This window comes from Puntigrus tetrazona, chromosome 4, assembly GCF_018831695.1.
Source record: "Puntigrus tetrazona isolate hp1 chromosome 4, ASM1883169v1, whole genome shotgun sequence".
Taxonomy (NCBI): domain Eukaryota; kingdom Metazoa; phylum Chordata; class Actinopteri; order Cypriniformes; family Cyprinidae; genus Puntigrus; species Puntigrus tetrazona.
In genome coordinates, this window is record NC_056702.1 from 27596963 (window position 1) to 27663258 (window position 66296).

General features: G+C 37.3%; 2 protein-coding genes and 2 long non-coding RNA genes across 7 annotated transcripts in view; 3 read left to right on the forward strand and 1 right to left on the reverse strand.

Annotated features, from left to right (window-relative positions):
• Positions 1 to 2296, forward strand: part of pvrl2l (PVR cell adhesion molecule related 2 like) — a 138778-nt gene extending 136482 nt beyond the window's left edge. Inside the window, exon 10 of the mRNA XM_043237688.1 lies at positions 1 to 2296. This exon is cut by the window's left edge and continues 1974 nt beyond it. The gene's annotated coding sequence lies outside the window, so the exon portion shown is untranslated.
• An 8528-nt stretch (positions 2297 to 10824) lies between these two features.
• LOC122343300 lies at positions 10825 to 22699 on the forward strand. 4 transcript variants are annotated; one of them, XR_006250747.1, is made up of 4 exons: positions 10825 to 10921; positions 12961 to 13106; positions 19261 to 19368; positions 21066 to 22699. It is a non-coding gene; the product is annotated as an uncharacterized LOC122343300 (long non-coding RNA). The 4 variants fall into 4 exon arrangements; XR_006250749.1 differs by lacking the exon at positions 21066 to 22699 and adding an exon at positions 17902 to 18468 and having other exon boundaries at positions 19261 to 19896; XR_006250748.1 differs by lacking the exon at positions 21066 to 22699 and adding an exon at positions 17902 to 18046 and having other exon boundaries at positions 19261 to 19896.
• Positions 14765 to 18083, reverse strand: LOC122343301. Its single transcript, XR_006250750.1, has 3 exons — positions 17950 to 18083; positions 17745 to 17787; positions 14765 to 16795 (listed from the first exon to the last, which is right to left on the reverse strand). It is a non-coding gene; the product is annotated as an uncharacterized LOC122343301 (long non-coding RNA).
• A 3010-nt stretch (positions 22700 to 25709) lies between the features above and the next one.
• atp1a3a (ATPase Na+/K+ transporting subunit alpha 3a) lies at positions 25710 to 52583 on the forward strand. The gene is made up of 21 exons (XM_043237686.1): positions 25710 to 26056; positions 33478 to 33594; positions 33847 to 33906; positions 35734 to 35937; positions 37039 to 37152; positions 37500 to 37634; positions 38251 to 38368; positions 39847 to 40115; positions 42944 to 43142; positions 43820 to 44064; positions 44807 to 44999; positions 45768 to 46080; positions 47313 to 47463; positions 47569 to 47737; positions 48553 to 48707; positions 48791 to 48914; positions 49031 to 49176; positions 50168 to 50298; positions 50394 to 50495; positions 50580 to 50671; positions 51537 to 52583. The coding sequence occupies exons 1-21, from the start codon at positions 26051 to 26053 to the stop codon at positions 51563 to 51565; spliced, it is 3072 nt and encodes a 1023-aa protein (XP_043093621.1). The 5' UTR covers positions 25710 to 26050; the 3' UTR covers positions 51566 to 52583.
• Positions 52584 to 66296: the final 13713 nt, after the last annotated feature.

Consider the following 66296-nt stretch of genomic DNA (forward strand, 5'->3'; position numbering starts at 1 on the left):
GGATCATGTGACACTTAAGACTGGAGGAACGGTTCATAACGATGAAAATTCAGCTCGGCATCACATTTTTAAATATATTACAACTGGACAGTTATTTGTAATACTTTTTCATAGTATTGCTATTTTAACTGTATTTTTTGATTAAGAAATTAAATAAATAAATTGAGCCTTGCTGAACACAGGACGTTTCTGTTAAAACTTCTGGCCGCTAATGTATATATTAGTTTCAAAGTGAACCGGCATGAATTGAAAGCCAGAAAAATCAGATTTTGATTTTAAGTGTTTTTTAATAATATTCAAATGCACTGTGTATCACTGATTTCTTCTTGGCCACAGCGTTTCAGTCGTGTTTGTCCGACCCAACATTATCATTACTGCTGTCTTATTCCTAGTTTTTCTCGAAAAGAAGTGTCAGCTTTGACTGTAAGACAATGCACACCTCCTTCTTAAAGGAACAGTTCACCCAAAACCCACTGATGTTGTTCCAAATGATTTAGTTTCTTATGTGGAACGCAATGATGTTTTGGGAGGGCGAAAAAGTTTACTACTGACAGACTGAACTGTAATTAATATTCACTGAAAGTCCTGCCTGTTTTGGTAAAGGTTTACTTTCACTGTACGGAAAAGAGCAGCTATAAACGTGCTTTTGTGTTTTCCACGGACAAAGCAAGGCATGTCACTTTTCGAAAGACACAAGAGTGAGTTTATTTTTGGGCGAGCTATTCCTTTAAAAGAAAAACGAGAAACAGAAGCAGTATATGAAAGATCTTCTTTTTCTTTTTTTCACTGGCCTTTTCGCTGGTTCTTGGATGGCATGGCAACTAATTCCATTACTGTTCATGTCTTTCACTCTTGAATGTAATCTTTGCACATCCACTTAAAGCTGTCGATAGATCATCGTGTCATAGTGTCTGAATACATTGTTGTAATTGTGCCAAAGAACTCATATCAAAACCGTAGTGATGCAACGAACTAAAGACTCGCTAACAGGTTACCGAAGTGATAAATGGAACGGGCGGACGGCTTTTTTAATGGTCACCTGGAGCGGAAGCCTGCACATTCACAAAGCGCATAAAATGCAGGATCTTTAGACGGGCGAATGGATGAATAGGTGTGCAGGCCCCGTGACAAACACAGAGCGATCGATGGATGGATGGACGGTACAGTTCACCTAGATGAATTAACAAGCCCTCCTCGTTCTTGATTAGCCATCGATCACATTCGCCTCCTGAACTTCGGGCCTGTTGGACGTCGTAGAAAATTACAGATTCTCGCCAAACGTTTATTCTCGACACGACGCGACGATCTTTCACCCGTCGTCTCGGTTTAGCTGAGTTGTGGTCTCGTCACTGTTTCTGATAAAGGGAATGTACGTCTGCATGCTGCATGAGATTTCGGCTACGCTTGCGTTATTCTCACGCGCAAACAGGCCGCCTTCACGCAACCGTCATTCGCTAAAATGGTGCAGTATTAGACAATCACTGTATGTTATACACTCTTCAGTAAGGGTTTTTTGTCTTTTAAACTGTGATATTTTTACTTTTTTGAATGTTTTATGTTATTCTCGAATGTTTCTGTCTTGTGTACATTACATGCTAGTGTAGTTTTAAACGATATTTGCCATTTTGAATTTTTTAAGACAATCAAAGGAACGTTAAATGGATTGTTTGGCCGGGAATGACATTTCTGTCATCTCTTACTCACCCTCGTGATGTTCCAACTTCTGCAAAACACAAAAAGGAGATATTTTGAATGTTTCGGCTGCGGTGGAATAAAGCAGAAGAAATCATTCACGCGTGTCTAGTATAACGTAAGGGCAAATAACTGAAGACAGGATTTCCATTTTCCAACGAACAATCTCTTTAACAAAATAGAGGCCCTCTAAAATTAGTCTTTGGTTACAGAACAACTCTCGTCATTCATCAAATGTATTCTTCAGCAAAACAAACACGCTTTATTTGCCATATGTCTATACTACATTATCACAAATCATATCAGAGACCGTTTCAAAGTCATCTGCCACGTGTTTGCTTGCGCGCTGCCCTGTCATCGTCAAGCCAGATGTGCCTTTGTTACTTTGTTTTGAGCCATTTTACTGACAGATTTGTTTTGCCTAAGACAAAAGGAAATCATTGACTGTATAGACCGCCCAAAGGGGAAAATTGTGACTCTTTTTATTTCAAATGTTCATTTTTTTGCATCTAACTTCTTTACCGACTGGGATTATTTTATATGCATAAGCAACTTGTTCTATGTTTTATGGTTCATTGTGATGTCTAATAAACTATAAGCCAGATCTCATGCTGTTAGGCGTCTTCTCTATCATCTAGAGCTATTGTCATTCTGAAATCCCCGCGTAATATACTGCCGTTTGTGGGATATTACCAAATGCCAAAAAAGTGTTTGGCATCCGCTTATTGATTTACCATCTGGGAGACCTTCACAGGATCTGGTTTAACTCCTGAACTGTGAAAATGTCAGACTCTGAAGTCAAACATCAGCCTGCTGTCTAAACTTTTAAGAGCAAGACTTTAGGTAAATACAAGTTTAGATGATTTTAGAGCATCTCGTTCTGTTATGTCTGGAAGACGACAAATGCATAATGTAATACACCTTTTTTTGGTAACAAACAAACTAGAGTAAAAGCTTGGGATTTTCCAAGAATAAATGTGACTTTGAGAGACTGTTATCTGTTTAATTCACAAAGACCTGCCCCCTTAGTTAGCCATGGCCCTCACGCAGAAATATAGACAAGACATTACAGGTTAATTCTAAAATAAAACAAACGTTCAGCTTCCAAATTTTAGAAACGATAAACTTCCTTTACTGCTATTTACAGCACAGAATAGACATGATTGAACATCAGAAGATATGTTGCTTCAACCAGGAAAATACACACCAGTTTTCAAGTTGCTATATGTAGGATTTTGTCATAAAAATACTATGTTTGCATATATTAAACAAACGTGTTAAGTCAACATACTTGTTTATATGAAAAACAATGCTACAGTCAAATATTCTCCTTTGAAAATGTCTTTTCCGGTCCGGAATGTCGGCTTCTGTTTTGGTTTGTGAAACCCCGCCCACTGCCAGCTTACCCAATCGCGTTACAGAACCACTGGTTGCCAGTTGGCGGAAAACACCGCGCATTTCATTCCAGTCATGGAAGCTGGCAAATTAAAGTGGTCTGAGCGAGAATCTGGCAACCTGTGTGTGTGTCAAGTCTGAGTACGAGGGGCCGGGTAAAAAAAAAAACAACAACAAAAAACACATCTCCAATATTTCGAATTTGAACCGCAATGTATAGTTCACCACTCAGTGTCAATCCCACATATAGCGCCTTTAAGTACACCAACGTAAATCTATTAACGAGTCTGTGTGGTGTGGTTTGCTGTCGGACAAAATGGCCGATACTGCATTCTGATTGGTCAGATCGCCTGTCAATCAAATTCCCTGCAAATTATTATTTGCTCTCAAAAGCTTTGATTTCTTTGAACGCACGCTTTACGTATCTCTGCAAATGTTGTCATAAAAGTTAACATAAATGACAGATGGTGGTTCCGCTGCTGTGTAAGATATTTTCTTGGCTGTGAGATCGGAGGCAATTGTAACACATGTAATGGATAAAAATTGCATGACTTTTTAATATTTAAAATAGGTAATGAACAATATTTCACTGAGGTATTTTGCCTAAGGCTGCTCTTAACTCAGCTGGTCAATTTATATTTTATATTGAAAAGAGTTTAATTTAGCAATTATGACCCACTTAGACTTTGGGTTTAAAGGCATTATACCTGAAAGCTAAAAAGAATTCTGAATTATTAAAACAAGAATATTGCTTTTGGAGTTTTTGTTATGGTTTAAATAAGAAAAAATGGAGCTGAACTTCACAGCTAGTGATCACCATCCATTTCCATTGTATGGAAAACAACTTTGACATTTTGATAATAACTCCTTTTGTGTTTCACGGGGAAAAGGCATACACGTTTTGAGTGACATTTCCAGAGAGCAAATTTTCAGTTAAAAGCAAATGATCTGTACAAGGCGTGACTTCACTGGACCAAACCATGCGGTTTCTGCATTCCTTTATACCAACACCTTTTTCTAAAACCTAATTATAAAATACAAATATTACAGGAATATGTTTATTTAAAATCCACTTATTCAAAAAATTCACAAATATAAAAACAATGTAGAAAAATAACTATAAAATAATATAGGTGCTACATATAAAATATAATAAAGGGTTGATGGTATGGTATTTTTTTATTATTTATTCTGATGCAATATTCTCAGTTTTCTATGAGCTGTAACATATACATTTTATTTATTTTTTTGTTTGTTTTGTTTTTATATTTAATCCAATAATTTATTTTTTACACTTGATTATGCATGGGCTAGTGAAACTTTGATTACACTGATTCGTTCAAATAACTGAATCATTCATCAATGAATCGGCTGGTTGCCATGAAAATATAGTTAATATTACAGTACTTAATGAACTGTTTACTGAACTATTAACCAGCTGTAACAGTGAGGTTGTCTTAACTAATCTTTTTAACCAGTACAATAATCATGCAACTTATGTTATGCCACTCAAATATACATATAGTATATTCATTTATCCTTTTTTTAAATTAAAATAATTGTGGCAAAAGAATTAGAGGACTGATTGCACAACTATATATATATATATATATATATATATATATATATATATATATATATATATGTGTGTGTGTGTGTGTGTGTGTGTGTGTGTGTGTGTGTGTGTGTGTGTGTGTGAAAATAATATTAATTATTTAGTAGCAGTAGTCTATTTGGAATTTGCAATCACTTCTTCAATTGTTTTTAAAATTAATCATGAAGTGGTCCAGTGTTTTGGCCCATTTGTAAGATACAGTAAGTAATATCTTACAGTTACAGTAGCGTGCTCGTTCTCAATGAAAACCGCCCAACTTTTGATCATCCCAAGAAGGACCCAGGCCAGGTAGCTTGATGATATTTAAAACCATTCACCGCAGAGAATGCAATTACCTCATCGAGAACCGGTCCCCTGTTGTCTTTGATTAATATGCTAATTCCATTGCAAAGACATCAACGATTGCGTTCAGCCGCTCGGGTCATTTGTATGCCTCGCGACGCCCCGACGAAGCGGGCGATTGTAGGCTGCTCGAGTCAGACACTGTTTGCCATTTGTTGCCCACCAAAAGGCTGCCTGATTCATTAGCGGCACGCACTCCGTGTTAATACCCATTAACTCTTCGTAGCATTCCCTGTAATTGAAACCCAACCGGCCTCAACACTTGCGCGCGACGACTTGACATCGCTTTCACGAGAGCATAATGAATACATTGCTAATTTATCCTCTCGAGCGCTCTCGCGCGCCGACGCCGGCGTCGTAATGAGGCAGTTCCAGCTCGGTTCGCGACTTGCGACTGGTTTTTTTCTTTCTTTCTTTCTTTCTTAAAACGACGCAGCCTCCTTAAGCACCTGTCACCCCGCATTCGTTAGCCCTTTCCTTAATGAGTCGGATCTCAAGGCCCTGTCGCTGATGAGATACAAGCTGAGTGTGGCGATTGTTCCGTGTCAGAGCCGGTTAAGTCAGCTGTGGGCGTGCGGGGATGCGACTGGGGCCATGATTAAATGTTGATAGCGATGATGTGCAATCAGCGATTAAACAAAAAAAAAACGGGCCTTCGCTGACGGCTAATGCTCGGTTTAACCTCTGACTGCAGAGACTGCGAGCTGAAAAGGCAGAGAGTCCGATTCAGATCGACGGGAACGATGCAAATACTGTGCGCTGCGCGTGAGGTGAACGGAGAGCGAACGCCCGAGAGCCATTAGTCCCCGCTGGCCGCTTCTTCTCTCGTGTTTACTCAACCTCTGACCTCTGTTGTGTCTAAAGAGCTGACGCAGTGGCTGGGGAAGAAAGCGCGGGTAAGGTGCGATGCAATGGAGACGAGTGGAAACGTGCAGAAGCTGGACGCTGGAAGGAAAGGAGGCAGCGCCACCAGGTGGATGCTGTAACCGCAAAGACGGCCTTAAAGTAATAGCACGCCCACAAAAAAAACAACAAAAAAAAAACAATTCTGTGATCGTTTGCTCGCCCTCAGGTAGATCCAAACCTGTACGAATACCGTGTTTTTTTGGAAAAAGGTTTGCGACCAGGCTGTTTTGGGTCACCACTGACTTCCGTAGTCGGAAAAAAATACCCTGGAGGTTAATATTGACTCTTTTTTTTCAAGAAAATCTTCCTAGTCCTAGATCAAAATAGGAATTTGTATGGAAGCCCGTTTCCGCCACTGAATAAAAAAATTAAAAAAGGTCATTGCGATTTTTTTTATCTCACAATTCTGCCTTTTTTTCTCAGAATTGCGAGATATAAAGTCAGAATTACGAGTTATAAAGTCGCAATTGCGAGATATGAAGTCAGAATTCTGCCCTTTTTATCTCTTATTTGCGACACTTTCTTTCTGGCAAAGCACCACAGGAAACCACGAATCTTTACTTTTTTATCATAAACATAGCTTTGTATAACATTTTCCACTTTACATCTAGCAATTCTGACTTTATAACTTTATAACTATATAAATTCGAGCTGTTTCAACTGAAAAAAACTTGCACTGATTGATCTTAAAAAATTTTAGTGCCTTTGTTTTGTCTTAAGATACATATTTTTTTAAAGGCATGTTTATAAAATTGCTTTAAATGTCCTAATTGATCTGTGGCCTAATCCTGGTTTAGTCTAAACCCTGTCTATGAAACCGGACACATTGAATTTACGATAAAATTCAGAAGTTTTTTTGGAAAACATGCAGTGCTCCGACAATCTGTTTTATGTAGGAAAATATTTTTACGATCTCAAAATAGAAGACATTTTGTTTTAAAGCGGACTTAAGATGTAAATGTTAAATGAAAAACTTTACAATGAAACATATTTTTCCTTGGCAACTGAAAATAAACATTTTGTGCATAAACATGAATTAAATAAGTATTTAAAAACAGAAACCAACGAAAATAGGGAAAAGCATAGCAAAATTTCTCAATACTTAAATATGAAAATAAAAGCTAATTAAAATATTAATAAATACTATAATAGTGCGTAAATAACCCTCTGGATTATTTTTGCGGCATGTCAAAAATCTGACATTTAAATAACCATACGGTATTTCTGAGATAATATGACTTGTTAAATTAGATATGCAACATGTAGGATAATATTTGCAGAATAATTGCATATTTGTAATAAATAGTATGGAAAATGGTGACCATGTGCCACGAAATTTCTGAGAGGTCTGGGTTGTGGCTTTGCTTTCGATGTGACAGTTATGTATTTCTCAAACATTATACACACATGTTTGCATTGCTTCGACCGAAATCAAAATAGTATACTAGTAGGTTAGGCTGTGTCATTTTTCTCTCCCTTGTATATTACACACACATTCACGAAACACTGGTAAAACGATGGCTCAATTACCGATGTGACACAATTATAAGGTCGCGCATTAAAATATAGCTGGTATTTATCAAAAGCCTCGCCGTGTAACGCAGGCCATGACTAATATCCTTCTGGTGTCACTTGATTTATTTCTTGTGCATCTTCATTACAGCTGTTTAAATAGTACGGCGGCACAGTGAAATATGCCCTCGTTCTTCATTCATAACGGCTGAAGAAGACATAATGACTGAATAAAGCAAGCACCTAATGCTCACTGGGGTTTATGGTGCATTCTGGGACGTGAGATAGAGTTTAAAAGTAAAGCTGGAACAATTTTGAGAAACACAGAGCGCTTGCTACTGTAGTAGTGAGCACTTTCTATTCGCTTAAGCTGAGAGTTCACAACATATGTAAATCTAAAAATGAAATGTCATTTGCCAGATGTTTTATCCGACTAATGTAGGCCACATGCGGTAACACTATATTGCATCAGAAGCACTAAACCAGTCCTTCATTAAAAACAGCCCAGCTGTGAGAAATATCTGCAATCAGTTAATGATAATAGGCCTCCTACCACAAGCAGAAAACAGTAGCTGTGTGCAAAGTTGTTTGCGGTGCTTTCTTATGGCTGCAGATGTTCATAAGCAAGATGTTAATATTTATTCTTTACTCACCATTTGTATGGTCTTTTATTACCTGAGTGTGAATGCGACAGGGCCCTTCCTACTTTAAAAAAGAAATAAATTAATTAATATTCACAGAGGGATGCATGACTTCTGAATGATCATGCGACTTGGGTAATAAATTACTTTTTACAAAATATACAAATACTCATAAATAATAATTGAAACAATATTACAAAATGTCGCTGTTCTTTCCTGCGTTTCTCAAATAAATGCATTCTTGGTGAGAATAAGAGACAAAAAGACCAAAAAGCTAAATTTACCAACCCCAAACTTTTATTGTATAGTTAAGAACTAATATGGCACATACCATTATAAGTGGGAAAATTAACATTTATGAAAAAATTTTTAAAAAAGAAGTATGTGATCTCTTTAAGAAAGGTTTAGGTAGTCTGATAGTTCACTAGCATGGCTGCCAGTGCAAGGAATACGAGTTTCAATCCCAATGTGGGTGTCCTAGAAACCGGTGAGTTAAGATCACATTCCTGTCTTATCACCATTGTGCCCTTGAGCGACGCACATAACCTCTGGGTCGCAGCGGAGGGACTATCCACGCAATCAGCGCATTCTCACTCGTTCTGGCCAGACATCAAATGATAACTGTTTGGAAAAGCAATGAAAGTGGGTTGCACAAATGAAGGGGGAAAAAAAACATGGAAACGAGAATTTGGATTCGCCAGTGCCTTTGTGGGGGAGAGAAATATTACACAGCAGCAGCTTGGGAATTTCACCCGTGGAAGTATTATATTACAACATGTTGCACCAGTTAGTGTTACATAACTATTACCAGATGTTACAATGGGTTTAAACCACATCAGGAAGTTCACAGACAGCAGAAAATAGAGAAACTTTTAAAGAAGAAAATAAGGCTCAATCGAAAAATGGAATTCAGATATTAGATATATAGATTGACATAGAGCATTGCATAAATTTCATCTCATGTTAGCTACTAATTTTTATATGATATGGGGAGAGGGGGGTTGCACATAAAAACACACAGTCCGCAAAAAGCCCTACACAGGAGTTATTGTGTTTTGAAAGGTATAGCTAAGCTGTTCATTAACTACTGCAAGGTGATCATTAGCTCAGTGGCCCGCCAAAACCTGCTGGACCACTTAGGGTCATATAACCTCTGACCTGGCCACTGGTCTGTTACCATTTAAAGGTAATCTACCTTCCTGCACCGCCTAGTGACACTAACGTTCAGAGCACAGCTATCTTAAATTGGATTGTCTAACAGGGCATGGTATTTTGATGACGATTATTGGTTGGATTAAGCGGGGATTTTATAGGTTGTTACATGGCATGCAGGACTTTTAAGTTAATCAAACAGGTGAGAGGAACACAGCAAAATTATTAGTCCCCAGATACCTTAATCTGGCCAACCTAAATTTAAATGAGGGATTTAGACTTGCTGTTAACTGCAATAATGGTACTCACTGTATCAAAGTCCTATAGTAATGAAGATTTTTGTCTACATAAATATTTTGTCGGCTGAGCAATTGATATATTGTTAAAAAACAGTACAATCCATTGAATAGGTTGTACTACTATCCCCCACAGATCATTTTTATCTGTCAAAAATTCCAGTTCTATTTACTATAGAATTTTTTTTCATCCTTATCTACCATTTTAACTAACATTTGTTGTATTTAAGATAATCCCTTACAAAAAATAACCATGGTTTTACTATAGTAACCATATATTACCTATGCTTTTGTAGTAGCAAAACCTAGCAACCACAGAATTAGCCATTTATCATATTTGCAGTAAAACCATGCAACTAACAACACGGTTTAACTATTTTAACTATTAACTGTTTTTGAAGTTAGCTAATTAATGTTTTAACTAACACGAACAAACAATGGTCTACTCGTTTGTTACACTATTTTTTAATCTTTAATTGTTTATTCATATTAGTTCGCAATAATGTTAACAAACACAACTTGCGGTTTTAATAATGCATTAGTAAACACCTAAATTAACATGAACTAAGATTAATAAATGCTGTAGAAGAATTGTGTGTTAAGTAATTTAGTTAACTAATGTTAACTATTGACCTTATTGTAAAGTGTTACAAAATTAGCCACACACCTAGCTTAACTGTGTTCTATAAAACTTAAATACGGTTGAGGCCTATGTGTGCTGACACTGTTATACCTCGGGGAAAAATGATTTAGCATGATTTTGTAAACATAATGTTTTGTTGTCCCCCTATTCGTTTTCGTGATTTTTGTAATCGTTATTAATACGCCATTTCCTGTTTCCATATAAAGGCGGTGATTGGTAGATCCGTCACAACTTTCGCGGGCTTTTGAACGTTCGAAGTGTTTTAATTCATATTTAATGTTTGCTTTTGTTTCTTTTTGTTTTGTTTCTTTTCACTGGAATATTTTAAGGAAATTAAAAACTAAATAACGCACCGATTTGATTTTTATGTTGATTTTGATTTTTATGTTGTCATTCGTCCACGAGATGTCGCCACATCTCTTGCCGATAAACTCGGTGAATTTAGCGAGTTTTAATGTACACCAGAATTTATAATCAGCGCTTGTTTCGTGTGGTATGTCACATATACACCTATAAAACGGTTTGCAAATAAGACGCTCCTGCCATTACAGAGAGATTGGCAGGAGGCCCACGGATGACCAGGAAGAGTGTAGTTATCCTCCAAAAGCAGCAGAGGGCGCGGTTCCTCACATTAACTTCTACGGAAGTGAGCTCAATCCCCGCAACGCTTCGTTCTCGAGTAATTTATTCGTATTTCGCAGGCCTTGTCCGGGAACCCGCCGTCAAGGTCATTCATCTGCCTTAATATTGTTACGCGCACGCGCTTGTAAATTCGAGGATTTCGTTGCATCTCTTTTATTGGCTTTGCTTCCGTCAAATTGAATTGTCTCTGTTCATTCAAAATCAATCCGTGTCGTTTAGCTCTACGTTCAGAGTGACTGGGATGCGATGCATGCGAGCCTGCTTCAGTCTGCGGTGAATTCATTATTAGATTAGAGATATGCACTGATCTTGTTGTTTACTCTGTCGCTTGTGTTTGTTACGCATTACAATATTAGACTAGTATGTTGGCTATCATAAGATATTACACTGAAATAGGTCATTGTACTATGAAAAACTCATTTGTAAATGCCTAAAAACTTGTGGCGTGCATTCAAGGACCATACAGGCCTATATATCCATATTTGAAGCAATTTGAAAGCTATGTTAAAACTGGTTTCCTTTTTCATAATTTTACCGCACATTTTATAAATGACATTTTATAATTAGTATGAGGTCGTAAACGCTGCATAATAAATGCAGAAGAATGAACGAAATGCTGTTAAGTAGCTTTAGCATTATAACATGCCAGATAGTCGCGCATGTCAACTTCTCAATAGCAGTTCGTCAGATAATGCAGTGAAACGAGGACGTGTCCAGCTGGTGTGAGATTAATAGTTTTTTCTCAAATTAATAAAATAATCACTGCCCAAAGACCGATGACTAACATTATTTTAATCACATACATTACATGTAAACCATTAAGACCCTTAAGATCAAATAGTGCTCCCAGTAAATGGAGTGATTACAGTCATCCTTAGATTGTTAATGAATCAGAACCCTGTTGCTCAACACGTCTACGATTATGAAAGCCACCGGCTCTGATCACAGTTAATTATGTGCTTCAGTGCTGCATGAGTAGAGGTTAGTCTCCATGGCGAATCCCTCAGTATGGCCCGGAATGATTGATATAGGAAATGCATTTGAAGGTCAGCGGACACTAATGAGGATAACAGTGGCTGTACAAACATACGCTGAATGATTCGATTGGCTTTTTCTAGTAAAGTCACATTCTACTGATATTGAGCTCCGACATCTACATGACCATCTGCTGCTTATTACACAAAGAAGCAATTTTTGCACCTTCTTATTCTCATTTGTATACTATATTTTATTCCCTCTCTGAATATGATTTTTTTTATGTCTCTGTCTTAGGGTACAAAAATAATTTGTAATCAGAAACTTTTTATTTTATTATTTTATAATATTTCATAAAAACAATTCAGAAAATTCTAATATTATTATACAAAACTAACAAAAATGATTAATTGAATTTACTAAATATTTTTTTTAAGGTAAGTGGTTATAAAGAATTTATTTTAGCTTATTTAATAGGTTTCAACTTTATTGCTTCTGGTGAAAGAACGAGTCCGCCTTAATATTATTTTTTAAATTAAAAAATCTGAATCAGGAGAGAAATTTGCAAACCATGTTTACATCGCAAACAGAACAAAGGAGTTTTAAAAATGATGGTTTTGGTTTGTTTTGATGTGAGAGAACAACAGGGACAGACTTTTTCACTCGACAAAGTTATTATAAATGATGGTATTTTGTCCAAGAGGTAATGATATAAAGTTACATTTTCGTCTAAACGTCTGCTCGTTCTGACTAGTTCACCTGGTCAAAATCTCATGTTCAGTTTTCTTCAATTTACTATAACGCGTTTCTTCAACATTTAGCAGATGCTAAAATATAGAGGGATTTGGTTTTAGCAGCATATTGATCAGATATTTTGTTCAATCTTTTAACATCAGAATGCCTCAGGTTTGCTGGAGGATGTTTTTCTTTCGGGCCCCGCGCCTGCTTTTGCTCATCTTTAAACATCAAGTCTTAAAGTTCATGCATACATGTTAATGCGATTCATGCGCATTCACCAGCACCCGCACGTAACCAACCTGTTTTTGCATCGTTACCCTCAATCCATTTAGTCTCTCTCCCTCTTTCACGCACACACACACAATCCTCACTTTTTCTCATTAACCATCTTTGCCCCATCTATTTCCCCAGCGACGGCTTCGGCTTGCAGCAGCAGCACCTTCGATAAGCCATCTCCATGGAAACAGCCCAGCAACAGGCTGGCCCCTCATGGCCAATGAGAGCGTGAGGTGTCCCGGATTCTCCTCCAATGGTGGCGGTGGGCTGCTGAGCTCAAGGTGAATGCTCAGGAAGGCGTGAGCACTGACTTTCTGGTATATTAAGCAGCGAGCATCGCCGCATGTTTCTTCCGCTTGATCCCTGTCTCGTTTTGTACTGTGCTTCTGAATAATCTGGACGTATAATGTAATATCTGACAGTGATGAATTTAAAGCGTGTTGCATGAAGGCCTGATGTACAGTACAGGAGCTTGGTAAAGTTTCTGAAACATTAGTGATGCAGACCACTTTTGGATAATGGCATAATTTTATATTGATTTTAACTTTCATTTGCATTATATATATATATATATATATATATATATATATATATATATATATATATATATATATATATATATATGTATATATATATACATATGTATATAAATATATATATATACATATGTATATAAATATATATATATATATATATATATATATATATATATATATATATATACATATATATACATATATACTTACATATATATATATTCGATTCTTGAAGTAGAAGTAGAGCATATTATCTGGAAAATTATGAGTTTGTATTTTAAAGCGTGTCTTCTACCCACTATTATAGAAATGTTACATAAACCTGAAAACAAATTAGTTTGTATTTCTGTTGATTATAATTAGCAATGCAACACAAAGGATACAGTTTATAGATAGTTACTTGTTGTCATTTTCATTTGATAGCAAAATAGTTTTTTAAAAAAAAGCATTTTGAAACCCAAATTAATTTCATTTAACAGCGATATATAGAGCTATATATTATTAAAGAAGTCAAAAGAGAAGCTGATGAATGAAATGCTGAATCCTAGATTTTCAGTGTGACGTGACTTTTGAGCCCCGCTGTAGATTTCCTTTTGATTGCTGTTAAAAATACGACAAATATAAAATCAATTTCTCAAACAAGTCAAACAAGCAGGAAGTCAGCCCAAGCAGTACACAGAAGATGTGCAGGTTTTAGATGCCTCGGCTGAGAAGCCTAAACAGATGACACAACGCAGCCCACGTCCAGATGCATAGTTTAGTGAACTTCTGAAGTCATCGCTCCTGCAGAAGCTTTGTGATTGTTTACACGTCTATAAACAGTGCAGTCATTCAATCAACAGCAATTCAATCATGTTCCTTAATATCCCTTTTGCTTTACTCTGATGTGGAGCAAAGTTAATTGTTTTAACACCGATGGATTTGTGTGTGTGTGTGATTAATGCTGTCATTATTCTGGACAAATAGTTTTATTGCCATCTCTGTTCGTGTATGTCTGCTGTTCTAACGGCATCAGCACGCATTGATCATGTCAAACAGGAGATATATACTTCTTGTTGTGAAAATACACCATGTAAAGCTGTATGTGTGTGTGTGTGTGTGTTGTGTCGTGAGACTGCATTCTATACCAGTGCCAGTCATCTCCAGTCACGTGACCTGCCTGCCAGTGGTCTCCTAGCAACCTCCTCCCCTCCCCCTCCCTTCGGTCCCCTCTCCATCCGTCTCTTGCTGGATTGTGTGACTCCGGAGGCCGTGTGTGTGTGTGTGTGTGTGTGTGTGTGTGTATGCGTGGGAGTGGAGTGGATCGAGTGAGCCATCCAGGAACGTGGTTATTTATAGATCTGATGGATAAGTGGTGGGGGAACTTCGTGTTTGCTAAAATTAAACCATCTCTCACGACATCACCCCAGCCACCCCCACTCCATACGCATTTATCTACTCTTTTCTTTGCACATGCACACACCCTCCCTTTGCAAGCTTCATTCATAATGCTGAAGATGGGAGCGAGAAGATAAATGAAGCAGGGGCCAAGAAGAACACAAGGTGCATTAGAGGGCAAAGATGTGTGTGTGTGTGTTTTTTTATGTTTGGATGAAAATGTGAGCGGTATTTTAACTAGTGTCGGGGTGTCGCTATGCGGCAAGACATGATTTTTTTGACAAGTTACAGAATCGTTCGATAAAAAGATGGCTGTTCTGCACTCCAGTTCATCGAGTTCATAGCTTCGTCCTTTAAAGCGATGAAACGTCGCTCTCTGCTATGACGAAGGCACGGTATAGTGATTTTAGTGTATTTGTGTCATCCAAATAATATATTTTCATACAATACTACTATAAATTTTACAAATATAATAGAAAAAATGTTGCTTTTGCTTCATGTTGCATATGCACAAAACAAAGGTTTCAGGGTTCAACTCTACAACGATTAAACGGTAACCAGTAATATTTCTTTTTTTTAAGAATATCATTAATCTACTACAATAAATGTATGCAGTGAATGAGGGAGTCAGTTGTGAACCAAATGCTGTTTTTGAACATTTACTGACTGCTAGAGTCTGATGTAGATTGCTTACTCACAGATGGGTTAAGGCCTTTTCGCACAAAGAACATGGATAAAGGCCTACTATAACACTATATATTTATATAGTGTACCCACTAATATAAAATAACATGCTTTTTGTTGCAATAACATGCCGTAGTTTTGTCATCTGACACTTTAAATGCTTGCACTCTTAAAAGCAGAATTTCCAAAAAGCTTTTTCAGATGCCATTGGTGTTATAGTCGTTTTCTATGCATTGCAGCCGCTGAACTAGCCATTGTGTTTAATTGAAAGAGGTGTATACGTGTATCTGTAGCAAAGCTTCTCTGTGCTTCTGAAACATGCGGAGCTGGTATAACACAAGCATTGACGAGAGGCTGATGCACAGATGTGTGCATGTAAATAAGGTTTTTCCAAGGAAAGCCCTTTTTAATTAAGATAAGGGTTGAGGTGTTTCTTGGGGGTTATAGCACATTAAAGAACGATCATGTGACCTTCGCATACGTTCGGTGACCTGTAAATGCAAAAACCCCCAAAAACAAATAAACTGCATTGCACCTCTGCAATATATTTTTTTATAATTGCCTGAAAATCCATCTTATATGAGCATGTTTTTGCAATATATGGGAGTTTTTGTTTAATTATCCGGTTTCCATTATCCTTTGGGAATATAATTGAGAAAAGATGGAAGCTAAAAGAGACGCAATATATCGCAAAACTGCAATAGAAACAGTTTTTTCACATTTACAGATCACCTGGCATACATAAAATTCATATGGTCATTCTTTAATGTACTATAAACTCCAAGAAACACCTTATATGAGACCACTCTTAAGTATAAGGGGCCGTTCTTGCCATTATTGCTTGGTAAAGTAATGTTACAATAAAGTCACATTGATGTTATGATGTGCTTTTAAAAACAGTTAGATTACAGTTTAAATGACTAGTTCTTTATCCTTGATGAGAGGCTGTTTCATGAATCTTTCCAGTTCATAAGAGTCGATTCAGACATCACATCTCATGCTGTTTACACTATGCTTGTGTAGGAAACACAGAAGCATAATTTAACAACATTAAACCTGACGAAACCGGATATGGACGCTCGCAACAGTATCATTCACAATCATTCACAATTGGCGTGGGACAATTTTGTGCATCCGTGTTTTTTTCTGCTTGATGAAACTGATTGCGGTAGTTTTCTTCGTTACCGTGATCACTGGCATGGAACCATTTTAGATGGGATTTTTTAAAACGGAGCAATAGGACCCAGTGGGGTGTGAAAGACTGTAAGGACGTAATTAGAGGCCTTTGTTATTTGTGGGAAGATGTTGATTGGTTTATAATGATGGGACGTTCGCTTGCGGTGGCTTGTGACACATAGCCGGATTGATTGATCCTGCAATGACAAAAGATAGGCTTCTTAGCTAGCCTCTTTCCCTTTCATTTGCAACTGCATTGAAAATTATTTCCTAAAAGCTATATGTAAAGTATGCGTTGAATGGGTAAATGCAGTTTAATAAGTAAGTGTTATGCTGAATTTCAGAGTGGTTTTCAACTTTATTATGTAGCTGCTGAGCAGATTTTAGTGTTGCTGTGAGATTGCTAGGATGCTAGCTGCTTGTACAAATGATTTTATGTAATCGTGAATTTTGAAATTTGTCAGAGCGCATTTCATATGTCGGCACAAGTGGTTGTTACTTTGGGTCATGCAGTTGTGGGTAGTTTGCTTTTCGATCTTGTGAACATTTAGAAAACTCTCTAAAACATGCTAGTACTCGCTAGTTTAATTTGTCCACTACCGATATCTATCATTGGACATGCATGCAGAAATCTGTATATTTTTTCCGTGCCATGTCCATTTCCAAGCTGTTATATTTGAGAAATTCTGCAGTGAAAATGACATTTTGAATGTTTTTTGGAATAAACCCTCTATATGGTAGCATCACCAGATCTTTTTCTCTTTCTGTGAGGAAGGAGATTTGCTGATTAAATGATTTAAAGTTGAATCGTTACAGCCTGCTTCTTAAAAAACGCATTAGGTTTAGGTTGTATTTGGTTTAAAGACATTTTGAAGGTATCTCTATCGCCCCCTGTAGTTTGTTGCCATCACTGCAACAAAAGAACATACAATACGTATGTTCTTCAGGATTGTGTGCTTGCAGTGCCATGGTGTTTGCTAACGAGTCTGCATGTATGTGTATGAGTATGAGAAGATGCAACTTTTTATGACATCGGGGAAATAAATTCTGCATCCGTTCCTGCTTTCACAATATGCATTTGCTGTTAAATGAGGTGGCGTGTAATGCAGACCATCCCCTGTGTACTCTTGTGTGTGTTTGTCCTACCTGAACTTGCCAGTAATAATGTGTCATTGCTCCGGAAGACCACCTGTCAAACCCATCCATGTGTTAAACAAGGAGTGGAGGCAAAAGAGAGGAAGAGAGATAAAAGAAGGGATGCGTCCGTTGATGGTTTTTTTTTTTTTTTTTTTTTCATTTCCAGCCTCAAGCTCTCAGCTACAAATGCAGAGATTATGAAACATTTACGCACATGGATGTAGTGAGCGTGAGGGGGAGGAGGTGCGATGGAGGGACGTGGAGGGGAGGATGGGGGATGCCGAGCACAGCCGCTGTCCGTTGGAGGATTGGTGCGTTTCCTGATCAGCATGCTGCCATCAATCTTACCCTCGCTCCTCGTCTATTCCTTTTCCTCTCTGCTGAAGCCCATTCATCACTGCCTTTCTTAAAGCCTTGTTTTCAGTTATCCTGTCCCCTCTTCATCAAGGTCGTCGGCAAGGACGTTCACAGCATCTCCTCTCTGATTGGCTGAGTCCCCGGCTGGGGCTTAAAGAGACAAGAGCGAGATTAAAAAATGCCAGCCATGTTGGATCCTTAGTCCTTCACAAAGCAAACATTTCGATTTTTTAAGAAAATAACCAAACCTGAAGTCGAAACGGTCAGGGAGCGATTTAAAGAACGTGCTGCGTTTCGTCTTCAACGACAAATGCTGCGTAGCACGCAGCATAGAAACGGCCGTTTTCGAGAGATTTCAGTCAAAGGACAAGACAAGGTTATGAAGATTTTGCATTCACAAGCAGACTACAGTATTGATCACGAGGAGAACTGTGCGTTACCGTGACTTGATCGTATCGTTTGCAGATGTACAGAAGAAGAAAGAGACGGTGAAAGCTTTAAAAGATAAAAAAAGAGATGTTGAAAGCTAGAAAAGACAAGTTACGTGATTTGCTTAGGATTAAGATCTAGGTTTAATAGTAATGGCTTGAAATACGATAATGAGGGAAAACACTCTGCTTTTTCATGCGTCTTGCACAGTATCTGTGTGTGGAAAAACTTCAGTTTACACATTTTGTGCTAGATATATCAGTGTAGCAAACCCAGAGGAATAATGAAGGAGGGAGACAGTGACAGTCTAAGAAAGAGGAGACAGTCTCTTCTGCACGCACACACACACACACACACACACACACACATACATACTGTACAGCAATTTGGCATACAAATCAAATATGCAGATTCAATCAAACCTTGCCACACACATGAATTTATCCTGACTGGACAGAAACGCATTAGTTTTGTATTTCCTGTCTTAATTTATGATTGCATAAAATTTTTTTGACATTTCATTCCTGCCGTCAGAATATGGCAGAGTATGAAGTTCAACCTTCTGAAAAGAGTATTTTTTTTTTCAGTGACATTTTCCTCTCCATTTATTATGCAAAATGGCACCATCCTCCTGCGCGCAGTTGATCTGGAAACATGCACCACAGTCCTCTTCTGTGCATCGTTTGTCAGCTTGAGAAAAGAGAATATGCAAATAATCTGTGTTAATTCTTTTTTTCAGACGCAGTAGAGGAAGCGTTCCAGACAAAATGAGTGGAGGGGAGGAAGAAGAGCGAGAAGAGGTGCTTAGCAAGAAAGAGAAGAGGAGTAACCAAAAAACAGCTTGAAGGTAGATTAGGGGCTCCAGAAAAACGAGAGAGAGAATGAGAGACATTAGCAACCTAGTCATGTTCGTGTCAGAGGAAGTGGGAACATCTTACACTTGTGGAGTAGTTCCAACGTTAATATTAGCAGGGAAGGCACAACAGTTTTTTGTCTATCTGGATGCATAAACTTACATGAAGTCATGTGAAAAGATCATCCTAAGACGTTTGGTCAGATGCGTGTGGTTGAATTCTGCTCTGGTCCTACAAGCTCAGCTCTCAGCCCTCACTGGTGGGTTATGTAACATCAGGTGTGGGGGTGGGTGGGTTTTACTGCAGTGCTTCTCACAAGAATAGTCAAATCTGAAATGAACTCTTCTGTGGACCGGCCCATGATCCTAATGAGAAAAACTCCAATGAACATACAGTTTATTCAATGTTCTAATGAAAACCTGACAGTGCATAAAAGGTTTGAGTGATGTATTTAAATGTACTGTAGATGATAGAAAACCATCAATCATGCCATCAATAAAAAAGTAAAAAATTCATATTCATAATGCATTTACATTAATGATTTTTTCAATAAAACCTAAATATTTATTAAATACTAATCAAAAGATAAAAGAGATAATGCATATATTTTATTTCATAACCAAAAACACAATTAATAGATTTTTTGTGTCAATACAGTAAATTTTGTTTAGTTTCGATCTAATATATTTATCTGTAAAAGAATTATTCTTAGAGTTATCAGTATCTCCGTTATATATGATCTTACATATGTAAATCTGTTTGTTTCAAGTCACAAGCATTCATTCATTTAAAGAACCAAAAATCCATCCTTCTTATCTCTTTCCCTGCCACCTTTTTTTTTTTTTTTTTTTTTAAGTTGCCAGCCATCGCCAGCATTTTTTATGATTTGCATCTAAATTTGACAGCCTTCAGAATATTTTCTATCTATATACAAACATGTTATGCATCTAATTAAAGAACTGAGCCTCTGCTTTCAAACAAAAAACATCAATTTTCTATCTTTGCGTGTTCATGTTTTATCATCACTTGAAATACAACCTTTTAGACCAAAAAAAACACGAATAATGCATTTTTATCAAAGTACTACATTTTCAAGCAAAATACATTCAGATAGCCTCCAGTAAATAATAATATGAATAATTGTTATCACAAATTGCAGAACAAGCAGAAACACACACACACACACACATAACACTGGGTTATCGATCTATCCATGACATAACTAAAGATGTTTCCGTGTCTGTGAAGGCATCTCTGTCACCGAGTAGGCTACTTTGTCCAAATCAGATTCAAAATGGTCAAAACATGTTCTGTATGCATGGTCTGCATATATGATCTGTATTATGATCTGCATTGTCTCTCCTTCCATTTATGACAATCGTTATTTTTTCAAGCCCGGTAGACCAGAGAAGTCCCGTAACTCAGGACATGCGCTAGGGCTTTCCTTACCATAAAACACCTAGATCAGGGATTGCCTTAAAACACTGTAACCAGTGAAAGAGTTAATGGTCCGTTTGATGTTTACTTTGCTTAAATAAGGTCAATGCATGCATACATTTTTTTGCATCAAATTCTTGTTTTAATGGAATATGGCTTATAATCAATGATTTATCCACGCTCATCCATTTTACTTTTTAATCACAATGCCCTCACAATCTTTAATCAAAATAACTTTCCTCTCCCCTTGCAGCGACATTTCTTCTCTGATTACGTGTTCACCGGTGCAAGGGCAAGACAATAACCTCTTCCCTCCAGCAAACCATCACTCACAAGACATCACGGTAGTAGCAAGCAATAATGATTGAATGATCCAGAAAATCCTGATTGACAAAATCAAATGCCACCCACGTTTTTTCTCATTTGAGAAGCCATTTCACTTGGATATAAGCCAACTTCTATTTCATGCTGACTTTAATGACAAAATGTGGCCCAATTTACTTGAATTACACTCATGAGGACATTAGCAAATGCATAGCACTTCATGTAGGGTGGTGGTGATTCAGGGCTCTTCAAAACTCGTACTACACTACTAATTTGCTTTTTCAAGTCACAGTCACGACACCCAGACTGATTGATTAGAACCACAGAGCTGTTGCTGTCTTGAGCTGTTGAAAATGGTGCTTCATCGTTAGTCGACGTCATTTCAACCCTTGCCATACTTGCATGGAAATGTATCCTTACAATTAAAGAGTAAAAGTGAAAACAGCTAAGTGAATCTGAAGCTTTGAAGCACAAATCTTGTAAAGACTGACCAAATTTAGTTATATAAAAAACCTGCTTTCTGTAAGTCTGTAAATAGCACAGTGCCCCTCGTGTTGTTTTAGATTTGGCTCCACCCTAGAACTAAGGGTGCTTGAAATATTCTGTTGTGTACCCGACTTCAATAAATATTTTAAACGTCTCAAAAAGTTTTCCCTAACGTGTGGATGAGCAGGGCATAGGCCTTTAATGTACTAGTATGGGATCCATTAAGCACTTAGCTTCAGCTCCAATTTCTTGTAGCCACCATGAAATTGGCCTTCAGAAAGCTTTATGAGTTATTTAGGAGCTGCCCTTTTTGTGTACCTACACCAGAAGTTGGTTTTGCGTCAGAATCCAACACGAAATTCCTTATAATGAAGACTGAAAGGCATTAAAATGACTGCACATGCTGTCAGTAGTCTGACAAGGATGAAATATGTTCTCACCACACATAACATCAGGTTTACACACACTGCCTGGGCAACTGGAATTTGCAACAATTCTTTAACCCTAACTGACGCATTTGCATTTGGTATATAATTCTCAAACAACCAAACATGCCCACATCTATATTCACAATGCACAATATAATTAAAGCTGAAGGCGGTACCAGCAAAAAATGGATTCTGTGGTGGTCTTTCCAACATAGGTTCATTCGAAATATGTGCTTCTACATTTCTGAAAAACTGACAAAAATGTGTCTGTATGTACTGTTCACTGCAGTTTCCATTGAAAGGAACACTGGAGGCAGTAAAATTCCCATTACAGGATGGCTCTGGTATGAACCCGGTGAAACTATGGTTTCAAAGCTCAAATCCGCTTAATAAAGTTAAAATAGCACAGTTGCATCAGCAAATACATTTTTATATTGCTTTTCCATTTGTTAACACTATTTGGAAGGTTTAGAGTTGGGTGAGGTGTAGGGGATATTTCCAACATGACAGAACATTAACCTTTATCAACACCCCCCGAACATCTGAATCCTGAATAGCCGCAATACGTACCTCATGCAGTGTAATAAAAACTCTGCAATATATACCTGTACTGATGTAATAAAAAAGCATGCCACGGTTACAAATTAAACGTGCTTTAGCGCCATTCTCTGGACTTTTCACTTTAAAAATGCTTTGAAATGCCTGGTGAATATATATTAGTTAAGTATATGGTTATGTGCATTTTATTATTTGCATTTAACATTGCTTTTTCCCTAATTGCCTAGATCCTATATAGGCTCTTCGCCCATTCTTGGGTTCCCACCCACCAGTTGTGATTCACTGTTCCAGAGTTTCACCAGTCGGATGAACCCCATAGGATGCCTTGAGTATGCTTTTTACTTTTACGTTTTGCCGTGTTTAACGTTTTGGCCAATACGTTATTGCAGAGTTGCAATGTGTAATTAAATTAAAACTGCAGGAAGCTGCATATAAAACAGCAGGTGGAATCTATACAAAGGGAAGCATTACATATAAAGATTTACAAACTAGAAGTTTGCCAGTCTTGAATGCACACGTAGACAAGAGGCAAAAATAGATATAGCAATGACTCATTTTAGTTGAGTGAGTATAAGGAACACTGGTTTAAGATAGCTCAGTGTGTCAACCTCTAACTGAACTCTTATCTCTTATAAAGTAAATACCATCACATTTCATCCCAGGGATTGATAAAGCATTTATCTATTGTATAAATAAATAATTTGGCACTAGCTGCAAGGTTTCACAGAGAGGCAAAAGAAAAATTAAGGAGAAGGAGAATATTGTGAGCCAATAATCAGCGGAATGAGTGCGCTTCAGCCAAAGGAATATCAACAGAGGCTGTTTTTAACTGCACTTTCATGCTAAACCAAATGATTAGCCTCATTACCTGAAACATCTACAGCAATCAAAATCCAGAAGTATTTGCTTAAATTAGAAGTTTTGGTTTGGAGAGGTTAATTAAACATGTCCTTCAGCCTATGCCTCTCTACATATCATTTTCTCAATATCTTGCAAGCTTGATTAGGGGGCAAGGTTACTTAGCAGCCGTTGCTATGGGGACCTGATGGAGAATGAAATGAAAAAGAGGTTAAGTATAGTGTGGTTTGGATGCTGTCAGCTAATTTGTTCTCTGAAAAAAGAATAACTTTGTTTACCAGACTCAATGGGATGTACACAGATGATGTGAACGGCAAGCTAAAAACAACTGTAAAAGATTTATTGATTGCAACACTGTGGCCTCTCACGTGGCCTTGAGAACACAGTTGGAAAGTAATATAATGGATTGCACAGTATCTTTTGTTTAACTTGATGTAAATCCAGACTGACCACCACTAGCACTACTTCGTTTTTTTTGAAGGAAATATGCTTATAAAAATGAATCAAAAGGTAAGATCAGGTACGTTTAACCAAATTTATAAAATGGTTTACTTTATCACATTGTGAGATTTGTTACGGAAGTTTATTCCAAAATATGAAAGGTAATGTTACTTTTTCTCACAGTTCTGGCTTTTGTGTGTGAAGCTATATCTATTATAAAGTCAGAATTTTGTAACGTAAAGTTGCAGCTGTGTGTTATGACGTTGCAATTACCTTTTTTTATTTAGTGGTGGAAACAGTATTCCATAGGTTACTGACTGGTATAAATACACATGAAAATTATTTGACATCATTGATGGTGATAAATGATGCTGCTGTAGTAAAGTTTTCCAGATCCATCCTGGAAATGTGATTTTCAGATAAACGGTGTGACCCTGATTGTTTTAGGCCTCATTAATCTATTCTTAGCACCTGCACGGTGAAAGGCTTGAAATCTCCTGTCACATTGAGCTCATTTCATCCGTTTTATTCCGTCTATACATCTCTTTTATGTTTATTTCCTCTCTCTTGATCCAGACTCTGATTAGATGGCTGACTCATTCTGTCTCTACAGCTCATTTATAAATCTCATTCTCTGCGTTTGACTCACTTTTTCTCGCTGCATTTAAAAATACCTGTTCGCTGTATCCGTTTGCCCTTATCTGCCATCCCCCCTCACCATCACAAATATCCAGTCTTTATGACTAATAGAAAGCATCATCTCCTTTTCACTGCAAGAAACATTCATTTCCAAACACTATCTAAAAAACCTCTAGTCCATCAAATGTACTGTTCTGAGTCCATTATTATATATTTTTTTAAATGCTATTCGTTTTCTGTTTCGTTCTGTCTTTCTCTGTAATACACCCACACAGTTTTGAGATTCAGTCCATTTCAGGGATCAGATGATGCCGTTAAATTGGCTGATCTTCTGGAACATGTGCCTAGAATCGAAATAAGTTTGAGAAGCCTTACAGAGCTTACATAGGCTGCTGTGGTGCATTGGCCATAGACATCAGTGCCACGATAAAATTATCTTTTGATCATTTGTTGAACGGATGTGAAAAGCATTGTTCAAATTTTCCAAAAGATATCCACAGCAATGGCGTAGAATCATGTTGGTTCCCCAAGAAAGCTTTCAGTGAACAGTTCTTAAAAGAACCATTTTTTTAGTGTGAAGAACATTTATCCAACGTAAAGACCCTTTTGTGGAAAGGAAAGGTTCCGTGGATGTTAAAGGTTCTTCATGGAACCACAGATGCTAATACAGTAACTTGATTTTCCATGTAGCATCTCAGTATAAATAATGACATTTCTTGACAACAGGAACTTTTAGGATGTGTTCTGTTAAGTTTACAGACTCCACAAACTTACCACGTTCTTCTACCGTGGCATTTCACTCAAATGATTTCATATAATACCATGGTACATGCCAAAAGCAGTACTGTATAGCACAAGGGTTCTAGTTGTTCTGTGAAATATTATGTCCATTAGCCTGTCCAGTGGTTCTGCCATGATTCAGCATAATAATCCACCTTCGTATCAGATAGGTAATCAAACAAGTGTATGCTGATACGTTTAGTTAGAGATCCACATTTGTAAAATTCTCTTAATATAAGCAGATTCTTCTGGAAGATTATCTCATTGGCGTGTCTGTACATTGCAGGCGTTTAAGGGACTATTGCCGCTCGCGGAGGGATAAAAAGTGCGTGCCGCGGACTCGAAGCGCTAGCGGCGGAGGGACACAGAGAGACAGAGGAGCGCGTCGGCTCTTCATCTCGCCGGCATCATTCTGAGCCAGAGACGCTTCATAATCCTCTGCGCTGCATATGCTCTTCTATCATTATATCAAAGGCTGCCACATGTGCTTTTAGAAACCCATGCAGCTTGGGCCATTCTTTAAGTTTTTCCTTCATGCAGACCCCCTGTAATACATTACTATGCATGGTATCTTCAAGAATATATAGATTTAATTTATAGACAGAGGGTCGTTCAAACGCCGCCCGTCGTTATCCGTTCAAGAGCCTATTTTTTCTTCTCTCCCGCTTGACTGAAACCAAACGCAGTTTGACTGACTGAAGACACAGCGACTGACGGCTCCAAAATGGGGGTAAGAATCTCTTTTAAATGCTTGCACGTTTTGAATGCCATGCACTTTTAGAATTATTCGGGGTTACGAGATTGGATGGAAATCGTTGCATTAAACAGGTGCATCTATCTGTCAATTGACGTATTGCTTACTATTAAAAACATTGTAAATGCTAAGCAACCATTCATCGGTTATACTGTGAGCGTTTTAACCCTAGACTGCGGGTTTAACGTCAATGACATTGTGAAATAACGCGGCTTGATCGTTTGGCAATTGCGTCAAATGGGATGCTTCATTTTTTGCACCCAGTCCGATGCGTCATGATGCAGTTAAATGGAACAAATGAAGAATACTGGTGAACTGGCACGCGCATATTGGCACATTAGGTATATTTATCATATAGTCGTTTGAAATTGAATGCTAGAAATTTAATTTATAGGCGCTACTCTCATTCGATACACAAAAAAAAGGCGCATTGAGGTTAACGCAAAAATGATAGCAAAATTATCATTACTAACTGGTACTGTTCAAGCACATACCGATGTGATATCATAATAACGCGTATTCAGAAGCACTTTATGATTATAACGTTTGCGTTTGCGCCTCTGCTCGTTCTGTCAAACGTGCCATGACAACGCGTCAGGAAAATAACGTTGACTACCGCAGTAATGATCGTTTGGCGTTCGGGATTACGTCTGCCTTTAACGTGACACCAGAAAACTTACATTTCCACAAAGTCATCATTTCTGTCTGCAAATCCGCAATGCCGTTGGCTATAGCTTACCACCTTTTTTGAAAATAACCAATTTATAAACCGACTATTCACTTTAACGACAAACGACGGGGAAGTTTAGGTAAAAAGAAATCTTAATAACCGAGCGAGTTTTTTTCCACATTTTTTGGTCTATACGTCGTTTGCGGGTCTGGAAAGTCTGAGGGAAATTCTGTCAGTCTCCTAAATGAAAGGCGTTAACCGCGGATGAGGGTGGGGGAGCGGATGATTATGGGATGACTGCATCTGTACTGACCCGTTTCAGTAGTTTCAGAGCCGACTACCCAACGTCTTATCACATTTATGACAACAATTATATCCAAAAGTGTGTCAAATTGGTCAGTAGACGTCTGCGTCAAAATGGACGTCTGCTGATTCACGACTCGTTTGTCACACCAAGCCTTCTAGCTTGTTATTTTGCGACCTTGCAATAATAACCAGAACTGGAAATCGAACACCGAAATCGAACGAAACAAATCGTTCGATTTGGAATTTAACGGCGATGTTGCGACGCAACGTTCTCTTTCGAACGATACCTTTTCCGTCGCACGCGAGGTTCTGTATCTCGGTTTCTGTGCCGTTTTGACATGTTGATATCGGTCGTGATGCCCGGAGGGGTAACCGGGCTCGACGGTCGGTGACTGCGTCAAAGTGGAGGTTGATCAATGAGAGTGGAAATTCCCGAACAAGTGTCGCGATTGGCCTGTGCAGCGCCGCGACACAACACTCACTTCCTCTTTCAGGACCCGCAGCTGTCGGCTGATATGCCTTCAAGCAAGACAATGAATCTCTGCTTTGACCATTCGTTGAATGGATTTATAATAAGATGTGAAAATCATCGCATGCTTGAAATTTTAGGTTCCAAAAGATTTCCAAAGCAATGCCATAGTACAATTTTTGGTTCCCCAAGAAAGTGTTCGGTGAACTTTCAGTGGATTTCAGTGGCTGTTCCTGGTGTGTGTTCATACTCACTACTGTGTGTGTGTGTGTCCAATTGGATAAGTGAAAGGCAGAGCTCAAATCCCGAATATGGGTTACCATACTTGGCTTACACATAATTGTAATTTTTTTTTAAATGACGAAGAAACAATCAGGCCAAACACAATGAAAATGAATGACATTTTGTTATTGAAATAGCAATAATTTTTTTGCATATAGTATTTGTTAAATGTACTTTAAAAATCTTTACAACCTCAAAAATGAATGTAGTGTACAGTACAGTATTTAGTGTATACAGTATAATGTTTGTACATTATTCAATTTCGCGTACTCATAATAATGTACAGTTGTTCATATAATACTTGTTTGCAGTTGTTTTAATCATTATAAACAAAAACCTGAGTGAGTAAATATTGATTATTGTCTCTATGTAGTCTATGTAGCTCGTTAAATAGTATAACAATATATGATTCAATTTAACAAACTGATTCTACACCAACGACATGGGAGTAAGTGATTAATGAGAAAATGTTAATTTTGGGGCGGAGTAAGCCTTTAATTCAACCTAACTATCAACATGTTTATAGTCCCATACATAGTGTGTTCTCTTTAACTTGCTAGTTTTTAATATAGTATGCAGTATAAGCTATACAGTATGACAATATTTGACTATAGCCGAGCTCTGAAGTGATGTCACGGATGGGCTGATACGGTAAGGGAATAAGGGGCGCAGGGCAGGGAAGGTGAACAGCAGGCGGTTACCTTGTCACCTTGAGAACAGCGGCGAGGCAGCTGCGAGAGGCTCAGGTGCTCGGGGTTGTCGGCAATTAGTATGACGTGAATGTTTCTTGAAGGGTGACTGCGCGATGCCCTTGGGACATGAAGCCGAAGACGCGAGCCTGTCTGAAGGCTTCAAGGGCACTGCAGGTGATTAGGATGCTTAGAATAGCAGAAATGTCGTCTGCTAGTGTGAACTCGGGTTTGTAATGCGGTTTGTTGTTTAAGCAGAAATAGCAACAGGGGGGTTTAAATATGCGTTTACGTAACTTTACATGTTGCATGGCTGATAATCGTGTATCCGTGAGTGAGAAACAGGCTGGTGGTGAAAAGTCTTATAATAGATGGTTGTGTAATGGACGCCGTTCAATAGTTCATTCTCACCGAGTGATTTTGGATATGTGTGTGTGTGTGTGTGTACTTTCCACTAAAGCACACAATCAAGCCTTATTTTTTTGTCGAAGCCCGGGGGTCATATGAAGTGAAGCTAGCAGACACGCTATCAGTCAGTTTGCCAGACGCCGACATGACGTCATATCCTGTGAGACCTTCAAGGTCAGCTGATTTGATTGGCCCTCAAAATGTCAATAGCTGGTTTTTAATCAGTTTGTTCCACGCCAAGGTTGCTTTCCTATATATTTAGCAAACCACAGCGACCACGTTGCATCAACAGTCTGGCGCGTGCTAAAATTAACGATTATGCTTTTAAATTCTAATTTTAGTAGCGAAAAGCATTTTTAGCGACAAGGAAGATGTAAAACATGTTTAATAAAAATACATTGCACAAGTAATTTTTTTTCAGGTTTGTTAGTCGAATTTCACACTTCATATATTCAAATGAGCACATTTATTATTATTCATGTATTTATTATTAAAATATTCATGAATTCCCATTAATGTAATTAATTTTTACTGTATGACTGTAAAACATATGCATATATGATTTTTATTCAACCGAGCATATTTGTGAGTATACATACACTTGAATAACCTTTTTATAATCTTTTCATTTTATAAATATCAGACATGTTTTTGCTAAAGACATTTGGAGTTTGGGAAACCATTGCTCATACTAATTTTGCCTTTGGCTGAATTGAATGCATGCACAATATGCTTCATTACTGGACACTACTCAGTGCACTTGAATTAAACTTCCATCATTCTCCTACTCCATTATTTTAACATTTCTGCGGCGACATAAGGAATAACTCTTACATTCAGTTAGCCATTTATAGCCTTAACATTTATGTGTGCTTTATCCATGTACTGTAGAAGCAAGGTTTCTGTAGGGTGTAATCCTTTACTGTGTGTATGGTACATTGTGTGTTTCCATGTCCTCAAGGTCATTACATGAAGCCTTGGAGAGAGATAGAGAGAGATGAGAGGTACTCTCAATGTCGGCCATGTTTCATCTGGAGCCCATTTTGTGATTTATTTTTTGATTTATTATTAGTTCTCCGGGAGATGAATCATTCACTCACCCTCATGTTGTTCTAACCCTGTACGGTTTAAGCTGCTTTGTTTGAGAAACAACGGAGCATGTAAATCACAGATGCTTCATGCAAGCTTTGATATCGATGATACCGAATGGTTTTTTGGTTCTCGTGTGACTTGAAACCTGTTGTGAAATGTCAGAATTGAGTGTTTGCAAAAGTGAAAAATATAGAAGCAAATTTTTACTACATTTTACAAAGAAGTAACACATTCAAGTAAACGTGACATTTTGAGTTTAAAGGACTTTTAATTGTTTTCTGGTAAATCGTATTCTGGTAATCTTTGTTTTCTTTACAACTTCCACAAATATATATTTTCTTCAGTGAATAATTTAACCAAAACATGTCAAATGGACTCCATTAATTCTTGGATATTTTTAGAATTGGATATCTGCGATCACGATTCACTTTTTCAAAATTTTCTCCTTTTGCACAAAAAAATAGTTTAAGATTCAATTTTGAAAATCAGTTTTCAGTCAAAAATGACTGGTAAGTTTCAAGTAATTACAGAGAAACTGCAAATAAGTAGAGAAACTGAAATAGCATTTTCTCGTAAACATATAAAGAATGTAAATTGAGTATAAAGTAATAAAATAAATTTGCTTTATTTGCCAAAAAGGTATTTTGCTTGCACATTTTTTACAACATAGTCCATCTTAATTTCAGCATAACTGGGATGCTATAATAGTTTTTGTTAATATTCAGAATTGTATTTGTATTGATTTATTTTAACTTTATTGGAAGTTTTAGTAGTATTGCGTGTGTTGGTTTTTGTTTTGTTGTTTTTAAATATGTCAATGCAGTTGTTATTATATTTTATTTAAGTTGTAGTTTTAGTTGTTTTACGTCAATGCTGAAAATTAGAAATGTAGCCTAAGAAACTAGCTGAAATGAAATACTTTTTTTAAGGCGCTATATAACTTTACTTTTTATATTTTATTTCAGTTGACACAAGTTTTATTTATACTAAGTTTTTTTTATGGTTTTAGTTAGTAATAGCCCCGGTGCAGCCTACAGGATAAAGAAAACAGAACATTCGGGTGAATAAATCCAGATTTTTCATTTCTGTAATATTAACATGACGGTCAAGCTCTCATCTGGAACCTCTTACAGTTCACTCGTGGTTCTCTCTAAGAGAACATAATCTTAATCAGGCCTGAGAAAAAGCCACTGGATTTATTAAAGTGGAGCAGCTCGACTTCTCCACGCATCCGATGGCAGTGAACATGAACGTGCACGTGTGCCACGTCTGATCTCAGGGTCACAAATGTGATGCACGTGTGCGTGAGAGATGGAGAGAGAAGCGCAGACAGTCGAAGGGATGATGTTTCGTGAACGACGATACGGAGAGAACACAGTGTACCCGTGTCAGGCAGCTCTTTCAAGATGATTGGACTGCATTAGACGGCAAAGTATAAACAAACAAGGCAAAAATAGACAGTAAAGTGTATTTCAAAGCATCTGAGCGATTGAATGTATGAATAAGAGAAAAGCAGGAGCGGGATTACGGTTGTTCAGTAGGTTAATCCAGACTGTAGTAAACAGTCTTAATCCTGCTCCGCTGTCTCACCCAGAGGATAGAAAGAGGAAAAACCCTTGACAGATGGTCAAACTGTTTCAACACACGGCCGCAAGGATGCTACAATCTTGGCCTTTTTGTGTTTTGTAGTGTTTTGGTTATTTATTTATTTTTAAACTCTTTTTTTTTTAAACAAATGAAGTGCTGTCTCATTGAACAGTATGAATTAGGTACTTTTATTGTTTTATTTTTATTTTTAAACTTTTGTTTAATTAAACTTTATCAGTTTTTATTTCAATTTTAGCTTTAGTTATTTTAGTACATGAAGTTAAATGAATGAAAATGAGAAATGTTCCTTTTGAAATAAAACGTGTTTTTAAAATATTTAATTTTATTTAACAATCATTTCAAGTAAAAAAAAAAAATATATATATATATATATATATATATATATATATATATATATATATATATTAGTTAATTATAATAATCCTGGAGCATAGTTAATCCAAAACAAGCTGCTACTAAAAATAATGTCATAATTTAATATTTTCAATATTTATATATTTTCAATATTTATAAAGTCTTTTTTGGAGTGGGTTTCCCCCATCTTTCGCATATTTATATGCCATTATTTTTTTTTTGTTTCTTCATTTCCATGTACAGTTAAACCTTATAATTAACATTAATGACAAACAAAATCTGCTATGTCAACCATTAAAATTAAATATAAACTACTTTGGAAGTATATTCAGACATTGTGTCAAATCTGCAGTCATATTTCATCCCTTTAATAATTATTTTTTTTAGAAAATAATATTATGAACCAGCTTTCTACATCAAAATAATTTCTGGATGCATTTTATCATGTTAGCACGCTGGTGAGCTGTAATGGTGGATCTGACAGTAATGCCGTCTGGTTGTGCATGCGAGCTAAAATAGGTCACAGAAGCACACACGGCAAATCAGGGGATGCCACATCAATGAAAAGCCCTAATGTGGATTGAAGTGCACTAGACCCCCCTCGAGGCCCCCCTGCGCTCGCACCACCCCCGTATCCCGCACGGGGTTCCTGTTAATGCTTCACGGTTTCAAAGCCAAGCAGGATAGTGGATGAAGCATTTCCCCTCTCGTTCCTCAGCCTCCGTGCGCCTCTCGCAGAGCAGCAGAAGGTGCTGAGTGATGCTTAAATATGAGTCCATCTGTGTGTCATGTTAGTATTGCAGTTTCAGCCCGGGACACATTTTGTTAAAGTTCTCTGGTTTATGAATCTGAACCTGTTTCGTGTCTACCGTTTGAGCCTCCAAAAGGTTTTTAATTCACTTTCAGCATGCGAAATATAGCCATTGTTCTTTTCTAAAGTCTTGGTTTTACAGTCGCTATGTCTGCTAGAATAGATTTATATTTGTAGCTTTTTTGAAAGTTCAAACTGCCCGGCTTATATGGCAAGAATAAAAAAATTACTTATTGTTTTGTATTCCGAGGTGACATATATTACCCTAATATCAAGAGTGATATTGCTATATGTTAGTGTTGTCAAATGATTAACCACGATTAATTGCATCAGAAATAAAAAAAAATGTTTGTGTATACTGTATGTATGTATATTTATATATATATATATGCTGTGTATGTGTTTGTGTACATATTATATGATATATATATATATATATATATATATGTATTATTATATATATATATATATATATATATATATATATATATATATATATATATACATCATTTTGTATCATTTTTGAAAGTAAAAGTTGCATACATGTTTGTATGGAATAGATATAGGTGTTGTTTTATAAAATAGTTCTAATATCTCAGAGTTTTCATGTGTGCTTTTACATTAACAAAGGGCTTCCATTGCCAGGTCTACTTTTGTAGTTATTATAATTTTGTAGTTAAAATAATCATCTTTGTTTCTTTCCTGCAGTATGGACGGTCGGACAGCTACCGCGTGGCAACCACGCAGGACAAAGATGAGAAGGAGTCTCCTAAAAAGGGAAAGGGAGGGAAAGACCTGGATGACCTGAAGAAGGAAGTACCGCTGGTAAGACACATATCATACATCTTCAACTGCATTACGTAGTTAATACGTGCATTTTATATTCCACATACTGCTTAGGTTATTTAATTTAGCCACAGTGTTGTCTAGAACGAGTAGTTCAGTGCTTCATAAATGAATTTTAAATGCACCGTACTGTATTGATTTTCAAATACTTGAATCAAATGGAGCAAGGTTGTGGTTCAATCTTTGCACTGTACAGCAACTCTTGTTTCTTTTCCCTTTTTTTTCCCCCAGACAGAGCATAAGATGTCAATTGAAGAAGTATGCCGAAAATACAACACTGACATCGTACAGGTGAGTTTCTGACAGCAGCACCGAACAATTTCAACCATTTAAATCACGTAAACAGCCCAGCTGTTTCATATGATGGCACTGAAGTGCAACCTTAAATAATACATCTTAAAATCCAAAATAGTATTACAAAAATAAGGTTTTTAAAAATAGCATCACAAAAGGCTTTTTGCTAAAACAAAGTCTTAATATTTCAGAGTATCAAAGTAGTAATATTTATGGAATAAGGTCAACATTCTGAGAATGTATGAATGTATTATGAAATAATATTCTGAGAATCTTATGGAAAGAAACATCAAAGTGAAGTGGAGCTGAACACTGCTTGTCATTCGAGAATGTAGTAAAGAGGCAATTTCCTGACTGTCTGTCTGCTTCTTTCTGCTGAATAAATTCAATTTCCTGCATAACTGCAGATGTGTCTGGATGCTTAAGATAACTTGATGCTGATGTACAGAAAGACTAAGAATTTCTATCTGGAATTTCTATCTATGCTAAAGTTAAATATAATTGTTTATATATATATATATATAATTATTATTTTTATTTATTTATTTTTTATTAAATGCCATTAAAATGGTCATTATGTACTGCAAAATAAGTATACCTTATATTTGTTCCTCAAATGTCCAAGGCCTCTTAATTATCAATATGATCAAAACCTGGGAAACCTGTACACAATCTATCACATCCCTTCTGTTGTCTGATTGATAGTTTATACTTTTTAAAGTTAAAGTTAAAGGCCTTTTATTATCAGGTTGTGGTCCATGTGTCTTTTTGCTTTTTGATTTTTTACGAAGTAAAAACAAAAATAACTATAAAGATTATCTGTAATGTTTTTCAGAAAGAAAAGTCATTAAATCATGAGTATCAAATGTGATACTTAAATGTTGTTTATTTGTATATATATATTTTTTGTCCCACAATAAAACTACAGAGCTTTGATCTCAGAGCTAAACATTTAAATATCATCTTACTAAGACATACTTTTAGGAGATATAAAGTGACAACTGATATTTAGATGCACTTCTATGTATGGTACTTTTCAATGATACTCACTGATTTACATTACAACAAGTTATCACAATTTCGTCTTACTGATCATATAAGTATCAGCACATGCAGCAAATTGCATATTTTGCTCAGTTATTTTGCTCATATTTGCTCAGAATAATAAATGAGGTGTTTTCCCTCTTCAACTATGTGCTTCATAATCTCTGTATCGTATTATATGAGCCTGATGTATTATGAGGTATTAAGTCTGATATATTAAATCTGATATTTAACAACAGCAAAAAAATTTTTAATTAATTTAAAGTCTGCTAACTTTGTTTTTTTTTTCATTTGCAAATATTGCCTTTAAAATATTTCGCCTAAAGCATCAGTGAATTGTTCTATTTAATATGCAAAAATTTTAAATATAGATAATATATTATAATATATATTATTTAATATGAAAGTTTACTTAGCCTCACCCCCGCCCCAAAAAAAATGTTTTGTCACCTTTTAGTCATCCTCAAATTGTTCCAGTCTTGTATGAGTTTCTTTCTCCTCTGGAATATATAGAAAAGAATGCTGGCCACTAACCAGTTAATGGTCCCCATTGACTTCCATCGCATAGAAAAAATAGTACGGGAGTCTGTAGGGACCGGCAACTGTTTGTTTATCCTAGTAAACTATCCCTCTAACAGTGAACTGCTTTCACCTTAATGAGCTTAACACTAATGTTTTAGAACAGGAACTGTGATCTCAACAAATCCCCCAAAACACAGCTCCGCCATCGCCCTCTAGTGTTTGACCTGAACTCTTCTCACGCTCTCTTGTCCCCTGAAGGGTCTGACTAATGCCAGGGCGGCGGAGTACCTCGCTCGGGACGGTCCCAACGCTCTCACCCCACCCCCCACCACCCCGGAGTGGGTCAAATTCTGCCGACAGCTCTTCGGAGGATTCTCCATCCTGCTGTGGATCGGAGCCATCCTCTGCTTCCTGGCCTACGCCATCCAGGCCGCCACGGAGGACGAACCCGCCGGAGACAATGTGAGAGCTCACACACACACACACACACACACACACACACACACACACACACACACACACACACACACACACACACACACGCACACACACACACACAGACAAGCCATGAGTGGCTGAAAGCACTTCGAAGAGGCTGGCTTGAGAATAATAACAAGCCTTACCTCCATTTTAGGTTTAGAAAACTAATTCTAAAACAAAACATTTTCAGTCTCTCTTTCACTGAAATGTCTTACACTTTGCGTTTTGGTCAGGGTTTGACCGGATAGTATCATGCATCAGCATAACCATAACTGAATCTCCTTTGACAGCTGTTCAAAACTGTTCGTGCATTTGGGTAAAATAATTTGATTCTGAGAAACATATACACTACTGTTCACAAGGTCAGTAAGACTGCATTTATTTATTTAAAAATACAGTAAAAACTGTAATATAATATTATGTATGTAATATAATATTGTGATCCTTATGAATTTTCAGCATCATTACACCAGTCTTCAGAGTTCAGTATGATTTAACTTTTTTTTCAGGATTGATTTGATGAATAGAAAGATCCAAAGATCCACATTTATCTGAAATAAAGATTTATTAAGCTGAAATTAAAGTTTAAATCACATGTAATATAATGTAATGTAAAATATTCAAATAAAATACTGTTGTCTTAAAAATTGTTGTTTGTAGTAAACATTTTTTTTTTTTTTTTATATTTGGGATCAAATTAATGTGGGTTTAGTGAGCAGAAGAGACTTGTTATCTAACTTTAATGTTCAAAACCTTTGATTGTTAGTACATATTTTTGACTTTTTCAGTACTTGGCATCATTTGTTGTTCTTCATTTGTCATACTGTACTGCTGCACTAAGCAAAAACAGGAAAATATATGATGCACATGTAATATAGAGAGGAAAAAAACTGCCTTGATGTCATAATCATTCATGATTGGCTTCAGCTGAGTGATTTCTGGTGTGCTGTACCGGAGAATTTGACCACGATGCTTTCCATTTTGGTTTGTGAGCCAAAGGAGGCACAAAAGCAAACGCAAGGTGAATCAGAGAAATCAAGGTCAGTGATCCACATTCATCTGATCTCTCCGTCCGCTCCACAGTTGTATCTGGGGATCGTGCTGTCCGCTGTGGTCATCATCACCGGGTGCTTCTCCTACTTCCAGGAGGCCAAGAGCTCGAAGATCATGGAGTCTTTCAAGAACATGGTTCCCCAGGTACACAGAATAAAAGTTTTTTAATATCCTCGGTTCTGATTCCTAATCCTTCTTCATCCAAATTAGTATTCGAAAGTGAGAAAGTCTGCAGCGCTTATTTCTGGCTGTGCTCCTCAACTAAAAATACCAGACTTCGTGGATCAAAGGCGAAAACCCAAATAACCAATATACTCCAATAATCTTAATCCACTGTTTTCCTCTCTGGTCATAATCCTAATTATTATCTCCCAGCACTGAGTCTCTGAATCCTCCAGACTGTATTAATTCTCCTCTAATCTCTCCTATGGCCTTGGACTCGTCGGAGGTTGAAATTGAAGTGTGTGTGTGTGTGTGTGTGTGGTCCACAGCAAGCTTTAGTGATCCGTGAAGGTGAGAAGCTCCAGATTAACGCTGAGGAGGTGGTGGCTGGTGATCTGGTGGAGGTGAAGGGAGGAGACAGGATCCCTGCTGACCTCAGGATCATTTCTGCTCACGGCTGCAAGGTACAGTACCTAAACAAAAACATGGATGGATTTCACCCTCTTTGTATGTAGTCATACATAGACATCGCATTATTAGTTAAAGGAATAGTGCACCCAAAAAATTTAAATTACGACATATTTTACTCACCCCCAAGCCATCCTAGGTGTATTTGACTTTCTTCTTTCAGATGAACACAGTCAAGTTTTTAAAACAATCATCCTGGCTGTTCCAATCTTGGCGATGCAGAAGGAAAGCAGGCCATTACATGTCCTCTAAAGCAGATTGATGGGTTTTTGTAACAAAACTATTTCTTGTTTATAGCGTAAATAAGAGGCTTCCAGCTCGTATAGGTTAGTTTTGTGGGTTTCTCCGATTTACAGAGCTTCAAAATAATGGCCGTCATTCACAAGCATCACCAAGCCTGGAAGCCAGGATACATTTTTTTAAAAAACACCTAAAATAAGCCATAATTTTCATTTTTGGGTGAACTATTCCTTTCCTATTCCTTATAAATGTTATGGTTATGTTCTACGTCAGACCTAGCAACTGCTGGATTACTGTAACATCTATTACTGTAAGATCCCAACCAACAGCAGTTTGTTACATATATATATATTTTTGTACATAATTTTTCAGGTTGATAACTCCTCCCTGACGGGCGAATCAGAGCCTCAGACTAGGTCACCTGACTGCACCCATGACAACCCTCTGGAAACCCGTAACATCGCCTTCTTCTCCACCAACTGCGTTGAGGGTACGGTTGCCATAGCAGCTGCATCACCGCTTCATTTTCTCCTCCATACTGTCTCTCTCTCTCTCTCTCTCTCTCTCTTATTTCATTTCCTGTTCTTTATGAACTCATCTTCTCCGATCGATTTCTGCTTTTTCATTTCACCCTTTTTTCAATCTCTCTATGTTTTTCCTGGTCGTTTAGTTGGGTTTTTTTTGCCAAAAACAGCCGTAGAGGAAAGACGTTGTCATGACAACAACCTCTCACTTCTGCGCCCCGTCTTGCCACTCGTCTACTGCCCACGCGATTGCTCACACCCTCGTTTTTCGCTCTTTTTTTCCACACATTACACTTCGCTTTGATGGTAAAACACAGATCAATTCAGATTTGACTGAATAAATGAATAACACTGCAGGAGCGAGTAACATTTTCTCCTTACTCAATCTCTAATTTGCTAATGCAGTCTTTGACAGGTTTTCTACCTGTGATGGATGATTTATATTTATTATAACAAATCCAAATCTGTAAAGGAAAGCATGTATAAATTGCGTGTATAGTTCTTTCAGAATGGACTGAATTATGCGTCTGCAGCTCTTGTCAGTAGTGTAATGCAGTTGTTTTGATAGGTCAGGAGACGTTGCATATGCCTACCGCTCAGTAGAGAGCTGTCAGCGGGGTGTCAGTGTTTCGTGATCTCGGGCAATGTCCTTGCTTTAGATGGCAGCTCTGCTCCAGGGAGACACTCTCCTGCCACCATGTGGTGAATTAGAGCACAGAGTGAAATTAAAAGAAATCAGTCCAAAACAAAACATCACATTAATATGCCATGCCGCATTTGTTCATGGTCTGAAATAAGAAACAAAGTAGCCATATTAATTTCAATTTCTATGCAATTTTTAATTTAAAGAGATATTTATTTGGTTTAATCTAATAACAATTGTAGTCCACAAATAATAAATATTTACACGTGCATTTTTTTTTTTTTTTTTTTAAGCAATAAATCTTTGTCAGAAGTGACAGGAAAGACATTTATAATATTCCAAACGATTCTATTTTCATAAAATCTGTTCTTCAGAAATTTCATTTCATCAAAGAATTCAGAAAAAAATGTTTGTGTGCTATTATAAAATGTTATTGAAATATATTAATAGAACACAATTATTTTCAACCATAAAATTGTTTAACAATATTGCAGTTTTACTGTAGTGTTACTAAATTAATAAAGACATTAAAGATTAACATTGAGATTAAAACCTTACCAACCCCAAACATTTGAACAGTAGTGCATATATACTTTGTATTATTTTATCATTTGCAAGGCAAAATGCAAAAGCCTTACAACAATAACATTACTGGCAAATATATAACTAAATTAATACTGCTGTTAAATACTGCGGCGTAGGTCACACATTTTATCACTTCACACACTCTTTTAACTTACAGTGATGTTCCTTAGGCTTTATTTATTTGTTAAGTCGTCCTGTTCTCTTCTGCTCGTTCAGGTACAGCTCGAGGGATTGTGGTGTGCACCGGTGACCGCACCGTCATGGGCCGCATCGCCACTCTGACCTCCGGCCTGGAGACCGGGAAGACCCCCATCGCCAAGGAGATCGAGCACTTCATCCACATCATCACGGGTGTGGCCGTCTTCCTGGGCGTCACCTTCTTCATCCTGTCAATCATCCTGGGCTACAGCTGGCTGGAGGCCGTCATCTTCCTCATCGGCATCATCGTCGCCAACGTGCCCGAGGGACTGCTGGCCACCGTCACTGTGAGGACCCCTGCCTTCTCCCTCTCTTTCTCTGTGTCACAATTTTGTAGTGTGTATCGGTGTCCCTATTGGTGTTTAAATGTCTTTCTGTGCCAAGTACGTGTTTTTTGTTATTTTTCAGAATAATTTGTGACTTAATGTGTGTTGTTTTGTTTCTTTATCTTTTGTGTATGGCTTTGTTTGGAATGGACATACAGCATACTAACATATGCTCAGAGTATGTACTACGTACTCACAGTATGTACTGCATACTGCCTACTTAGGAAGAAACTGTAGTGTGCTACAATCTATTCTCACTAATAAAAACGCAAGTGGCAATAGTAGGTCAGTAAATAAATGTACACTATCTTTCAAAAATGTGGGGTCGGTAAGATTTGTTTAAAGAGATTAATCATTTTATACAGCAACAAATCAGTTTCAGGACAAGTCAAGCATCCTTTATTTATGTGATGCTTTTAACAGTGCAGATTGCGTCAAAGCAACTTTACAGTATCTAACAGGAAAATAATGTGTCAGTGATGTAAAATGACAATATGAAACAGTTAAAGGCATTTCATTATTGAATTCAGGGACGTCATTGTCCAAATGTCTTAAATGAATGCATGAATTAAGTCTAAAGTGACATTTAAAGATATTTATAATGTTACAAAAAATATATATTTCAAATAAAATGATCTCAAAAAAGATGACAATCAGGACATTAGAATGATTTCTGAAGAATCATGTGACAATGAAGACTGAAGTAATGATGCTTAAAACACAGCTTTGCTCACAAAAATAAATTCTATTTTAAAAATATATTAAAATAGATAACAGTCATTAAGTGATAATAATATTTGATCAAATGAATGCATCCTTCTTTCAAAAACATTACAAATATTATTGACCCCCAGCGATAGTGTATTTTGTGTAAAATTAATAAATAAATGTATTTCCGAGTTAATAATTATTCTAAAAAAGTTGCATAATTACTTTTGATATTATATTTATTCATCACAGGGAAAATGTAAAAAAAATGTCGCACATTTTAAATAATAACTAAACAGAATGAGTGAAGTCTGGTTTTAATTTCTTTCTTTTTTTAATTTATAGTACTAGTACATAGTTCTCTATTTGAAGCATTAGTAGTGTGCCATTCTGAACATATTCCTTCTGAATACTTTACTCTGTGTATCTGCTTCAGTGTAACGGTGTAACGGTGTTAGTGAGTGTTGTGGCTTCTGGTCTGTGGTTGTGTGGTGTCAGTGAACGCTCCAGTAGTGTTGAATATCACCGTGTGTGTTCTTGAACTGTATTCCCTCTCTCTAATCCTTCGTATCTGTGACTCTTCGTGACTCTATCGCTGTCTTTCTTTCTCTGTCTGTTCTTCTCTTTCTCTTCCTGTGTTCTTTTGCAGACTCTCACTGTTGAAAGCCTAGGCCAATGTGAAAATCTGAAAAAGTATTACTCTGTGGTATCTCTAGTTGCCTGCGCGAGCTAGTGGCTGCCACACAGAGACTGACGGGGCTCTGGCTGTGCTGTGCTGTGCTGTGCCTCTGGCTGCTGTGCACATATAGGCCTGAAACATACTCTGCGGAGACATTTTTTTTTGGCATCACTGCATTCAGAAATGCGCAATTCGGAATGCAATGCAAATATGCACGCTAAACACGCTGGCATTGAGTATGCGGAGACTTTTTGTGAATATTTTTTGACCTTGAGGTTGTTGATGTTTTTTTGAACCAAACCGGCGAATAATGTATTTACATTTTTTATTTCGCAAGTTATATATTTACAGTAAATGTTTTCGGTCGTTAAAATGCAACATTTGTTTATTTAAAAGAGGAAAATAAGGGTATACAATGCTAAATTATTACAACACTTTTGCATAATAAAAAGTCAACTAAAAGAAGATCCTTCTACCGAGGCTTCATTAGTTGAACAAGAAGATAAAGACGAAACGGTGATATATTTTCAAATTGATTTTCATAATCAAAAATTGTCAACATCATTACTCCAGTCTTCAGTGTCCCTCGATGCTTCAAAAATCATTATAACATAACTCATTTACTGCTCAGAAGACTTACTATTATCATTATTGAAAACAGTTGTGCTGCCCTTTATAAATTGTATAGGTATGCATTGGCTTTGTAACCTATTGGACATTATAAAATCGCAAAAAAGTAGACAAAAATGTCTTGTGTTGACGTTATGGATAAATATTTAAGTGATATAAGCTCATTTAGATTTTTAGATTTTTGTTTTTAAGTGCTGGAAACCAGTCAAATGTTTCCCAAGTTTCTAGCGCTAGATTTTTCTAACAGTTTTCACGCAGTTTTTTTCTGAATCTGTTGTATATAGATTGTATTTTCAGTCTGTCATAAAACAGATTAAGGCCTAAAAGGCTTATTATTTTAGTCGTTACTAAAATTTGAAGAAAGAAACTGTGTACTATCAAATGTTTTATCTTCACAGTAGGCGAACACTATATATATGTTGATATCTAGCGTCCCGTTTTAGAGGGTCTCGAATGTTAAGGGCACGTCACAGCTGTTCAATTTGGCACCTGTCTAATTCGACAGATGGACACGGCGTAGAGTATGTTTCTGACCTCTCTGCTTCCTGCCGTGCTTGGCTTTCTCCTCAGAGCCTCTTTATTGATTTGACACTGTTCTCTTACTGCACGAGGCTGCATTGCGCCACATCGCCAACTATATCATGTCACTAAAACTCTATCCGGTTTCTTTTTCTCTCCACCTCTCTTTCCTTTGAACTTCTGCCTCGCACTTCCTTTTGTTCGGTTTTTCTGCTCCTCTGTTCCTGTTTCTCTCCCTCTCTCTGTCTCTCAGGTGTGTCTGACGCTCACGGCCAAGCGCATGGCCCGTAAGAACTGCCTGGTGAAGAACCTGGAGGCTGTGGAGACGCTGGGGTCCACCTCCACCATCTGCTCTGATAAAACCGGCACCCTGACGCAGAACCGCATGACTGTCGCTCACATGTGGTTCGACAATCAGATCCATGAGGCAGACACCACCGAAGATCAGTCTGGTGAGAGCATGAGCAATTAGTAAACATAAGGCGTGCAATAAAATAAAATGTAATATTAAGGGGTTACATGCACTTAACAATAACAATTAATTATGCATAATTGCATGCAACCCTAAGCCAAACACTAATTCTAACCCTAACCAGAAAGTGTATGTAGTTAATTCATATAAATCAGTATTTAAATATGTAATTATAAAAATTAGACCTTGAAATAATTTGCTGCCATATATTTGTAGTTGTTTAACTTGTAATCGCTAAAACTAAAACTGAAATAAGTGATCGAAAACTTAACAATCATGGCGAATGAGGCAGAAACAAATAATAAAATAATTAAAAAAAAATTAAGAAATTAGAAATGTAAAAAAATGAAAGCAGAAATTATAAAAAGAAGTAATTCATCAACGAGTCAAAAAAGAGGGAACGATTATGAAGCAAAAATATGAAGCAGCACGACTTTATTCAACACTGATGATAATAATATTAATAAACACATAAACAATATTTTTCCAGCCAATGATTTCTGAGGGATCTGACACTGAAGACCGAAGTGATGATGCTGAAAATGTAGCTTATTTGCATCACAGGAATAAATTACATTTTAAAATATATTCAAAAAAGTTATGTTAAATGTAGAAATGTTTTTACTGTATTGTGATTGATCCTGTGTCCTGTATCAGGTGCATCCTTTGACAAGAGCTCTGGGACGTGGCTGGCTCTGGCCCGTGTGGCGGCGCTCTGTAACAGAGCCGTGTTTAAGGCGGGACAGGAGTCTCTACCCATCCTGAAGCGTGATGTCGCGGGTGACGCCTCTGAATCGGCTCTGCTCAAGTGCATCGAGCTCTCCTGTGGATCCGTCAAAGCCATGAGGGACAAGAACAAGAAAGTGGCTGAAATTCCATTCAACTCCACCAACAAATACCAGGTTTGCTTACTGTTACCAGCTTCCTTTAACTTAATATTCAGTCAGTGTAACATTCACTTGCTTAACATGTTAAAGAATTGCATATGTAAAATTGTTTGTTTTACATAAACACTTTTATAGTTATTTAAAATATATAAACATAGTGAAGGTAAATATAGCACATTTTTTATGTCAGTGTGTAAAAATCTGTAGATTGTAGATGATGATTTATTTTAAGTTTAGGACTGTTTTGCACACACACACACACACACACACACACACATACTATATATATATATATATATCACACAATATTTATATAATATAATATTTAATATCATTTTCAATTACAAATATTTCCTATTGTCACTCTTTTTTTATTATATTTGTATATATTTATGTTATTTTAATTTATTTTAGTTCAAGTTTTTACAAATGTATTAAAATATTCTTTTTCAAAAAAGTAGTGTCTTCTTTATTTGAATAATTAGCAAAATATTGTTTAACATGGTTATAAATGGATTATATTTACACCACGGACCTAATTTCCCATATATATATATATATATAGAGAGAGAGAGAGAGAGAGAGAGAGAGATAGATAGATAGATAGATAGATAGATAGATCATTTTTTTTCATAGAAAATTTTTATTAAATATTAACTACAATACTTAAACCATTTTAATATCTTAATTTTTATGAATTATTAGACAAGCTCAGACGATGTTGTGATTAACACTCAGTGTCATGTTTTCACACCAGCTCTCAGTGCACGAGACAGAGGAGGGAACCGACAGCCACTACCTGCTGGTGATGAAGGGGGCGCCAGAGCGCATCCTGGACCGCTGCTCCACCATCCTGCTGCAGGGCAAAGAGCAGCCCATGGACGAGGAAATGAAGGAGGCCTTCCAGAACGCCTACCTGGAGCTCGGAGGACTCGGAGAAAGAGTGCTGGGTGAGAAACAGGGAGATTTTACGTGAGAAACCTCAAATAAAAGACATGGGATATCAAACGTGACCCTGGAGCACAAAAGCAGTCGTAATTAGCACAGGTGTATTTCCAGCAATAGCCAATAATACATTGTACTGGCCGAAATTATCATTTTTTCTTTATTGCCAAAAATCATTACGTTAGTAAAGTGCCCCTATTATGGATTTTTGAAAATGATTTTTCATGCAGTGTGTAACACAGCTCTAAGTGAATAAAAACATCCTGTAAGGTTTTAAATCTGAAAGTGCACCATGTATAAAGTAATTTAAGTTGACTCTGAATCATTGAAAAGAGTTGTTTTTAAAATGAATCCAACACATCATTGAACAAATTGTTTGGGAGTCATTGAACAAATAAGCTAAAAATAAATTAATATTATAAGACAATGAAAGTGTTTCCCGACCTTGCATGCATGTCAGCCTGTTGTCTGGGAACTTTTCATTACCCATAATATGTGCATGTTTCATTATATCAAAATACATCTTAAACAGTAATATGCATTAATTAGAACTATCATTTGGACAACTTTAATATTTCGATTTTTTTGCACCCTCGGATTCCAAATTTTCAAATAGTTGCATCTCGGCCAAATATCGCTCTATTCTAACGTACATATATGGCCATACATAATGGAAAGCTTATTTATTCTGCTTTCAGGTGATGACTGGACTTGTGACAAATATGCATGTAAATACGCACTTGGATCTTTAAACTACTTCTGACTTCATCCAGGTTTCTGCCACTTGTTCCTGCCCGAGGACAAGTACCCCAAAGGATTCGCCTTCGACACAGACGACATTAACTTCCAGACGGACAACCTGTGCTTCGTGGGCCTGATGTCCATGATTGACCCGCCCCGAGCTGCCGTCCCGGACGCCGTGGGCAAATGCCGCTCAGCTGGAATCAAAGTCATCATGGTGACCGGTGACCATCCCATCACGGCCAAGGCCATCGCTAAAGGTGTGGGGATCATCTCTGAGGGTAACGAGACCGTGGAGGACATCGCCGCTCGACTAAACATTCCCGTCAGCCAGGTCAACCCCAGGTAGAGCGTAAAAACACACAGACAAGCCTGCTGCATCATGTTTGATACACAGAATCCCGAGGCCTTTAAATTAGCAACTTGATCAAAACTGGGGCCCACAGGCTCTTTGTTGTAAAATATTTATTGATTTTTGTATAAACACAAAAATTAGTTAGTAATATTTCAAGATAAACACTTGCTGGACTGAAGACACTACAGTTTAGTTAATTATTCATTAGAAAAAGTCATGCTTTTGAGTTATGTTTATCTCAGTCATCATTGTATTGCAATGCATTAGATGTTTTAAATGAATATAAATATATAATGAACCATAAAATCCTGATGTATCAAATATGATATGCAAAAAAACACATGCAGTCAAACAGTTCATTATGTCTAAGGTTCAATAAACTGTAAATAAATAAATAAATAAATTCTGAATATATTTTCAGACTAATATTTCATGTGTCAGGTGTTTACAGGGTAGCTCCAAAATCCGTGTAGTGTCTTGTAGTATTATGAATAATATCAAAAATGAAAAACACATTTAGGAGGCCTGTGCTTAACTTTCATCATTTTCCCAAGGACGTTTTCCTGGATCAGCGTGTTTTTAGCGCTGGAACGGCATTCCCATCAACCCATCGGATTACTGGCTTGGGATTAAGCTTTAACAACATTATTTTCCACCAATCATTTGCTTGTAGAAGTAGGCTAGGTTTAGGAAATGGTGTATTTTTTTTCTTTGCTTGATAGGAATCTTGTTTCTAGGAATGACAAAGGATGCTGATCCAGGAACACGTCTAAATTGAATCCTGCTGGTTCGAACCAAGAATGTCTCTCATGCTTATATAACTCTATAATACTCTCTATGATCACTTCAGAAGTAGGTCACTGGTAAAACAAGTGGACTCTTTAGAATATATAGTCCTTTATTGGCATTGATGGTTCAATATAGAATGTTTTAATGCTCAAAAGGTTCTTTATAGTGGAAAAAGGAACCAAAAGAGGCTTTTAAATCACTTGGAAAATATAATTTATAATATATTGTTTGTGCAGAAATAGCAAGTTTTGAATTATTTTGCCCTATAATGGTGTAGGTACAGTGTCTAATTTCAGGGAGAAACATGCTAAAAAGACTGTACGCTGAATGATGTGAAATAAATTAGTCTAATACTGCTTGCTTTTCTTTTTTAAACAGCAGCCGTACGTTTAGTCCGATCTTCATTTGGTATTCTTGATGTGTGCGTTGTCAGGGATGCCAAAGCCTGTGTGATCCACGGCTCAGATCTGAAGGATCTCACACAGGAGCAGATGGATGAAGTGCTGAAGAATCACACAGAGATTGTGTTCGCCAGGACCTCTCCACAACAGAAACTCATAATCGTGGAGGGCTGCCAGAGACAGGTACGCACCTAAATAATGGATTTCGATCGAATTATAGTTCATTCATGATCACAATTACAATATAAGCGAGTGTATTGGTACACGCGCTGTCTGTCTGTCGTTTAGGGCGCCATCGTTGCTGTGACTGGCGATGGAGTGAACGACTCGCCCGCTCTGAAGAAGGCAGACATCGGCGTTGCTATGGGGATCTCTGGATCAGACGTCTCCAAGCAGGCAGCAGACATGATCCTGCTGGACGACAACTTTGCATCCATCGTTACTGGAGTTGAGGAAGGTAGGAGAGCGAGGGACACAAAGGATATGGGAAGGATAGAAAGAAATCCAGAGCAGCTCGTATGAGGCAATTATTTTTGCCTCTGACCCGGATTTTGCTCTTTATTCGTCATTATTTTTTCATTAAGACTTTATTACATTCCACAAATGTAGCGGTTGCTAGATTACCCGAGGCCCATATAAACAAATATAATGTAATATGATATGTTACAATATAATGAGAATGTTTTACAAATAAATCAGATTTAAATTTTACATGACTAAAATAAATAAAATATAAACTATAAAAAAAACATTTTAGTTTTATTATGCTATAGTATAATAGTTAAAAATTTTAAGGTAATATTTAGACAAAAAAATTTGAAATAATTAATTCAAATTAAACATTTAATAAATATGGCATATGACTGAAATTAAATTCCAGATCATTTCAATTAAAATAATTTCAATAAACAAAAACATTTTAATTTTCTTTAACGTCATTTTATTTATATTTTTGTTTTGTATAACACTTATCAAGAATTGCTTAAGGGACAGCAAAATAAAAAAGTAGGTAACATTGAAACTAATTAATAAACAGCTGAGTGTGTCTTTGTACAGTAACTTTTTTCATTTTTAAATGTATATAAAATAATATGGTTATAGTTAATATTTAATTATGTATTTAAAGTTGTTAATGATACAAGACAACAACAGTGAAGGAAAATCCGTAATATTTACACCAAATAATAAATACGACTAAGAGATTTGCCAGGCAGCATAAACAAAATGCAAGCATATCCAGATGAATGAGAGAAACTTTCTTCCCTCTCCCAGGTCGTCTGATCTTTGATAACCTGAAGAAGTCCATCGCTTACACACTGACCAGCAACATCCCTGAGATCACACCCTTCCTGTTCTTCATCATGGTCAACATTCCTCTTCCTCTCGGAACCATCACCATCCTCTGCATCGACCTGGGCACTGACATGGTGAGACATATTGCACGTATTCTTGAATGCAACAGGAACTGTTCTTTTCTAGCTGTCATATACGTCTTTTATCGCCGTCTCAGGTCCCTGCAATCTCATTGGCTTATGAAGCAGCAGAGAGTGACATCATGAAGCGCCAGCCTCGTAACCCTCACAGGGACAAGCTGGTGAACGAGCGTCTCATCAGCATCGCCTACGGACAGATCGGTTAGCGAACGACTCTTCACTTCAGACCAGCTGACGTTCTGTACAGACCGACTGGTCTAATGTTTCAAAATGAACCGACTGTAAGTGACTTCATGTGTCTGCTTTCAAATATGCAGGTATGATTCAAGCCCTGGGAGGGTTTTTTAGTTATTTCGTGATTCTGGCTGAGAACGGCTGGCTTCCCAGTCTTCTGGTGGGCATCCGGCTAAACTGGGACGATCGCTCCAACAATGACCTGGAGGACAGCTACGGACAGCAATGGGTAAAAATGCAGAAAAGAATTAATCACATTTTCAATATTTGCCTCTCAGTGCCCATTGGCATCCATCTTTTGATTATCATAACATGATAATCATAACAATACAGCAGAAGACAGATTTTTAAGACAAAAAGTGTAACTAAGAAAAGGAATCGAAGTTCATATATAAGAACAGAAAGCAAAACTAATACCACAAAATATAATCAAACGTATATGTTAACTGAAAAAATAAATAAATATATAAATATATATATATTTATTTATTTATTTATTTATTTACTGAATTAAAATGAGTATTATATATATATATATATATATATATATATATATATATATATATATATATATATACTCATTTTAATTCAGTTAGTTCCCAAGGAAACATTTCTCATATTTCCTTGCTGTATTAAAATAGCTAAAACTAAAGCTGAAATAAAAATGAATAAAAACTATATAGACATTCTAAAAAATAATAATAATAAAAATGATCAAAACACACAACAAAATAAAGACTTTGACAAGAGTTTTTTCAAGCAAAATGTTATTCTTCAGCTATTGACAAAAGTTTAATTCTAAACACCAACTATTCAAATATCATTTAATGATAATAAATCTAACAAATCTAGCAAAAATAATAATAAATATAAATATACACTACCATTTAAAAGTTGTGGTTCGCTAGGATTTTAAAAAATCCTATTTAAAATCACCTTTTCTAAACTTTATAAAATTTACAAAGTACATTTTAAAATGTCACATAATCCTTTAGAAATCATTTGCTGATGTAAAACCTATGAAACCAAATCATTATTATTATTATTATTATTTTTTTAGGGTTTTCTGATGAATGGAAAACTCAGAAGGACAGCATTTATTTGAAACAGAACGCTTTTGTAAAATTATAAATGTCCTTACATCATGCATACTTATTGCAGCTCCTTGAGTCTTTTTTCTTTTTACACGTAAAATCTCACGAGTGTGATGTTTCCGTCAGACGTACGAGCAGAGGAAGATCGTGGAGTTCACCTGTCACACGGCCTTCTTCGTCAGTATCGTGGTGGTGCAGTGGGCCGACGTCATCATCTGCAAGACTCGACGCAACTCTGTGTTCCAGCAGGGCATGAAGTTAGTATCTCTCACTGTGCTCTGCATCCGCTGGAATTCGCTCAGGGCCCGTAGTGACTGAACCGAAGCTGAGAGAGTGTGCTTGTTCTCTGCAGGAATAAAATCCTGATCTTTGGCCTGTTTGAGGAGACGGCTCTCGCTGCCTTCCTGTCTTACTGCCCCGGCATGGACGTGGCCCTCAGGATGTATCCTCTCAAGTGAGTGTTTCCTGCATGAAACCCTTCTGATGGACCATTGAGGAAACAACAATTTAACAAATGCAATTTCTATTTTTCTCTCAGGCCCAGTTGGTGGTTCTGTGCGTTCCCTTACAGCTTCTTAATTTTTGTTTATGATGAGATCCGAAAACTTATCCTGCGCCGAAACCCAGGAGGTACAGAGCTGAAATTATTCTCTAAATATATACACGTATAGCTATATCTATGCATACAGGCTTATCGTGATTGATATCAGTACTTATATTTACATAAGTAGCCTCTAATGCTCACCAAGGCTGCATTCCTTTGTTCAAAAATTCAATAAAACAATACTATTTTTGCATAAAAAATAATTTTAAATTATTGTAAATCATCCTAATAATATATTTATTTTGTGCTGAGGAAACATTTTATATTATAATTTTCAGTGTTGACAGCATTAATGATATCCTGACATTTTTTTAGGATTCTTTGATGATCATAAAGTTCAAAAGAACAGCAAGATGTTTTTTTTTACGTTATAAATGTCTTTACTGTCACTGTACAGTTTGATCAATGTAATGCATCTGCGCAAAATCTATTAATCTATTAAAAATCTTGTAATATCTTTAAACAAACAAACAAAAATGCCCCAAATTACAGTAAATATACAGTAATACAGGAATACAAAATATACAGTAATACAGTAAATATCTACAATAAATCAAGGATTTTTTTTTTCTCCTTAAATGAACTGAAGGAAATAAAGGAGTATAAAATAATTTTCAATCAAATGCTCCAAAAACAACGGATCTATCTATCTATATATATTTATATTTATTTATTTTTTTTTAAACGGCACAAAGGCACATTATATATTTTACAATGCAAATGAGTTTTAAATCCATTGAATATTATTTTAAAGTGATTCATGATATATTTATTTTGGTAATAGCTGCTAGAAGAAGCAGGATTAAAAAAAAAAAACAGAAAGTGCTAATAATATTCACAGTGTACATCAACAATTGAATCTTTCCCTTCTTTCTCTTTGTTTCACTTCAGGTTGGGTTGAAAAGGAGACATACTACTGAATTGTCAAATACTTCACTCATCGATTCTCCCTCATTCCCTCACTATCTCTTTCTTCATCTTTCTCTCTCTCTCTCTCTCTCTCTCTCTCTTTTTCACATTCCAACCATTCCTCCAAAACCGAAACAACCACGTCACTCCTTCCTTTTACCGAAATAACAAGCAAGAAGATGAGAAGCCCGACCACAGAGGAAGACGACAAAGCTCCTTTGTTTTTGTTTTGTTCCGTTTCTGCCCAAAGACTACAGCTGAATCTGCCAGTATGATAGTAGTAAGGTTTACCACGCTGTAATGGATGTCACCCAGCAGCTGCGTTCAGACTCAATCACGGTCGACAGGGACTCCTGTACAAACACTGCCACGCTAGATTACTGTTATCTTTACCCTCCAAAAATACTAATAACCTGAAGATCATAACTCATTTAGACCCTCGCCCTCTGCTGGGGAAAAAGAGGAGCACAGCTTTCCTCACCCCTATCCGGCACCTGTCTGTCTTTCTTTCTTTTTTTTTCAATGTGCTTCTTGTTTTTCGAGTGTTGTTTTTATTAATCATTCATAACTTTTTTGTTCGATTTTTTTTTTTTTTTACGTTAGAAGTGTGTCTGAGAGCTGCTTGGTTTCATTTTTCTCGGACATGACAAAGCACACTGCCACCCTTTCACTCTTTCTCTCTCTCTCTCTCTCTCTCTCTCTCTTTCTCTCGCTCCTCCTTTCCTTCCCCTTTTATCCTGCACTCCCCCCTCCCTCCCAGCTCTTGCTCCTTCTGTCCGTCTCTCTGTCCCCGTCTGTTTGTCTGTTCGTGAACGATGTGAAGAAGCCGCCCTCCTCTATCCGCCCCCGTTTCCCCTCTTTCCCCGTTAAAAAAGAGAAAATACAATCTTTCTGTGTCCTAGGAAAAAGAGACTTCTCTCTGATTTCATTGTTTAAATAAGTGCAGAAAAAAATGGAATAAAAGCAATGTACCAATACGTGAAACAACAGCAAAAAATGAAATAAAAAAGAAGGATCTCTCTTTTCTCAGCTTGGCGTCGGTTTGTTTTTGTGTCTGATGTCTGGCGTGCGACGGAGTGAAATATTCTGTGCACATCTTTTACATTTTCAAGACGCCTAAACATGCATTCAAACAGTGTTTGAACATTTTTAATATAGAAATATCAAGAATATCACTTCACAGGGGTGAATTTCGTGCTTTAGTGTCACCCAGAATGCATCTTCTTAGTTTGCAATTCACATTATTCTCAGTGTTTCTCATTATTAACTAATTTTTTCTTTATTAAGGTAATGAGAATCGTACTGTAATTGCACAATGCTATTTAATTATGTACAGTAATACTGCCACGATATACGACTTTTAATACTGATATAATACTATGCATTTAATACTTTTACTAATTTAGATAAAATAGTTTTTCAGTATATTCGGGGTTAAGAAAAGTGATTTAATGTCATGAAAATAATTTGATAAATAAATTTAAATATTTTATTTGTGTGTCTAGTCAAATAAATTTTTTTTTTTTTAATTAAAATATTTTTGCAGTATGCATGAAAATTTGGGGGGTAAGAAATTTCTTGCAATGAAATATAATAAAATGAATATCATTCAAAATTACTATTATGTTATTGTATTTTGAAATATCAGGCACATATCTTTTTTGGGTTTGTGTAGTTCTGCCAGTAAATCATTGTCGGCTAATAAAAATAATACTAAAAACTAGTCTCTCAGTGAACATGACCAGTGTGAGAACTTGTACCTCTGTAATGGCCCGTCTCTGAACTCTGCAAGTCTGTTAATGGTTTTACTGTCATTAATTCACTCTCGCAGGTTTATAACCTTCTTTCTCGTAGCTTTTTACGAGTTTCAGCGCTGTGACATTTATGGGGGTGGCTTCTCCCAAAATCGCATCCCAGCAATGATGGCATTAAACGCGTCTCACTCCAAATCGCTCCCTAATATTTTAGCAACATTCATCATTTTGAGGAAGTTGTTTTTCAATAACGTTTCCAAAACGGCAGGTGGTCGTAAATTTAATTTGAGATAAAAAAAAATAAAAAATAAAAATCCTGTAAATAAATAAATAAATAAAATAAAATTGCTTTTTCACAGACGTATCACCTAGAGGTGTGGGTCACCCCGTTTAAAGACCGTCTGCGCGCACAGATAGAGACCGAAGGCCTATAACAGCTTATATATTTATACAAGCTGTTATATATATATACAGTTCGGGGTTTTATATGAAAGAGAAAGGAGGAGACGGGCTGCAGTAAAGTCTTTGATGAATTCCCTGGTTACATTCAGCCGCTGTTTCATTTTGATGATGAAGAGGGCTCGCAAACACACACACACACACACACACACAAAACCACACCTCTAAAAACAGAATTACAAACATGCCTTGAAGCCAACTCTCCAAAATAACAGAAATATGTCTCCTCATTATGAAACACACACACATACACACACGCTCCCCTTGTCAGCTGTCCTGCCCGCTTTAATCTTTCTGCTCAATGCAGCCCCCCAATCTCTCTCTCTCTCTCTCTCTCTCTCTCTCTCTCTCCCCTTTCCCCTCTCCCTCTCTCGCTCCACTGTTCTGTGTGATAGAATATCGATCGCTCGCCTCGTCTCAGCAGAAAGGGGGAAGGGAGGGGGCAATGGTCAGATGTGCTCCAAGGTTGTCTCCTTGGCAACTGCCGGATAGGTCACAGGGTTGCCATGGCGCCTAGGTCGTCGGGGTCACCAAGAGGAGGAGGGGTCAGCGGGCTGACCAGTAATGTTTGGGTGATGAGTAATTGTAGACATGCTCTGTGTTTGGGTGTGTGAGTGCAGGTGGGGATGACAGTCATGTTCATTACGGCCATGTTTTGACTGATCTCTACTTTATACACATAATACAGATATATATATATATAAAACTACATATTCCATAAAATTTGCTTTAATCAAGCAGTCCAAATCAAATAAAGGCTTTACATTTTGTGTTTAAATCCTCTAAAGACAATTACAAAGGCTTGTGCGAGTTGTTAGTTTCTGAAATCAGCTTACGTTCTTCATAATGACCATGACTTTGCTGCGCTAACCATAGTTTAACCGCGGTATTTGGGGTAAAACTGCGGGTATACAAATCTTAATCAATGCTCCAAGAAGTCACGGTTACTACATTTTCACTATATTAAAAGCACGGTTGATTCTCGTTAGGGTACGGTTAGATATATTCCATCGAATGATGCTCTTTTCCACTTTGGAGAAGCGCAGATTCGTATCAAGTGTTTAAATGCTAGCTAATAAATTAGTTGAGGTTGCTAAAATCAAAGCCGCTAAGAAAATTTCAATTTGAGGAATGACCACAAAAATTGACCAAAAGGCTGTTGTAGTTAAACCTTGCTAACAGAATTAACCATGGATTTGCTACGCTTGCCCCAATTAAACCATGCGTGGTAAAACTGTTGTTATACGAATGGCAATCAATCCACCCAAAAGTTTTTACTGTAACAAAACCGTGGTAGATGTTTGTCGACATTTATGGTCCTCTAATAATAAAAAAGACAGGCTTGAGGGAGTTGCTATCAGCTGAGGTGGCTAACACCAGCTTTTGTTCTTTAAAACAGCTTTGCTAATTGTGAATTTGACACAAAATAAAGATAAAATGCAAGGCTAAAAGACGTTTTCGCGTGAATGTTTGTAAATTCTCAAGGCCTGCATATGTACAAACGCAACGGTTAACTGTTGCTATGGTTACCCTCTGAGGCGACTTTTCTGTTCGTGAGCGTCCATGTAAGTGCGCTTTAACTAACTTTGCCTAGCTTTTACGGTCGCTAATAATGCTGAAATCAATTTTTAAGACCTCATTAACGTTTGCTTTTACTTCCCGTTGGGGATTCGACCGTTAATTCGCACCGTAACGCAAGCTATTTCTCGGCAAGCTGTTTTGGATGAGACTGATCGTTGACTCTTGCAGAGAACGGTTCGCGCCGCTAGATGGCGACCTAACTCGCCAAATCATGTGCTTTTTTTTTTTGTTGATAATTATTTGAGCCAAGATTTGGTTCAGATGGTTTCTTCAGATCGAAGTTCGTCCTTTCAACCAGGTGATAATATTACATTTATGTTTTTGACGTCTGTGTTTGCTTATCACACACATTTGGCCGCGCTGTCAGGATTTAATCTTAAAAAGTTATTCCTATTGCGTTCAACGAGACGGAAATTATATTATCGTTAGAAAATAAACCAATAGTTTGGTCAGGCGATGTACTAACCTGAATAAATGCTGTTTAGATTCGTGTTTAGGCGAATACTTGCATATAATAAAATGTGTGTTGATAATGTCAGCACGCGTTTTTTTTTTCTTCAAAACGATTGTTGACAAAGAAAAAATAATAATTTGGGATGATTTGTTTTTCTAGATGGTCCTAGCTGGTTATTGGCTAATTGAATAGCCGTTTTCCAGTCAACATTAAATTAGTATAAACAGCTTGAAGCTGGTAGTTTGTAAAAAAAAAAAATGACAAGCTAGAAATTAGTTAGCATAGTGCAAAACACAGCCACCATCTTAATCTGTATTTCCAGTAGTCTGTGTATAAAGCTTTGCTCTAAAGATCCAGTAAGATACCACTGCACAAAAAAATCATGTTGGTTTTTTCGGCATCAGTTCATATTAAATCTTAGTGGTTAAATTAAGTTTTTAAAGCCATGTGTGTGTGTGTAGGCTAAAACATGTCAAGGTGTATCTGAATGCTTTTAAACGGTCAGCTGGTCTGATATTTGATAGCTGGAGTTTGTTCCATTGGGGAACCAGGATAGAAATGGATGGGAAAATCTGGACTCGGACGAGCAGGAAGTCTTCATGTCGAGGGGATTTAAGCGTCCAGAAGTGGCTGATCGCAGTGACCAGACTGGGGTGTACAAGTTTGATGAAGGATTTTAGGTAATGGTTCTACGGGCCATTGGCAGCATTGCTGGCTAGGACCAGTGTCTTGGGTTTAATTCTTGCAGTTACTGGCAGTCAGTGTAGAGAGCTGAGCAAAGGCGGAAAATGAGAGAATTTCCAGAGGTTAAATACAAGTCGAGCGGCAGCATTTTGGATGTGCTCGAAGGACCGTGTAGCAGATACAGGTGGACCAGAGAGGTCCTGAGGTGCACTGGTCTATCTGTGATCAAATAATGCCTTGACAAGCACATAATTAAAGGCACGGTTAGTGTTATTTGAGATATTCAATTCCTCGGATTTTCCTTATTGAGAGCTCTGGACCATAAAAAGTTAGACGAACACAATAAAACTTAATGTATATTTAAATTGATGCAATTTCGAAGGCTTTTCAATGATCGACGTGATTAAAAACTTTACCGAAAATCCTGTTCTAGACAAACTGCTACAAATTTCAGTTGTCAGATTGACAGCCTATACCTTTTATTAAGTAAAACGTCATTTTATAATTCTATTTAGGTGACGGTTCATGTGTAGTTTACTGATTATTATGAAGCGCTTTTATTTAAAACTTTTATTTTATGAATCCTTCAATTACCACTGTATTGTTTTACCTCTCACAAACTACAAATGTAAATATTATCTTAACAATACATATTATTCGGGAGTGCTAAATTATATTTATATGCATTCTATGTATTTATATATGTATTTATGTAGTCAACACTGTAAATTAAGCTATCGAAATTTCATCTTGACAAGGTTAATGTCAGCAACTGAACCAAATTGCGAAAAAAGAAGAAGCCAGGCTTTATTTTATACATTGAAAAGAAGCAGAAATATTACAAGGGCAATATTTGTTCACTTTGGAACAGAGTGTACTGATAATTCTTGTATTTAAAAATGTAGCTATATATTTTGAGTTAATGATAAACATTACATCTGTGCAAGTTTCTTAAGAGTATCATTTAACCCTGCTTTTTATTGTTTTACACGCAGAACATATAGAGCTCATCCATTGAGTTGTGTTTGATGGATTTCACATGTGCCAATGTCCATCAAGCGGAGTCCCACCCTCAATAACTCTCAGGCTCCTTCACAAATGTGCCCCTCTTCCCCATCAGTATCTACTCGGTCGTCATGGAAACAGCCAAGATGCTGGGTACAACAAGGGAAAGTGAGAGAAGGAGAGATGGAGGGTGAGGGACGGAGGAAAAAAAGTGTCTGAAGGTCGCTCACAGATTAAAGGTTGGTGATGACAACTGTTTGTGTGTCTGCTTGAGCTCAAATTCAGCTCGTAATGTTGGCAACGTTAAACATTTCATCTGGCGCTTTTTTGCGCAGTCCCGCACAAAAACCCCACATGTATCACGCTCGCTTGTTGTTCCTCCGGTTTCTCGCCATGTCACGCCCATTGATCTTCCACTTTCTCCTGATCTCTCTCTTTCTTTCTGGCTCACTCTTTCTCCCTGAAAGAGCCAGATGGGGTGAGCGTTTTTTATTCTCAGAGGCCCTCCTGCACGTGCCTCCTATTCAGAGCCTTAAAGCGTTTAATTCATGAGGGGTTTGATTCTACAGAGAAGGGGCCTCTACATCCCTCCCTCCGCCCGCGTTCTTTCGCCCCTCTCTCTTTCTCTGATCCACTCTTACACCATCTTATTTCTTCCTCTGTTCACCTCACTTTTTTCCCTCTCACCTCCTTTATTCACTCCCCTCCTCTTTTTGACTGTTTCTTTTCTCCATACATTGCCTTCCTGCCTTGACTGTAAATGTCCTACATTAAAATACACACACTTCCAATATTTTAAACCTCTTCTCAATGCAACGGTAAAAATGAGAAGCGTGATAACAGTATGTTTTATTGTTGATCGAACCAATCAATCAGATTTTTTTCAAACGCACATGCAAACATAATCTTTGGCAAGAAAATTATACCTTTTTTTTTGGTTTCATATAAATGCATAGAGTACGTGTAGTATTGACCCTCTGGCTCTCTGATAATTACACATTGAGTTAGTGACCATTATCCTGTCAGGTGCCTGTTTGATAAAGCTGTGATAAACCTTTCTCCTGTCCTTGCTTTGCTCTCTCGCTGTCTTTCTCTGTTCTTGAATTTCAGAGCCGGGTTTTCTCCAAAGCTCGGGCTTCTGGGCTTCCTTACCTTTTTAAAAATGAAATTCAGAAATTTGGACCTGCCGGCTGCTGAAAATGTTCCCATCTTTGACGCCGTCAGGCACTGGTCACACGTAAATATTTTTTTCATAGCTTGAATTGCGTTCAAAAACACAAATACGATCATTCAAAATTAATAAGATTTAAAAGAGCACTGGCTTGAAAGACAAATCATTGACATTTAGAGCAGAGGGCTTCCTCAAATTATTCAAATTAGTTTGTTTCTACCTGGCTATTTTTTAATGTACATGTATATATTTTGCACTCAATGGCAAAATTTCTTGAGGCTGCTATATCAAAGTGCACTTCATTTCTTCACAAAAAATGGCTAGTCAGTCAAAGTGTGTGCATATGCATATGCACGTCCCAATTATGTATGTAATGAATATGTTTGTGTAATTAGCATCACGTTCAAGCTATTTAAATGCATGCTCAGTGTATCTGTAACAAATGACAGCGCGCAGGAAGCATCTAACTACAAATAAATTGCACAATCCGGTTCAAAACGCGCGTTTTCCCTCCATTTCGACGACCTCTCCACCTGCCGGGGACCCCGGTGCCCGAAACAGTAGGATTATTTAGTGTCGTTGGGCTTTAATTGATATTGAATGTGGTCAATATTTATTCGGCTTCAGTTAACGCGAAAATAATAAGGCCTTATGTTCGGCAGCGGTGTGTTCCCGAATAGAGAGGCCGACGCGCCGTCGAGTGGAAATCGATGAACACACTGAGTTAATTATGAGAAATCAATTAAAAGGATGGAATTGTGACTTTTATAAAGAGCGAACTGCCATCGGGATATCGACAGGTCGAGAGGGGAGCGAGAGACACTTCCTCCCGGCGCGCGCGTGTTTGAAGTCTGGAGCGCGCGGATAGTATCTCTCTATCTGGACCGGAGACATGGAGAGTCAGACAGACAGACAGAGAAAGAGGGAGAGAGAGAGAGAGAGAGAGACATGCTGACACCAACTACAAAGATTCAGGGAAAATCTTCCAGGTTTAAACTCCGTCTGTCTGTCTTCAGGAAGCTGTATTGGCGGCGTAAAGGCTTTCACGATGAAAGTTATTATTAAATGATTTCTGTGGGGCTGTGCATTAAGGAAATCTTAGAAATCTGTGCAAATATGTACAAATGTTAGAATGCTTAATTTGTCAAATAAAAATCCACTTTTGGCTTGCACGTAACCATGCAATATGCTTAACCTTTTTTCTCATCCTGATTCTTTCTCTTTTCCTTTTGGCATCGTCCGCCAACAAGGGTTTAATCGTAAAGTTGGTCTAAAGACATCATTTGAGTGCTAAAAAACTGGTTTTACGCTTTTAATATGTTCCTGTCCTGTAGGTTTGCGGTTATTAAATGAATGTGGAATTTAGCAACATTCACAAACACATGCGTGCATTTTTACGTGGGGTATTTGTTATAGTCCGTTTATAGTTTTTTTTATAGCCTATATGTAATTTGTAAGCTTTATCATTATTCAGCAGATGCAACATGCAAACTTTTTGTGTGTGTGTGCTTGTTTCGCTCTTTCAGAAAGGTATAAACAGATAACAGTATAAACAGTCGTATGTTTTTGTCGTGGCATATTTTAATGGTGTCCGATTATCCCAGCGTTTAATCCGTTTTCTGCAGGTTTTAATTTATTAATTTCCCGTACGTTGCAAAAACTTGCTGCTGTGACATTTAGTGCAGTGCTTTTCGTTTTAAGAACCAGATCGTCGAATTTACAATAGAAGTTAGATTTATATATCAGTCGTGCACTGCTTAAAATACATGCTACTTTTTGCCATTTTACGCATTGCGTTCACGATATAACATTTACCTATGCGTTGCTAAATGGTTAAAATATATAATATGGCAGCATTTGCATTTATTGTTTAATTATGCATCGGCATGTTTGCATTTTTGCATATTCAAAATGTGAACGTGCTATGCCTGAAACTTTAACGAACAGATTCAAATCGCGAATTTAAAATAAACGCAAATTTATGTAAAACGTGAATATTAATTTTAGCATCGTAATGCCTTTGGCTTCAGTCGTCAAATTTCGATTAGTAACTAAAATAATTTTTCATTTACCTTTTTCCTTTTTACGAAACAAGAGGACATTTATAAATGCAAATATGCATTCATTAAATAAATGCATAATAGGGACAAACGTGCGCACGGCGGGTAAGACTTTTAGTGCTTCATGTTCATGCCTTGATAATTAATGTTATGAATACATTTGTTTAATGTTAATGCTTATTTAAATTTTTGATAAACGTGCCCACAGCAAATGACTGAGCAACTAAAAAGGAAATTCATTTTTGACCACTGAACGTGCAGGTATTGGTAAAAACCCCAAATGAAAGACGTGAAATCATGCAGTGGTCAAGCATATGATTTCCCCTGCACCACGTTTATTGAGATGTCACATAGTGTTGCATTGGAATATTGCAATAATTGATTATAATATACATGCACATGCTTCAAAATAAATGCATATTTCGACAATTATTATCTTAATTACTGAGGGAAAATTAGTCAAATCACGCAAAAATGATTGCATAATAAACTGATTAATACGTTTAAAACGATATTGATTTTTCCAGGTATTTCACAAATATTATCTCGGTCGCATTTTATGAGTGAGCGGAAGCTTAGGTCGGTGTGAATCTTCGGCTTTTTGTCACGAAGGACTCGGCAAGTTCGTGGTTTTATTTTAGAGAATTTAAGCTCACCTCTGCAAAAAAAAAAAAAAAAAAAAAAAAAAAAAAAAAAAAAAGCTGCAAAACGGGATCGATCTTTCAACTTAAACAACAACTTTTTTTGGTCCTAAAGGCTTTGACGATCAAAACAAAAACAGGAGAAAAAACAACCCTGACATTAACGCTTAAAAAATACAATTTGTCCACACAATGTGCAAAGCTGTGCAAAGCCCATTAGCTCACGACCTCGGTGTCAAAGGGCAGCTGGTCAGTCTCCAGACGCGCCGGCCGCGAGAGCGCGCATCGGCTTCCCTCCTTATTGCTCTATATTTCATTATAGTGAAGAAGCACATGCCCGACGCACACATTCAAACAATATATAATATTACGAATCCACAGATGCAGACTTTATATTAGGGTAATGTAAATATCCACCTGTTTATATTTGATGCCTGTGTTTGAATTGGATCTTAAAATATCCTGTTACATATAGGCTACAAACCATCTTTATTTCCTCATGTAATTGTAGAATATAAAACTGGAACAGAAAATGATACATGAAAGTAAACATATAAAACATTTATAGAAATGATGTGTTCCTCTAAAATAATGCGTTTGATAGATATTAAATAATAATATTTCGTAGTTGTAATCTACTTTCGGGGGAATCTTGCCGGACACGTGGACCGTGGAATGAAAACCGCGTGTAGGTTGCACGAGTGTCATGTTTGGTCAGTTTGTAATCAATAGCTTTGATTCTCTTGAGCTGATCATTGACTTTTTGATGTGCCATCATAAGGAGAGTTAGTGAGGCATTGACCTCCAGCACTGATGCTTCATTGTGTGTGCTCTTTTTTTATTACAGACCAAATCTAGTATGTTTGTGAATGTATTCAAATACGCCATATTACTTAAAAAAAAAAAAAAAAAAGAACGTAATTTTAAACGGATACTGTCTGAATGGTTCGATTGTAGTTGTGTTTTTGTCTACCGTTGTGTATATATATATTTAGGCTTGAGAACATGTATCCATGTTTTTCTATGAGTAAAATGATTTGATTGTTTTGCGACAAACACACATACGCATGCACACACACGCTCGCTCCGTGAGCTCTGTGCTGGTTGGTTGTCCAGGTGGTTAGAATGCGGGCAAGCGATCAAGTTGAGGGGTTAAAGGTCAATTTCATCCCAGACGAATGACCTCATTCGCTGGAGGCTGACCTCTGTGGTCAAGCTGGCAAGGGGAGGAAAGAAAGAGATAAATAGAGAGAAAGAAAAAAAGAAACGATTGGCATTAGGGCCGATCATCTAACAGTCGTGATGTCTTCGTCTTTGGTGTTGTGCATCTTCATTGTATTGGTCAGATTCTGCCATTGTCCTCTTAGATTAAATAGATTTTTACTCTCTCTCTCTCTCTGTCTCTCTCTCTCTCTCTCTCTCTCTCTCTCTCTCTCTCTCTCTCTCTCTCTCTCTCTCTCATGAATTAACACCTGACCTTGACCACTGACACTGAACCTAACCTTCAAGAGTGCCTAAACATCAACCCCCACGGCCCCAAAATACACACGCACACGCACATTAAGAGAGAAGAGAGGAACAAACACACACAGATGTCCAGCTAGAAGCTTGTGTGAGGATGTGAGGAGTAAATGTCACATCATCTTGTATCACACACTCGAACCTATGGTGGTTTGTCCTCAAAATATTCCTGAACACAAAAATAGAGATTTCGATAATATTCCTTTATTTTGAGGACTGCAATAGACTCCCCAGATAAGATTCTTTCTCAGAACATATTCACATTGTCATCAAAAAGGCCTGTAGTGTATTTTTTTTCAGCGGCAAAAAATGGTAAGAGCGTATATATAAACGTGTGTGTATAATATTTAACATTACGTTTAGCATTATATATAAATATATATATAATATATAACAATTATCATATGTATAGAATATAATTAAGACATGATTATGTATTTCTTTGCTGGTTTTATTCACTGCAATAAAATGCAGATGATTCTTATCTTTTTTTTTTATTTATTTGTGTGTTTTATAGTTAAGTGTGATATCTATATCCTCAAAATACAATAAGAAATAGGCAGGTTGGCACAAACAACGGAATGCAAGGCCAGAAAAGGGAAAAAAAAGCCCTACAGAATTCTCCAGACTAAGTATTTACACTCCTATAGGTTTTGTTACTTCTCCTCCCCCAAACAGCCCTCTCTTTTTCTTTCTTTCTCCATCTTCCTGCTTAATCCCTGCCTACTTCACCACATGTTTTCTAATCCCAAATATCAGAGGTATCCCCCCTCGCCTTTGAGCCCCTAATGCTGAAACCTCCTTTGATACAACCTTGCTCTTGCTTCCTCTTCCCCTCTTTTTTTTCCCCTCATCTTATCACTCACTCGCACTCCCTGCGCTTGTCCTCTCGTGCCTCGTGTATTGTTTCGCTCACTTCTTCCTCTTTTATATTTAGTTTCCATTTTGTTTGTGCGGTTTATTTACCTGCAATGACGCGCACGTTTTTAAGCTACAATTCAATGCATTTTACAAATAAGATAAATCGATGGTAAATCTCTAAATAGCTTTTCCTTTTTTTTTTTTGCTTCGTGTCAAAGGAGTGTAAGAATATGTAGCGTCGTGTGCATGTTTGTTCAGTGTCATATCAATAGGTTAATAGGCATAGTGTCACATAAACTAAGTCGCTGATTAGTTGGCTCTTCGCCAATCCATACACTAGTCAGGAGTCATAGACCCTTCCGCATTGATTTCCCCCTTTGCCTTGAGAATGAGGTAGAGGTCGGCATGGGGTTCAGCTATTGATCGACCCCAAATCACAACCCACCCGCTCTGCGTCAACCTGTGCCACCGTAGCGTTCACAGGGCGAGCCGTCGGTGCTTCGCTTTGCTTCCAATTGGCTCGGTCAAGGTGCGTCGGTAATTGGGCCTTGTTTTGATTGACAGCTAGATTTACATGCTTACCCACGGATGAGTGCCCCTGTGTTCGACCATCTGATGGGACCGTTGAACCAACTGCTACGTTCGCGCATTAAAAACATGGCCGCTAACCTTTGACACCCTAATTTGCTTAGTCACCATTTAAAGTTGTGTGATGGTCCATTTAGGTTGGCCGTCGTCCATAATTGAGTCCTCTCGCTGGCACTCGTTCATTATTTGTGTCAAATAATTCCTCCCTTCGCTCCTCCCGTCTTTTCTTTTCTGCTGGATAATTACACGTCCGTTTTCGCCCTGGGTTTTTCTCATCTCCACCGGTTTCGTTCCATGCGTCCCTTCTCCTCACCCACTTGCCTCTATCAACAACGTTCGGCTTTTCAGCTCTTCTTTTCCCTGCACTTCCTGATTCCCAGCTGTAATCTCATCGGCGTCGCTCCCCTCGTTCTCCTTTTTCCCCACTCCCTCTCTCTCGTCTTCACTGTGTAAGCAAGAGAGTAGAGGTTGTTAAACATTTTTCTTCTCTCTTAATTGTTTTGACTTGTGCCATCGGCATCCCGATTAGGGCCCATTGATTTCCTAGTGCTAAGTGCATTGATTTCTACATTTCTTATTGATCTCGGTTCTAAATCTACCCACACACAGTCTCAATGCACAAGGCGAGACAGAGAGAGAGAGCGAGAGAAGAGAGAGGAGAGGAATCTGTTAAGTGTGTCATTGTTAGACAAAAAAGGAGTTAGAAACTTATTGGGATGACCTGGAATAGATAGATCTTATTTATGTTCGTCAACAAAATTATACATGATAAAAAAAAAAATGTAAATGAAATATTTAATTAATAAATATAATTAAAGATCACATTAATTAATATCTTTTAAATTATATTAAATAATATATAGTATTTTTTTTTGTATTCGTTCCGTTTTTAACACACAAACAGTGGACACAGCACACACTTATTCTCCACACGCTCTCTTTACCTTTTCCCTTCGTGTAGCCACACACACTTGCACACACTCGGCACCCCATAAAGATCACAGACGGGGTATTGGGGCTTTATCCTCTTCCGCTGTAACGGTGGATCACATATTCAGCAGGCCTCTGACGGGGCAAAATCAGCTCCCCCTCTCAAGCTAGTCTGCGCGCTACTGATAGCCCCTTCCATGTCATAGCATTAGGCCGCGGCAGGCCGCTGCGGGCGAGACACATCGCCAGCACTTTGGGGGTCGATGTCTTTTACCAGCGCTGACTGCTGGATCTTCAGCTGCTGTCTCCCAAGTCTTTGATCGTGTTAAAACTAGCATAGCGTGGAATGATGGTAGAATCTGTATGAAATGGAAAAGACGCTTTTTTTTGTGGCCGGACCTGTAAAGGATGCATTAATAAAAGGGGACGAAATAAAAAATCTTGTTTGTGAATTTCAGCCGCCATAAGCAAATGTGTGAAATCGAAATATTGTAAGAGTGTTTGGCTGGCTATGCAAGAAAAGCAGCGAAAGGGGCAAATAGCGTAAAGCAGCCTAGACTGTGTCTGAGATTTGTGACATTATTCCATTAAAGTAACTATTGATAATGCGTTATCTTATTCTCCTCCCTTCGTCCTAGATGTTAAAGGTGCAACGTCAAAGAGGAAATATAGGGCTAGTTAAACAAGGCATATAAAGAACTACAAATCCCACCATACCCCTTGCATTGATGAGCAGGCTATCTGTCAATAAGACAAGATCCGATGTCGATTGGTGATAAAGAGAAGATAACATTAGCACCAGGCAATTATTACCCTGCGTGAGTGTTAAAAGAGAGCTACGGAGCAGAGGATGGATTTGTATTAGGGGTATTGGCAGACTTGAGCTGGATATTGACAATATGTCAGCGCCGATCATTAGATCAGCTGAAGAGAGAAAGAGTGCGAGTCCCTGCTTGAATCACCTCTAACACCATTGTTTAGGAATTAAGTAGACGTCGGGTGAAATATAGTAAACGTTGATTATTGTTAGGTG

Coding starts and splice junctions, on each gene's coding strand:
- atp1a3a (XM_043237686.1), top strand. Junction 37,635..38,250: donor TTTCTGCTCACGGCTGCAAG/GTACAGTACCTA, acceptor ATAATTTTTCAG/GTTGATAACTCCTCCCTGAC. Junction 47,464..47,568: donor TGGAGGGCTGCCAGAGACAG/GTACGCACCTAA, acceptor TCTGTCGTTTAG/GGCGCCATCGTTGCTGTGAC.